The sequence below is a fragment of the Anoplopoma fimbria genome, chromosome 9 (genome assembly GCF_027596085.1).
Source record: "Anoplopoma fimbria isolate UVic2021 breed Golden Eagle Sablefish chromosome 9, Afim_UVic_2022, whole genome shotgun sequence".
Taxonomy (NCBI): Eukaryota; Metazoa; Chordata; class Actinopteri; order Perciformes; family Anoplopomatidae; genus Anoplopoma; species Anoplopoma fimbria.
Genome location: NC_072457.1, coordinates 20357065 through 20418012, shown reverse-complemented (window position 1 = coordinate 20418012; position 60948 = coordinate 20357065). Strand labels below are relative to the sequence as shown.

The window sequence follows — 60948 nt, the reverse complement described above, 5'->3', positions numbered from 1 at the left end:
CCAACAGTCTCCTGGTGGATGTGGGAAACCGTCGGCTCATCAACGCTGAGATGTTCGGCTCCTTGTCATGTGAGCGCAGTGATGCGGCCGCGATGAAGCTGTCCAGCGCCGTCTCACCGGCTGATGTTTTCTCCCCCCTCCTGTTGGAGTTCTCGGACATCACGACACCTACCTTCTCGTCCGCGGCCACCAAACACGGCGTAGTGCATCATACCTCCACTGAGGGCCCGCCTGTGCATGCCAGGGCCCTTCGCCTCGAGTCCTTGGGCCTCGCCTCTCCCCTCACAAACTCGCCATCGCGAAAGATGAGTTCGCCTCAAGAATGCTGCACAGACCTTCCAGCGTCTGATGGACGTCGTGCTGCGTGACTTATCTTTTGTGTTTGTTTACCTGGACGACATCCTGGTAGCCAGCACATCCAAGGCAGAGCACCTATCACACCTCCGTCTCCTCTTCGGTCGCCTCCATAAGCATGGCTTGATCATCAATCCAGCAAAGTGCCGGTTTGGGCTGCCTTCCATGGACTTCCTTGGCCACCACATCACTGCTGCTGGGGCGATCCCACTGCCGTCAAAGGTGGAGGCTGTGCAGCAGCTCCCACGCCCTATCACTGTCAAGGCTCTGCAGGAGTTCCTGGGGATGGTGAATTTTACCATCGCTTCATCCCCCAGGCTGCTCACCTGATGCGCCCCCTGTACGAGGCTCTCAAGACAAAGACCCCCAAGCACGCCATCGCCTGGTCCGACGACATGTTGAAGGTGTTCTCGGATACTAAGGAGGCCCTCGCGGGCGCAACTATGCTGACTCACCCCGTGCCTGAAGCTTCCGTGGCATTGACGACTGATGCCTCGGACTATGCCGTCGGTGGTGTTTTTGAGCAGCTGGTCAAGGGGATCTGGCAACCCCTGGCGTTTTTCAGCCGACAGCTCCGGCCCAGTGAGCAAAAGTACAGCACCTTTGACCGTGAGCTCCTCGCCCTGTACTTAGCGGTCAGGCATTTCCGTTTCCTGCTGGAAGCTCGCCCGTTCACTGTTTTTGTGGACCACAAGCCGTTGATTTTCGCCATGGCTAAGGTGTTGGAACCGTGGTCTGCCAGGCAGCAGCGTCATCTGGCTTTCATTTCGGAGTTCACCACGGACATCCGGCATGTGGCGGGGAAGGACAACCCCATGGCTGACTGCCTCTCTCGTGCCGCCGTCGGAGCTGTCCACCTCGGCATCGATTACGCCCGTATGGCTGCAGATCAAGCCTCGGACCCTGACATCCAGGACGGAGGTTTCTGGCCTCCGGTTGGCGGACGTCCCCTTCGATGACAGCGGCACAACGCTGCTTTGTGATATTTCTATGGCACAGCCGCGCCCAGTGGTTCCGCAGGCGTGGAAAAGGCAGGTTTTCGATGCAGTACATGGTTTATCACACCCGGGCAGGAAGCCGTCGCAACGTCTGATGGCGGCGAAGTTCGTCTGGCGTGGTATGAAGACGGACATAGGGGGTTGGGTGAGGACCTGCGTAGCATGCCAACGTGCCAAGGTCCATCATCACATTAAGGCCCCGTTGGAGCAGTTCACAGTGCCGGAAAGGCGTTTCGACCACGTGAACGTGGACCTGGTTGGGCCCCTTCCCCCCTCCAGGGGGTACACTCACCTCCTGACGATGGTGGACAGGACAACCCGTTGGCCAGAGGCTGTCCCACTGTCCGCGACTACTACAGCTGATGTAGCTCGTGCCTTCATCGGCACCTGGGTAGCCCGGTTCGGAGTCCCCTCTGACCTTTCCTCTGATCGGGGGGCCCAGTTCACTTCCGAGCTTTGGACTTCCATTACCCAGCAGTTAGGGGTCTCCCTCCACCACACTACGGCTTATCATCCGCAAGCCAATGGCCTCTGTGAACGTTTTCACTGGTCTATGAAGGCTGCCCTCAAGGCTGGTCTCCGGGATGACGGCTGGGTCGACAGACTCCCTTGGGTGATGCTGGGACTCCGTACTGCCCCAAAAGAGGACCTTCTCTCGTCCTCTGCTGAGCTAGTTTATGGCCAGCCCCTCCGGGTCCCGGGGGATTTCCTTCCCTGCGCTACAGTCCCCTGGTCAGCACCGGAACAGCGAAGTGCTCTACTGGACAGGGCCAGGTCTTTTCGGCCGATCCCAACTTCACACCATGGCGTCCCCCGGGTGCGTGTCCCGCCTGATCTGCAGGCGGCGGAGTATGTGTTTATCCGACACCCATCGGGGCCCACTGCGGCCGCCCTATGATGGTCCGTACCGGGTTGTGGAGGCTGGCGACAAAAACTTTGTCGTTGATGTGGGTGGTGGTAGTGAACGCATCTCGGTGGACCGCCTCAAACCAGCCCATCTGGACTTGGACCGCCCTGTTGTGGTGGCCCAGCCGCCTCGCCGTGGTCGCCCCCTCTTGGGACGTCCCCGATGTCAAGCCTGGCTCCTGCGGGCCCCCGCCTTGCCGTCCGGTGCCTGCTCGCCGCCTGCCTGCTCGTCGCCTGCCTGCTGTTTCCCCCTGCCTCTGCCCCCTGTGCCTGCTTGGGAGCCCCGGAATCGTTTTGGGCGGGTCATTAGGGTCCCTGATCGTTTTTGGGCTAGTTCTTGTGAACTCTGGGGGACGTGTGTAGTGACCACTCACTAGCAGGACAATATTGGTTAGAATTCACAGCGAGCTAGCCTTGTTGACGTTATATTTACTTGTTAGGTTTATTCAACTACATTACCCATGACCGTTAGCGGGTTGATGAGTTAATGATGTGGGACGGGGGAGCGCTTGTTGTGTAGTGAGTGCGAATGCAGAGTGTGAAATAAAGCCGACGTTTATTTACTCCGTCCACAAAAAGCCTTTCTCAGCCCTTTTTGTTTCCCACACTCCTACACAAATCAAATTAATATTTATAAAAAGTAATATATTATTTTTCTTTTTTGTTATGTGAAGCTTAAAACCACATAATATAAACTTTTCTCTGAAATATTATTACATTAATCAGTATTATAACAGCAATTCATTTAAGAAAAAGGAATGCCAATATTGTGTTTGCACATGCAACAGTCAAAGACAAAAGTAGAGAACAGTGTCCTGAATTTACTTCCTTCTTATGCATCAAAAAGTTGTCTCATTTTGAAACATGTAACAGAACTAGTTTTCACTAGCAGCTGTTGTAAAAACTGAGAAAATAGAGAGTGCCACTCGTGACAGTAACATGGGCAGTAGACTAAAAACTGGAGAAACCTAGTCATTGCAACTTAAAATGTTGAGTCAAGTGGTTGCACAAAAAGTGTGAGCATCGATCACTCTTTCAAATTTCATGTCAAACCATCCAAAAGTTGTGAAATAATTTCTTGCAAAACCATGATTTGGAACCTGATGGTGGAATTAGAGGATTAATCATCTGATCACCCAAGTCATTCAAAATCCAAAAAGCAACTTCAGAGAGAAGCAGACAGAAGAGTCTACGATATGTGTTTGAAGGACTTTTCCAGGATGTCAAACATTCAGCACTGAAAGCTAAAGCCTAGAGATCACAGTTTAATAGTGGATGAAGATAATAATGAATAAAATTAGCTCTATTGCAGCCAGTTTAAACATTAAATTGCATTTAGCATGTTACTGCATCACTAATAATATTATTAACTTAAGAACCCATTTAGCTGCAAAGTGAGTCGCTAGTTTTACTTTTATAAACTACCTACTATACTATACCACTTACCTTTATACTGTAGTACATTATCTTGATTATATACTTGCATACTTTTACTTAGGTAAGCTTTCATTTGTAGTATTAAGCATGATTTGTTTCATACTACATTGACTACCAATCAAAACAAGAAGCCTTCCGATAACAAAATCCTGCCCTGTTTCATGTGAATGCAGAATCTGTTTATAGAGTTTATATGGTTATATAGAGATGAGTTAATTCATCATTGATTCTAAGAGAAATTTCAGGTGATCGATTTGTCTAATTGTCTGAGTTTTGTCACTTTTCTGGTTATTTCTTCTGCGGCCACTCTGATGAAGGCAGTTGTATGTTGATAATTGAAAACAGAATCACTTTTATGCATAGACTGCAGAGACTGCCTGTCTATTTGTTTTAAACAAAAGGTTGTTGCTGATGTTGTTCCTTGTGTAGAAGCCTTAAGATGTTCTTTAATTTAACCGTGCTATCACATACCATATTTTTAACGTTTACTATGCATTTTTATGCGTGACCTGAAGGCGGGCACATACCTGATCTGGGCTGAGGTTGGTTCTGTTGTCTCGGTTGTTATTCTGTTTCCTTACAGTTCCCAGTGTTTGGTACACATATAGAAAGACAGGTGGAATTGTAACATACCACTGTTTCATCTGTGTCTTATGACAAAGCCCTTGGACATTTTGGATGTGGGGTGCAGTGTTGCCAACCTAATGTAAAAGGTGTTTTCTTCTGTTGCATGTGACTGAGCTGATGCTGTTGATGATGGGCCTGAGGGGGGGCCTTGTCTTGCTCCAGCTGTAGGGAGACAATACCTTCTTCATATAGGTCTTGTTGGCATCCTGCATCCGTGTTTTCATCTGTATTTTTGTCACAGAGTAGTGTGCTCTGCAACTCTAGTCCGCCTGTATCAGTTGCTAATACGCTATGTGGGTTTCCTGTGGCTTGATGAAGTGTGACAGAATGTGTGTGACGGAAAGTTCTTGCTTCTCTGTATTATGTTGTTACTTCTTGGAAGAAGTACACCCACCCCCCCGTCCAACATATCTTTGTTTACCACTATTCATTCATAACAAAGGTGATAAACCAGAAGAGAGGAGAGCACAGAGGAGAGAACAACAAAAGCTGGACACAGAGAGAACAGCAGGTTCCAGCACACACCACAGTCTTGTGTAATCGGGCAGTGAGGTTTGCTACGGCCTATGAAAAACAAAAAACTGTGTATATAAATTCTGCAAAGGGTATTGGTTATATTTTGAGCTCGTGAAAATGTAAGGGAAATGAAAAGTGTTTATTAACTTGTTCAAAGTCACATAGGTATTAGCTTTTCCTCTACTCCAGTAACCAAGAAACCTAGATATTCCCAGACATAAAAGCATGTTTATCATAAGATATTTCTGTTAGAGTTAGGGGTTAGTTAGGTTTTCTGTTGCTTGACTTCTATTCGGCAACAGTGAACTAGTGCTGCATCACCTTTACTATCTGCTCTCACTCAAGTACGACACAAAAGGAAGTCAGATCGGAGTACTTACTGAATAGGATCTTTGTTGTTATGTTGCCATATCTGTTGTGTTACCCTCCACCTTATTACGTCCAGTTCCGAGGTAGTAGAAGCCTTCATCAGAGTCAGTGGTGTTTATGATCAGCAAGTCGTAGGAGTTAGAGGAATAGTTCCTCACATAGTGGAAACGAGGAAGGGGGTTCATCAATCGTGCCGCATCAACGATAGTCCTCGATTCAAGGGTTACTTTAAGGACAAGAGCAGGCTGGTTCTCATGAGAGCAGTTCCTGTACCACACTATGTATACTCCACTTGATAATTTGCAGTCACAGTAGAGAGTGATGTTGTCCCCTGGTCTGACTGTCGCCTCCAACACTGATCCAGAGATCCAATCATGACTGTAGGATGCTACTATTTGAAAAACAAAACAATTGCAAAAGCAAGAAGTGAGATGAGTGGTTAAAGGTTGTTTTTCCAGTACACTGGATGCAGACTACCGCTCAAAACAAAAACATCAATAACTCAATAAGTTTAAAAAAATTACCTCGGAGAATGATCAGAAAAATAAGCAGCTCGTCCATGTGAGATGATGGCCTGGTGTAAAAAGACACCAAAACTGGTCTGACTGCCTGATGTCATGACTTTTCCGTTAAAGGAAATGCAAGTTGTGATTGGCTGGTTGATTGGAAATGTTTCTTCTGTGGTTGTTCCTATTGGTGTGTGTGGCTGTGGTGTTGTAGAAACAACATGTTTTCAAATGACTACCTGTACAGACCTTGTAACTGGGGACTGAATCCCTCCAGGTGCTTTTGCACTTTGGCGGCAGATTTAGCAGAAAATCTGGCAAACAAGATGACTGTATGAAGAGGTTTTGGGGTAATGTCACAGTGGCTGTAAAGTAATACAGACTTTACATTATCTCATTTTAGACCCTGCTACTTCATCAATGTTTTGAATCCTTGATAAATCAATAGAAAAGGAAGTGGATCAGAAAGGAATAGGGTTGTAATAATGTGGCAGTGGACTTGGTCTGCGCTCAGCTGCAGGGGAGAGAGGTGTGTGAGTGGTTCATGGGAACAGTGCCGTGGTGAGTTCAATCAAGACAGCTGGAATGTGGTGCTAATTATGCTGAATCTACTTAAGCAGTAGCAGACGGGAGTTCGAGAGAGGAACAGTCACACACGCGGAACGAGGACTGAGACGAGAGCGTGAAGCCATCAGAGTGGTGGCGTTCCGGGAACGTTGGACCGAGTGCGCCCGAGAAGCCGGGCAGCGAAACGGAGCGCACGACGGTCCGCATTTTGTGTTGTATTTTGAATGAAATAAATATACCTTTGTTAAACTTACCCACTGAAGCCGTATCTGTGTTGGGGAGAACCTACGGTAGTCGAGAGTCGGCTACACTGGCGCCTGAAGAGGGACCTCAACACGGTGATGACGGAGCAGCAGACACAGCCGGTGGCGGCGTTGGCCCAGATGCTGGGGGAGATCGCGGCCATGCACCAGCAACAGGCAGAGGTGAACCGGCGGCAGATGGAGGCACTCCACAGCCAGGCGGAGATGCAGACCCGGGTCCTGGAGAGCCTGCTGTCCCGGTCGGGGGCGGCGGCTCCACCCCCTCCGTCACCGCTCACGGGCATCGCGCTCCACAAGATGTCCACGGAAGACGACCCACAGACCTTCCTAGAGATGTTCGAGGGGACGGCGGCGGCGTGCGGGTGGCCGGTGGCGGCGTGGTCCGTGCGCCTGCTCCCCTTGCTGTCAGGGGAGGCCCAAATTACGGCGCTCGGCCTGCCAGCGTCCTCGCGGGGAAATTTCCAGGACATAAAAAAGTCGTCCTTGATAGGACGGGTTTCTCCCCGAGGACCACCGGCGGAGCAGGAGTGTTGGAGGTGTGGGCAGCCCGGTCACTTCCGCAGAGAATGTCCACTGATGGAGGTCGGCCAGGTGATCCGGGTTGCCGGCCCGCCAGCACCCTCCTCCGGTCCGGGGGGGACATACAGCGTTCCGGTAAGGATTAAAGGGGGTGTACACCAGGCTATGGTGGACTCGGGCTGTACACAGTCCATGGTCCACCAGAACTTGGTTCGGCCCGGGGCGTTGGTAGAGGCAAAGTGGGTGGAGATAAGGTGTGTGCATGGGGATGTTCACAGATATCCTGTTGTGTCAGTGGAAATTAAACACAGGGGCAAAACGCATAGAATTAGGGCTGCGGTTAGCTCCCACCTTGCACACCCACTGATTTTAGGCACGGATTTGTCTGGGTTCCATACGTTAGTGGGGCAATGTGTGGGTGTGCGATCGCGACCGGCAGGGACATGTGGGATGTGTGCTGTGCTCAGTGGTGATGCGAGGTTGTCCGACGCTGCTGAAGGGGAGGGGGAACCGGTGGTGCCCTCACAAGGGGCCCCGCAGGTTCCCGAAATACACTCCATGGAAGATTTTCCACTGGAGCAGTCTCGTGACAATACTCTACGCTTTGCCTTCGACCAAGTGATACAAATTGATGGTCACATGGTACACCCTGACACACCACCGACATACCCACACTTTTCATTGGTTAGGGATAGACTGTATAGAGTGAGTCGTGACACTCAGACTGGTGAAGATATTACCCAATTGTTGGTGCCGGAAAGCCGTCGGGAAATGGTTTTCCGGGCGGCTCATTATAACCCAATGGCTGGTCACATGGGGTATGACAAAACACTAGACCGGATAATGGCCCGATTCTATTGGCCTGGGATTCGGGGAGTGGTGCGCCGTTGGTGTGCCTCTTGCCCTGAATGCCAACTGGTAAACCAACCGGCCATCCCAAGAGCTCCATTGCGCCCATTGCCACTAATTGAGGTCCCGTTTGAGCGCATTGGCATGGACCTCATCGGGCCATTTCACCGGAGCACTCGAGGATATCGCTTTGTGTTAGTTCTGGTGGACCACGCAACGCGATATCCTGAAGTGGTGCCGCTGCGCACTATCTCTGCAAAGAGTGTTGCGCAGGCACTGTTTCAGGTCATCTCCCGAGTTGGAATCCCGAAAGAGATTCTGACCGACCAGGGCACCTCGTTTATGTCACGCACATTAAGGGAACTATATGGTTTATTGGGCGTCAAGGCAATTCGGACTAGCGTTTACCACCCACAGACCGATGGCCTTGTTGAGCACCTGAATAAAACCTTGAAGTCCATGATCCGTAAGTTCATACACGATGATGTCGGAAATTGGGATAAGTGGCTTGACCCTCTGTTGTTTGCAGTGCGGGAGGTGCCCCAGGCCTCCACAGGATTTTCTCCCTTTGAGCTGCTGTTTGGCAGAAAACCACATGGGGTTCTGGACCTAGTTAAGGAAAACTGGGAGGAGGGTCCGAGCCCAAGCAAAAACGAGATTCAATACGTCCTGGACCTGAGAGCAAAACTCCACACACTGGGGCAATGTTCACGGGAGAATTTGCTCAGGGCCCAGGAGCGTCAACAACGCCTGTACAACAGAGGGGCTAGGCTGAGACAATTTGCACCGGGAGATAAAGTACTTGTATTACTTCCCTCTTCCAGCTCCAAACTGCTCGCTAAGTGGCAAGGGCCCTTTGTGGTCACACAGCGAGTGGGCGATGTAGACTTTGAGGTTGTGCGTTCTGATAGGGGAGGGGCAACACAAATTTACCACCTCAACCTCCTCAAAGCATGGAGAGAGGCAGAGCCTGTTTCTCTGGTGACTACCGTGAAAGAGAGGGATGAGTTGGGGCCTGAGGTGCCAAATTCCACCAATCCAGCCTCGCTCCGTTGTGAAGACCATCTCACTCAGTCCCAGAGAGCAGATGTGGCTGCGTTGCAGCAGCGCTTTGCTGATGTGTTCTCCCCTCTGCCAGGACGCACCAACCTTATACAACACCATGTTGAAACTCGCCCAGGCGTGACAGTACGATCACGGCCTTATCGGTTGCCTGAACACAAAAGAAAGGTAGTTCAGAAAGAATTGAAAGCTATGCTGGAGATGGGGGTAATAGAAGAGTCCAATAGTGCCTGGTGTAGCCCCATTGTTCTGGTTGTCAAGAAGGATGGGTCTATACGGTTCTGTGTGGACTACCGCAAGGTGAATGACGAGTCACGGTTTGATGCCTATCCAATGCCCCGGGTCGACGAGCTCCTGGACCGGCTCGGCACGGCTCGTTTTTTCACGACACTGGATCTGACCAAGGGCTACTGGCAGATTCCCTTATCTCCAGAGTCCAGGGAAAAGACGGCTTTCTCCACTCCGTACGGATTGTACCAATTCGTCACACTTCCTTTCGTGCTGTTCGGTGCCCCAGCCACATTCCAACGTCTCATGGACCGGGTACTGCGTCCACACGCTGCTTATGCTGCCGCCTACCTGGATGATGTGATCATCCACAGCAACAGCTGGGCGGAGCACATGCAGCGGGTGTCCGCGGTGCTTGAGTCTATGAGACAGGCTGGGCTCAGGTCAGGTCAGTAATCGGCTGGAATGCCGACGGAACAGGAGTCGGCAGGGGCGCCGATGTAACAGGAGTCGGCAGGGGCGCCGACGGAACAGGAATCGGCATGGGCGCCGATGCGTCAGGAGTCGGCAGGAACGCCGACGGAACAGGAGTCGGCCGGAACGCCGACGGGACAGGAGTCGGACGGGGTGCCAGCGGGAACAAGAGCAGGGGGACGCTGCGACCCAGCATCCCCCTTCCTTGTTCCCGTCCTGGAGAACTTGAGATTCTTTGTCTGCGAAAATGAATACAACATGATTACAGCATAGCTACTGCTTCCTTGTGTCACGGTTGGTGTGTGGACCCAAGAGCAGTACGACAAGGAGACAGATAAAGTTCTGGAGCTTTATTTAGAACTCCTCCGAGGCCGCAGAGTCAGAATCCTTGAAGGCTGAGGCAAGGTGGAGAGGCAGAACCCCTCTGGAGGGGGCGAACAGGAGGACAACCAAGGCGGACAGGCAGAACCCCTCTGGGGGGGCGAACTGGAGGACGACCAGGCCGACAGCGCCTCTCTGGGGGTCGGCCACGAAGACGACCAGGCCGACGGAGCCTCCCTGGGGGTCGGCCATGGAGACGACCAGGCCGAAGGGGCCTCCCTGGGGGCGAGGGTCTCTCGAGGCGGGCGGATCCTCTCTGGAGGTCGGGCGAGAGGCTCTGGAGACTGGGGCTCTGGAGACTGGGGCTCTGGAGACTGGGGTTCTGGAGACTGGGGTTCTGGAGACTGGGGCTCTCAAGACTGGGGCTCTCGAGACTGGGGCTCTGGCGGCAAGGTCTCTCAGACCTGGGGCTCTGGCGGCAAGGCGGGAACAGGAGCAGGGGGACCCAGCGGGAACAGGAGCAGGGGGACCCAGCGGGAACAGGAGCAGGGGGACCCAGCGGGAACAGGAGCAGGGGGACCCAGCGGGAACAGGAGCAGGGGGACGCTGCGACCCAGCGGGAACAAGAGCAGGGGGACGCTGCGACCCAGCGGGAACAGGTGCAGGGGGACGCTGCCGGAACGCCGACGGGTCAGGAGTCAGCCTGAATGCCGACTGGTCAGGAGTCGGCTGGGGCGGCGACGGGTCAGGAGTCGACCGGAACGCCAACAAGTCAAGAATCGGCTGGAACGCCGACTGGACAGGAGTCGGCAGGGGCGACGATGGGTCAGGAGTCGGCCGGAACGCCGACGGGACAGGAGTCGGTCGGGGCGCCGACAGGTCAGGAGTCGGCCAGGATGCCAACGGAACAGGAGTCGGCAGGGGCGCTGATGTGTCAGGAGTCTGCGGGGTGCCGACGGGACAGGAGTCGGCCGGAACTCCGACTGGACAGGAGTCGGCAGGGGCGCCGATGGGTCAGGAGTCGGCCGGAACGCCGACGGGACAGGAGTCGGACGGAACTGCTGAAACAGGAGTCGGCCGGGAGATGCTGAACCAGGAGTCGGCCGGGACGCCGACGGGTCAGGAGTCGGCAGGAATGCCGACGGGACAGGAGTCGGCCGGAACGCCGACGGGACAGGAGTTGGCCGTAACGCCGAAGGGTCAGAGGTCGGCCTGAACGCCGACTGGACAGGCGTCAGCTGGAAAGCCGGCGGGACAGGAGGTGCAGGCAGCGGCCAGAAAGCCGGCGAGACAGGCACAGTCTGGAAAGCCGGCGAGACAGGCGCAGTCAGGAAAGCCGGCAAGACAGGTGCAGTCTGGATATCCGGCGAGACAGGCACAGTCAGGAAAGCCGCCAAGACAAATCTTCAGGGTGGAAGTAAAGCTAAAATGCTTAATGGTACAGGTAATAGTAATAGTAATGTGACTAGTAATAATAATGGTGGTAGCAGTCGGTGTCAGCAGGGCCGTAGCAGGATGCACGACCACGGTCCAGGTACAGCCACGATTTATAGAAGCCTGCGAAGCGAGAAAGCACAAAGACTCCAGGGTAGAAGCAAGTCAATAAGCGTAATAGTACAGGGAATAATAATAGTAATGTGACTAATAATGATAGTGGTAGTAGTAGTGGGTGTCAGCAGGGCCTCAGCAGGTAGCACGATGACAGTCCAAATATAACCCCGGTTCCTGGGAACCTGCGAGGCGAGAAAGCACAAGGACTCCGGGGAAGAAGCAAAATCAGTAATGTGCATAAATAGGAGATCAATACATAAAGAAGGAGTGAGAGAAGAGGAGAGAGGAGCTCAGTGTATCCTAGGTAGTCCCCCGGCTGTCTAGGCACATAGCAGCATATCTAGGGGCTGGACCAAGGCGAACCAGAACCAGCCCTAACTATAAGCGCTATCAAAAAGGAAGGTCTTAAGCCTGCTCTTAAAAGTGGTGAGTGTGTCTGCCCCCCGGACTGAAACTGGAACCTGGTTCCACAGAGCCTGATAACTGAAGGCTCTGGCTCCCATCCTACTTGTATATACTCTAGGAACCACAAGTAACCCTGTGTTACACACTGAATGATGACAATTTCCATTCAGTTGCCAGATGAGTTCTTAATTCTGTGAATACAAACAAAAAGACAGTCTCGAGTGAATATCTTTCACTGCCGCTATCCTGACTGTCCTTTCCTACGGCTTCACTAACTTGCTTCTCTTGACTTGCTTCTCTTGAGAATTACAGCGTCACCGCTACTGCCCCCTATTGGCGAAAGTGATTACTTAAAGTGAAAGCAGGTTAGTTTAGAAGTAACACAAAGCGTTTTAAATTATAATAACCAGAAAATAATGGTGTGGGGGGACAAGTTAATAACACACACTAATACCTTAACAATCCTGCAAATAATTGTAGCCATTCAAATGTCCAGGGTGCCACACCTGCATTGATTGAGCGCAGCTTTCTAGTTGGGTAATATGGAACTATAAGTTCCTTAAGATAAGACGGTGCCTGGCCAGTTAGAGCTTTGTAGGTAAGTAGTAGAATTTTAAATTATATTCTTGATTTAACAGGGAGCCAGTGCAGAGAAGCTAATACTGGAGTAATATGATCTATTTTCTTAGTTTTTGTTAGAACACGTGCTGCAGCATTCTGGATCAATAATAATAATAATAATAATAATCAATCCTTTATTAGTCCCACAATGGGGAAATTATTTCTCTGCATTTAACCCATCCCGGAGGAGCAGTGGGCTGCAATGAAGCGCCCGGGGATCAACTGTAAAGATTTAAGAGACTTATTAGAGCAGCCTGATAATAAGGAGTTACAGTAATCTAGTCTAGAATAAGGATAAATCTAGAATAAGGAGTTACAGTAATCTAGTCTAGAATGTAACGAATGATCTGGCAGCGAGTGTGTGAATGACTGGGGTTTAACTACTGCAGGGTGTAGGTGCAGCAGAGTGAGCAGGTGAGAGGGATTGTGCTGATGAGGTGGGTGTGGCAGACAGGTGCACTGCATGAGGCTGATTAGGTGAGTGAGGGAGAGTGTGGTGAGAGAGAGGGGGCTGGGCTGAGAGCTGGAAGTGAAACTGGGAGTGGCCGGAGTGAACTGAGAGAGAGTGACAGGTAGGTGAACAGAGTGAGCCAATTAGGTGAGTGAGACAGAGTGACAGGGAGTATGGAGCTACTGAGAGTATGGAGGAAGAACTGTGACAAGGTGTGCTAACTAATACACAAGGGGTACATCCCAAGTCTCTTATTTGTCGTTTCCTCGCTCCTCGCTCCTTGCTTGAACCGGAAGTCGTTTTGTGCCGCCATATTGACGGCTGTCCCAAAGCTCTTATTTCAGCACCGAGGATTGAGGAGAGAGGAGGGATAACCGAGGAGCCATGAGAAAGGATGCACGAGAGCTTCCTTCCAGGAAGTGTTGTGAGGGCCGACACGCCCCCTCATCGTTCATCTGTTATCTGATTGGACGCTGCAGCCGATCGTTCTGATCTGATATAATTCAATTCAATTCAGTTTATTTTGTATAGCCCAGAATCACAAATTACAAATTTGCCTCAGAGGGCTTTACAATCTGTACACATGCGACATCCTCTGTCCTTCCCTCATATAACTCATCATCACTGGAGTTTAATACCAGAGTGATGACAGATCACAGATTAAACAGATCGAAAAGTCAGAGAGAGAGAGAGAGAGAGTTAAAGAGTTGGAGAGTCTGTCTGTCTGTCAGTAGAAACACTTTTTACATCATTTATCTTCATTTCCATTCATTCATATGAGGCTAATAATTCCTGAGTGTCAGGTTGATGAGTTATGTAATTCCAATTTACCCCGAAACATTGAGCCTGATCAATTAATTCAAGTGTTTAGGAGGAAACATAATCATATTCTGGATTATTTAATAATGACATCACAATCCCAATTTCAAAACATACAGACGTTAATAATTCATAAATAAGACAAACGCATTTCGCCGGTAGAAATCGGTCCTGCGCTTATTAATATTAGTACAGTGATGATTTCATTGTGTCATTATTAATATTAGTACAGTGATCATGTGTGCAGACATAAAATCAAAAGTCTCTCCAGCTGTTTAATTTTTGTTTAACATCTCAATCCTCTCAATACTGACTTTTTTTGAGTTAAAGTATTACAGTATTAGCTGCTGCTACTAAAGATATGCCAGCATAAGAGTAGTTGTTAAAGTTGTCATTTCTTTTGTGTTGTTTTAAGCACATTATGTTTTTATTTTACTACACTCACCCCTTTATTTTAATCTTTTATCACAGTGCTGAACAGAAACCCTGTTAACTGTAAACTTGTCTTGTCTTACTTGTCTCTAGTAAGTATTTTATCATTGTATATACCAAAAGATTTCATGATAATTCATTGCATACGATATGATAATTGCATTACTTGTTCTGTGCAAATAAAGTCAATTAGCTTTGGCCCTGTTGTTTTGTGCCACCGGGAATTAGATATTGTCACACTGCACGGCAGGCTGGTCAGAGTCAACACAGTTTGTTTTGTTTTGGAAATAATAGAATTCAGCAGCTATATTACATTTACAATCATGATTTAGCACTATGTCATTTGGTTTGGACTGTTTTGAGTCAAATTTTCTCTTGGGTCCTGTGGTATATTTTCAGGCCTTGCACAATACAACTAAGGCCCCCAGTGCTCTTGTCTTATATGATATATAGGAAGCAGTTGTGCGGGATACCAGGGGCCGAAGGGGCCAAAGGGCGAAGGGGCCAAAGGGCAAATGTATAAGAATATCGGAGCCCCATACAAGGTCTTGACTTCAGCCCAAATGTGAATAACATGTACACTATATAAGGAGGTGTAAGAGCTCGAAAGTCAGGGAACTCACAGATTCGACTCGAGACCTCCGGGCGCTCTAGACGTCCGTCATGACATGTGTTGCTTGTGTGTAATAAACTTCATTATACCAGCAAGAACAGTGTCCGCGGAGCATCCTTTCTCATCACTTCAACAGCACTGTCGCATGAAAGATACGACAGTCCTTTTTGCATTACTACTTAACATCTCCACTAGAGGTCAGGAGAGTTTTACTGGTTTGGTTAACTGTTACTAGGAGTGAGAGGTCACCATCAGCATTTCCCCTTCCTTTTCTGTTTTCCTTGAAAAAAAGTATGTAAGTAGTAAGTATAAGTGTTTCCCAAAATACCACTCCGTCCTCATTGCAAGTAATTGTGTATGAAAATGTGTGTACTGGTACAACATCTTCAAATGGTGTGGAAAAATTCAAATTTCAACAATCATCCATCCAAAAATGCCATAAGATGTTTAGATATCAGGTTGCAGACAAACTGTTGAGCGAGACAATAACCCCACTGTCCACGGTATCTGTTTATGAAACCACACTCTGCATCTCTCTGCAAACAAAGAACGCTCACGCAGCGCAGAGCAGACCTCAGTCGATCTCACAAAGCCAGGACGTGGTCACTGATATTATTATGATATTCCTTTATTGATCCCCATTGGGGAAATTCAGGTGTTGCAGCAGCTCAAACAGATAATAAATACAACATATTATACAATAAAAAAAACTGCCATCAAACTGTTGTACAGTCTGATGGCAGTGGGCACAAATGAGCGTCTGAAGCACTCCGTCCTGCTCTTTGGTAGAATCAGCCGATGGCTGAAAGAGCTGCCCAGCTGCCATGATATGATATGATATGATATGATATGATATGATATGACATAGATTCAGAAATAAACTTCTAAATGTAGCTGAGAGAGCTGCAAAGCTTTGGCCCGACTGTCGTAGACATAAATAACATCTGAACTAACAACCAACCACTGTTTTCACTGAGCTAGTGGAGATTCCTACCATGTGTACTATTTATAGTATGTTTCACAATAAGCAAAAACATTTTCTCAGATGGAACTCGATTCCACCAACACCTTCAGCAGGCCAGTTGTCCGCCGCTTCAGGCTGTTGAGCTCTGCGGCCGTATGCTGAGCTGTTTCTCGCTGTGGGTTTCCTGTAAAGCTTATTCGGAATTGTATCACACCACCGGTGAAGGGTATATGTGAGGGCTGATGGCAAACTTGAGATATAAACAGGAAATTGTCTGAAAACAGCCTTTGTGTCTTGTTACAGAGACATAATCATCGCCACCACTCATCGTTATGAAATATTACAGATCGATTTCAATCAAAACTGTGAACGTGAAGCAACAACCAAGAGGTTTTCTATCTGGATGTTAATGTGGGCATCCGATACATTTTTAACTTAAAGAAAACCCACGTCTACTCTGTGAAGAATGAAAAAAACTAAAAAGAACTTGTGGTGGGCTTTACTGTCACCTCTGTGTTGTCTTTTTAACTTCTTGGAAACTATGTGGCAGGGACATCCTTAAATGAGTAAGCTTAGTAAAAGTATGAAACAGCAGCCATCTTGGCTTCGTTTGATATGTCCTTTTCCCTCTGTAATAGAATGAGCTGCGACATAACAAATACTTACAGTTACAAACTCTGTAGGGTCCGGGCTGATGGCTAACTTGAGATAAGAGCAGGAAATTGCCTGAAAGCATTATTATATGTTACAGATCGATTTCAATAAAAAATATGAATCTGAACCAGAATTGTAATCAACAACAACAAACAGGATTTCTCTCTGGAAGTTTTTTTTTTGAAAAACTATTTATTATAAGTGGTGTAAAGAAATTGATCATTGCTTTCCAACTTCCGTGAGCAAACAACAAAGCAACAGTTTTTTCTGCATAACATTTTATTATACAAATCATTTCTAGGTAATGATTGTCACTCAGATTTGAATTGGAGAATATAAGTGACAGAATGGCCAATACGTATCCCTACAAAGGAATTACATTCAATATTACTGATCTTTATACAATTGAATTTGTATAAGTTTGTGGTCTGCCGCTTTGAAGCCTTGAATTTGCCGCTTTAGGCCTTCACCATATTGTTTTTTGGCTGTCACAATGTTGTTGTTTTTGCAGCCAGAGATGACAAGGGAGGGTGGAGCTAAGTACAACCCAACGCTGAATAAGACATTTTAGGCGATCAAAAGGGCTACAATTACATTTCATGAGCTTGAAAAACACACTGAGAAAGGTTTAAAGTTGTTTGAACAAAAACAGGCACAACTCCAAAACCGGAAAACTAGATGGTAGCCACAACGTAAAGCATAATGTTTCATGGTTTGTTTGACTCTGAATGGAACCATCATTTACTGAATGAACATCATGCTGTATTGAAGAAGACTTGAAACAAGCAATTGAGACCATAATGTTTACAATGTTAACTGAGGTACCTGATTTCTCACCTTGATATCAAAGAACAGAATTGGACGGAATCTCCCCTCAGGTTTTCTGCTGACTGATATTGTCGGAGACTGCTGATTCAGCAGGCTAACACTTAGGTTAGCTAACGTTAGCTCGCTACAATACATTATATTGTGTTGGGACCTAAGACAAAATGTGCATTGCATAGACGATGGCTATCTGTCGGTTTTCACTCTGCATTCTTAAATGCTGCACACCATTTCTGAGCTGGGTTTTGACGTTAGTCTATAATAAGAAATATTTAGGTCTACTTTTTTGATGTCACACAGTAGATTTATAGCAAGCATGTTAAAGTTTGACAGTGGACTTGAACCTGTAAGACAATACGGGGCATCCAGCAGTAACCGTCAGCTGCAAGGCGTCTATTGTTTTCACCCTGAGAGTCTGAGCGTGTCATCAAGGCAAAATGTGGTCCTGGAGACACCAACTGAAGGGGGAACTACCACAGAGGGGCGGTTGTAGTACTTTGCCATCTGTTAGTATGCCTGTGGACAGATTTTGTGACCTGAATAGCGTCGTAACTGTGCATTCAGGAAACTTTACAGATGTGTAGTTGTGATCAAACGGAAGCTCAAGCTCAAAGATGGGCGCAGTCTGAGAAAGGGGGGTGAAGAGGCCATTTCCACCTCACACTTTACAGCTACATGGCCTGATTTGGTGTTGCGCTTGGTTTGATCCCATCCTTAGATGTTTTATACTAATGGTTGTGGTTTTGTTTTAGACTCTCTACACCCTAGAAGTATTGATGGCTGAATAGGTGCTGAAGTCAGAACTCTGGGTTTTCTTCTTCTTTGGTCTCTGTGATGCCTGGCGGATTTCCAGCGCAGCATAACACACATCTTCATCCTAAAATTGACATTTGTTGTTTAGAATCGTGATCGTGTACTGATTTATTACCATGACTCAGTATATTTTACTGTTACACCTACCTGATGCGGGCTTGTTTCAGGTCTTCTCTGATCAGCTTGAAGGTCTTTAGCTGCAAAAATTCAATACAACATCACTACAGACAACATGGTGCATCCTAACTCAAACACAGATTGAAAAAAGAGACGTGTCTGTTCTTTGTGATAAAAATTCATCTTGTAGATTATCATGGGTATTTCTGACATTTAGCTCATAAGGAGAGAAAAACAGTGGTTACCTTTTTTCCGACAGAGATGATACACCAGAAGAGAGGAGAGGAGAGAGGAGAGAACAGCAAAAGCTGGACAAAGGGAGAACAGCAGAATGCAACATTCACCACAGTCTCGTGGAGTCTCATGGTGAGGCTCAATGGAGTCTAAATCAAAAACAAAGTTGTGTCAGTTAGCTTCATTAAACCCTGATCTCACCAAAATGTTAAAACTAAATTTTGTTATAATTTCATAATAATAAAAGTTCTTTGCTTGTTGAAATAAGTTTTATAGCTGTTTCATAACCCCTGGAACCTAGAGCCCCAAGAATAAAAACACTGTTGGACTTGAATTATATTCAGTGAAGTTTGTTGACAACTCAAGTTTTCATTGAGCAGAGCAAAACATTATACTGCATCGACATTACTTTTTGTTCTGCCAAGATGTTCAGATCTTTCAGAATGAAGTGCAAAGTGCAACCTTTAACTTTGATGGAGCGTCAGATTCAAAATGTAAAATGTTCACAAAGCCTACTATGCGTCAAAATACATATGGAAATTCACATTTAAGGATGACTTACAACCCTTAAGATACATGCGCTCTCAGATTTGAGAATATAATTATTTGTATACACCATTATATTGTTTCACCGCTGTTGACACCCATAACCTTCCTCTAGGATTTCATGATAGTTCACCTTTTTGATCGTTAATATAAGTATATCTGGGGCCTGCAAACATTTTCCTATAGTATGCTAATCATTTAGTCAAATTATACATTCAATGCAGTCACACATAGATCTTACAGGAACAAAGTCAGGCCAGCATACTCACTGAATAGGATCCTTGTGGTGACGTTGCCATATCTGTAATCCATTTTGCGATTAATGTATTCTGCATTCTCCACTGTTGTCTGTTCAGTTCCACAGTAGTAGAAGCCCTCATCAGAATCAGTGATGTTCAGGATCAGCAGGTCATAGGATTCAGAAGAAGAGTTTCTCCCCAAATGAAAACGAGGGGGAAGTTTCAGTTGAAACCTATTGTCAGTGAAGTCTTCGGATTTTGGTAATGGTCCTGATCTAAGGACAAGAGAAGGCTGGTTCTCATGAGAGCAGTTCCTGTACCACACTATGTATACTCCACTTGATAATGTACAGTCGCAGTAGAGAGTGATGTTTTCTCCTGGTCTGACCGTTTTCTCCAACACTGATCCAGAAATCAAATCATGACCGTGGGATGCAACTCCTGGAATACAAACACAATAGTAGAAGCAGATTGAAATGTGCGCAGTGTTCACATTACAACAGGTGTAGTTTCCTGCTCAACACAACAACAATGAGAATGTATATGAATTATTCTCATATTGCAAGCTAACAATTGTAATCAAAATTTGTCTCAAAAGACTCACCTAGGAGAACGACCAGAAAAATGTGCAGGTTCTCCATGTGTGATGATGACCGAGAGTTAGAAGACAGCGAAACATTCTTTCTCAAAGATATCATGCCCCCTGCAGACGTTTCTGTCAAAGGAAGTATACGATGTGATTGGCCAGTCTAGTGGAACATTTTCTTCTGTGGTTGTTTTCTATTGGTGTAAAGTCATGTAGCAGTCTGGGCTTGTTTCCCATACGTGATCACTAAAAAACAGACACAATAAGATAAACCACACTACGCCCCAGCATCTAACTGAGGTGTTGCCATTACATGGTAGATTCCGACCTTGTAATACTTGCAGTAGTGCCTTTGTAGGACTTGCAGTATTCTGATGGTTATCAAAGACTTGGAGGCTCTTATGAATAAGGAAGAGAAGTAGACAGTGTACAGTGGGCAGAAACTTCCAATTCCAACAAGTTGTCATATAGACCATTTTTACAACCGTCAACGTCATAAAAAATACACATGCGCATGTTTGGAACAGAAGTGGCATTTTGCCCCAGCCAAGAATTTGCAAGCTGAATTAAAACTTTTAACAGTGTCAAAATGTCTGGTTGTTGCATGTTCAGTTGGCAGAATCGATATTCCAACAGCAGACTCAAGACTCAAGACTCGGAGCAACAGGTGTTTCAGTTGAACAAGTGACCGTGTCACGTTTAGGTAAACGCATCCGTGGTTGCTCATGTGTGTATGTTGTTGTGTCTGTAGTCAAAAGTTAATTCAGATGAGTTTATGTATTTAAAATGGATTAAAAGGTGTAACAGTCAAGACTGGGGGTCAAACATGGACTGCCAAAACGCTCACGTTTGTAGGACCCATTCAAAAACTCTGAGTTTATGTCGTATAGTGGTGTAACAGTCAACTTTGGGTTCGGCAAACATCTGAACCGCGGTTTGATCAAAGGTTTTAACCAACATAGTGTGAAATAAATGATCGCCCGATATTCAGTAAAAATATCAGGAGATCGTATTATGACATTACTGCTTTCTAGTTGCTGATATTTGATCATTTACATTATGAACAGCAAATCTGTGTTGAAACAGATTTACATACAGAAGTTCCATTGAGATATGGCTCATCAACAATGGGTATTGGTGGCATCTCTAAAAGTTATTTTTGCTCCCTTTTTTTCCTGCTGATCCGAAACTGTGACTCAAAACCGTTACACGACTCAAACCGTGAGTTTTGTGATCCATTGCACCCCTAATGGCATTTTGTTGTTTGATGTTCTGTACATGAGCGCAGATAACAAAGATGTAAGCATCTAGTGACTTGTAGGCTTCTCGCTGGTGTAACGTTACACACTATGTTTCTCCACCAAATACATGTATATATCTGGCCACGAAATATCTGGGACCATGCTATTGTATTCTACCTACTAGCACACGGATATGTAAAGTTAATTTGTTCTGCTTTCATTCATGATTTGTGGTTGTCGATGTCTTTGCATACCCTGAGAAACTATTGCTCTCCGTCGTACTTCAGTGGCCAAACGGCGTGCTTACGTTCGTCATTACTGTTTACTATATGTAAAAGGATCTAGTAGAATAGGTCAACTATCACTGACTACCAAAAAGACCTACAGTTTATGGCTCTTCCAAAAAAAATCATTCAGTTTCAGCATTTTCTGATCTGCCAAATTCAACAACAAATACAACCTCTTCCGTAGAAGATTTCCTCCCAGGAAAACCGTCATCATCTGTTTTTTCAGAAAAGGGCCACAAAAAGTTATTTCGTAGGTTTGATGTATTCAAACACAACAACATGAGAAGTATGTTTGGCTACACTTTCACAGTTTCTGACAGCACATATCATCTCAGAGGACTTATGAGGTGAGGTGAACAATACACAGAGTGTCAAAGCTTCATGGTGGGAACCACCAAACACACTTGTCTTTTGACACAGTGTAATAGCACTGATACAGTGGTTGCTGTGATGCAGCTATGTGCGTGCGTGTCTACACATTGCTGTATTGATGTCCAAACTTAAAGGTGTGATGCCGTGCTGCCTTTGGTGCTCTGTTGTTTTACTCACCACATATAAGCTGTTCAGTGCGACTGTATGAGAACAAAACCTGTCTTTGATGAAGGTCAATTTTTTCCATCTCCTGTGGCAAGAAACATTTATTTTTAGACTAAATTGCAGTATAGCACCTTTTAACTTGTTTCCAGGTCAGCCTGCTGCAGCAGTTTGACACTTTCACCAACGAGAATAGATCTGATATCTAATTTGCAAATAGATGCCCGCTGAACATCACTTTAAATAGTGCCTTTTGTAGGAATAACAGTGTTTTTGGTCAGCATTTTCTTATAGACATAGATTTTTGGATGCATATGTAACAGAAGTTTACAACACTCAAATTATTTGTAAAACAAAACACAGCAGAACACCGACACCTTCATCAGGGTTACTGGTCTGCAGCTTCCAGCTGTCTGCGTGTTGAGTTCTGCAGTTGTACGAGGGGTTTGTCACTGTGGGTTTCCTGCCAAGCTGTACTGATCAAATGGACTACATATTGTTTTAATCAGCAATCACATTATGTAGTGATATGTCACATGCATAAATTAATGTAAATTTATATTAAGGAGGTAGCCTTCTAATGATATTTGTTAATATTTTGTTTTTATTAGCGCACAACTTGTAAACAAGAATGAAGCAAGTGCAAAAAAGTATGAAACTCATTACATTTTCTACATGTAAAATGGTACAGCTATTTCTTATATTTCATTTTAACTAATCAGAAATAAAAGCAAGGTACAATGCTTTAGCTTAACTTGCGACAAAGTTAGAAAAGTACATTTTAAACAGTTTCTAAAAATGTATCTATATGTAAGTTTGAAAAAAAAAGAGACCATTGCTGTCTGGTTGATTATAAGCCTGATAACAGATTGGCCCAAAAGCCTGCACCCACTTGCTTGAGGCGTTTCTTAAACCACAGGACAACAAACAAGAGGAAGTGGAAATCATTTCACTCTATTTGGTTTTCTGCTTGAGTAAAGCAGGCGTGCTTGTGCCGTCCACCCTCTGCCTATTGGCGTGTTTGTCCATCCTTAGCCCGGAACACAACTCGTGTGAAACACGCGTCTTCATCCTGAGAGACAATTTGACATTTGTTATTAAGAAGTATTATGTTCACCTGTTGTGCTGTCATATCAAAAGATGTGTGACTGTGACACGTTAAGACAACTGCAAAGAAGAGATGGCTGCTAAATGTGTGAGATGCTGAGTAGCACCTAATGTACTTAACATAGACTCATTAAAGTTTCTTATTCTCACTGTTCATTACCTGATCCCGTCTCGTTTGTCCCCTGGTGTCTGGTCTTTCCTGGAGAACTTGAGATTCTTTGTCTGCGAAAATGAATACAACATGATTACAGCATAGCTACTGCTTCCTTGCAAATAATGTGATATAATAACAGCTTGCCTACATGTTTAAATTATTGATTTAACATAATTTACTTTGAAACAAAATTTGGGACAACAACTGTGAAACTACACCTGTTTCCTGACAGAAGTGATAAACCAAAATAAAGGAGATGACGGAGGAGAGAATAGTGAAGGCTATAGTGAACACCATCCAGGGCTCAGCAAACACAGGGCTTGGGTCAGCCACACTGAGGTGAGGGCTGGAATCTGGAACATAAACATATGTGGTTTATTTTCCTGCATTCATTAAAACATTTAACAATATGTGCAACAGTGTTGACTGGTCAATAGGGGCAGTTGGGGTTATGCCAGAAATTCACTTAAAAAAGCTTTGGTGAGTGGAAGCTTTTCTGCTGCTGGTCTGCACAATTGCCATATTGTTAAAGTTGTTGTAATAAGATTGATGATGGATATTTCTAAAAAGTTGTCTGTGCACTGCGTTGTGGCCCTCAGTATAGGGCTCGAGCTCTTCACTGATTGCCCTGAAGGCTCATTTGTCTGGTGATTGGTTGTGTCGGTTGATGACGACGGAATATTTCATTCTAAGTTTAGGCTTGTTGCAGCGATTATGTTACTTGTGTAATTGCTTTCACACACTCCCTCTCTCTCACATACTCTCTCTCTCTCTCTCTGTGCATGTGTACAAGACCTTTCCACTCTGTTGTTAAATGCATTTTGTGCAGCCATGCATGCTTTGGACTCATGACGTTTAAAAAAAAACACAGTAGCAAAAGATAGTTCTATAGTTTTCCTGGTATGTAGATTAACTCTTGAAGTGCAGCTCAAATGCATTGTTTTTCCAAAAACTGAAGATGCATAAAAATATCATAGTGGAAAATATTGCACTTTAAAAACAACCCATATAAAACCCAATCGGTCTCTTTGGAATCGGAATGAATCATGTATATAATTTAAGAATAATGACTATATATCTCTGGATTCAATTAACAACAAAACATTATACTGCATCGACATTACTTTTTGTTCTGCCAAGATGTTCAGATCTTTCAGAATGAAGTGCAAAGTGCAACCTTTAACTTTGATGGAGCGTCAGATTCAAAATGTAAAATGTTCACAAAGCCTACTATGCGTCAAAATACATATGGAAATACACATTTAAGGATGACTTACAACCCTTAAGATACATGCGCTCTCAGATTTGACAATATAATTATTTGTATACACCATTATATTGTTTCACCGCTGTTGACACCCATAACCTTCATCTAGGATTTCATGATAGTTCCCCTTTTTGATGGTTAATATAAGTATATCTGGGGCCTGCAAACATTTTCCTATAGTATGCTAATCATTTAGTCAAATTATACATTCAGTGCAGTCACACATAGATCTTACAGGAACAAAGTCAGGCCAGCATACTCACTGAATAGGATCCTTGTGGTGACGTTGCCATATCTGTAATCTATTTTGCTTTTAATGTATTCTGCATTCTCCACTGTTGTCTGTTCAGTTCCACAGTAGTAGAAGCCCTCATCAGAATCAGTGATGTTCAGGATCAGCAGGTCATAGGATTCAGAAGAATAGTTTCTCCCCAAATGAAAACGAGGGGGAAGTTTCAGTTGATACCTATTTGAATCGTCTAAGGATGATTTTAATGGACTTGATCTAAGGACAAGAGAAGGCTGGTTCTCATGAGAACAGTTCCTGTACCACATTATGTGTACTCCACTTGATAATGTACAGTCGCAGTAGAGAGTGATGTTTTCTCCTGGTCTGACCGTTTTCTCCAACACTGATCCAGAAATCAAATCATGACCGTGGGATGCAACTCCTGGAATACAAACACAATAGTAGAAGCAGATTGAAATGTGCGCAGTGTTCACATTACAACAGGTGTAGTTTCCTGCTCAACACAACAACAGTGAGAATGTATATGAATTATTCTCATATTGCAAGCTAACAATTGTAATCAAAATTTGTCTCAAAAGACTCACCTAGGAGAGCGACCAGAAAAATGTGCAGGTTCTCCATGTGTGATGATGACCGAGAGTTAGAAGACAGCGAAACATTCTTTCTCAAAGATATCATGCCCCCTGCAGACGTTTCTGTCAAAGGAAGTATACGATGTGATTGGCCAGTCTAGTGGAACATTTTCTTCTGTGGTTGTTTTCTATTGGTGTAAAGTCATGTAGCAGTCTGGGCTTGTTTCCCATACGTGATCACTAAAAAACAGACACAATCAGATAAATCACACTACGCCCCAGCATCTAACTGAGGTGTTGCCATTACATGGTAGATTCCGACCTTGTAATACTTGCAGTAGTGCCTTTGTAGGACTTGCAGTATTCTGATGGTTATCAAAGACTTGGAGGCTCTTATGAATAAGGAAGAGAAGTAGACAGTGTACAGTGGGCAGAAACTTCCAATTCCAACAAGTTGTCATATAGACCATTTTTACAACCGTCAACGTCATAAAAAATACACATGCGCATGTTTGGAACAGAAGTGGCATTTTGCCCCAGCCAAGAATTTGCAAGCTGAATTAAAACTTTTAACAGTGTCAAAATGTCTGGTTGTTGCATGTTCAGTTGGCAGAATCGATATTCCAACAGCAGACTCAAGACAGAATTCAGGAAGACTCGGAGCAACAAAACAAGTGACCGTGTCAACTAGGGACCTTAAACGCATCCGTGGTTGCTCGTAGTAACCGTAAATGGTTGGCTTATTAATTAACACAGACTGTATTTAAAATGGATTAAAAGACACCTACCACATGTTCTGCCATCACTACAAGCAGAACATGTGGTAGGCTCTGGGGGTCAGTAGTGTTGACTACCACTGGACTGGCCAAAACGCTCACGTTTGTAGGACCCATTCAAAAACTCTGAGTTTATGTCGTATAGTGGTGTAACAGTCAACTTTGGGTTCGGCAAACATCTGAACCGCGGTTTGATCAAAGGTTTTAACCAACATAGTGTGAAATAAATGATCGCCCGATATTCAGTAAAAATATCAGGAGATCGTATTATGACATTACTGCTTTCTAGTTGCTGATATTTGATCATTTACATTATGAACAGCAAATCTGTGTTGAAACAGATTTACATACAGAAGTTCCATTGAGATATGGCTCATCAACAATGGGTATTGGTGGCATCTCTAAAAGTTATTTTTGCTCCCTTTTTTTTCTGCTGATCCGAAACTGTGACTCAAAACCGTTACACGACTCAAACCGTGAGTTTTGTGATCCATTGCACCCCTAATGGCATTTTGTTGTTTGATGTTCTGTACATGAGCGCAGATAACAAAGATGTAAGCATCTAGTGACTTGTAGGCTTCTCGCTGGTGTAACGTTACACACTATGTTTCTCCACCAAATACATGTATATATCTGGCCACGAAATATCTGGGACCATGCTATTGTATTCTACCTACTAGCACACGGATATGTAAAGTGAATTTGTTCTGCTTTCATTCATGATTTGTGGTTGTCGATGTCTTTGCATACCCTGAGAAACTATTGCTCTCCGTCGTACTTCAGTGGCCAAACGGCGTGCTTACGTTTGTCATTACTGTTTACTATCTGTAAAAGGATCTAGTAGAATAGGTCAACTATCACTGACTACCAAAAAGACCTACAGTTTATGGCTCTTCCAAAAAAAATCATTCAGTTTCAGCATTTTCTGATCTGCCAAATTCAACAACAAATACAACCTCTTCCGTAGAAGATTTCCTCCCAGGAAAACCGTCATCATCTGTTTTTTCAGAAAAGGCCCACAAAAAGTTATTTCGTAGGTTTGATGTATTCAAACACAACAACATGAGAAGTATGTTTGGCTACACTTTCACAGTTTCTGACAGCACATATCATCTCAGAGGACTTATGAGGTGAGGTGAACAATACACAGAGTGTCAAAGCTTCATGGTGGGAACCACCAAACACACTTGTCTTTTGACACAGTGTAATAGCACTGATACAGTGGTTGCTGTGATGCAGCTATGTGCGTGCGTGTCTACACATTGCTGTATTGATGTCCAAACTTAAAGGTGTGATGCCGTGCTGCCTTTGGTGCTCTGTTGTTTTACTCACCACATATAAGCTGTTCAGTGCGACTGTATGAGAACAAAACCTGTCTTTGATGAAGGTCAATTTTTTCCATCTCCTGTGGCAAGAAACATTTATTTTTAGACTAAATTGCAGTATAGCACCTTTTAACTTGTTTCCAGGTCAGCCTGCTGCAGCAGTTTGACACTTTCACCAACGAGAATAGATCTGATATCTAATTTGCAAATAGATGCCCGCTGAACATTACTTTAAATAGTGCCTTTTGTAGGAATAACAGTGTTTTGGGTCAGCATTTTCTTATAGACATAGATTTTTGGATGCATATGTAACAGAAGTTTACAACACTCAAATTATTTGTAAAACAAAACACAGCAGAACACCGACACCTTCATCAGGGTTACTGGTCTGCAATTTCCAGCTGTCTGCGTGTTGAGTTCTGCAGTTGTACGAGGGCTTTGTCACTGTGGGTTTCCTGCCAAGCTTTACTGATCAAATGGACTACATATTGTTTTAATCAGCAATCACATTATGTAGTGATATGTCACATGCATAAATTAATGTAAATTTATATTAAGGAGGTAGCCTTCTAATGATTTTTGTTAATATTTTGTTTTTATTAGCGCACAACTTGTAAACAAGAATGAAGCAAGTGCAAAAAAGTATGAAACTCATTACATTTTCTACATGTAAAATGGTACAGCTATTTCTTATATTTAATTTTAACTAATCAGAAATAAAAGCAAGGTACAATGCTTTAGCTTAACATGCGACAAAGTTAGAAAAGTACATTTTAAACAGTTTCTAAAAATGTATCTATATGTAAGTTTGAAAAAAAAAAGAGACCATTGCTGTCTGGTTGATTATAAGCCTGATAACAGATTGGCCCAAAAGCCTGCACCCACTTGCTTGAGGCGTTTCTTAAACCACAGGACAACAAACAAGAGGAAGTGGAAATCATTTCACTCTATTTGGTTTTCTGCTTGAGTAAAGCAGGCGTGCTTGTGCCGTCCACCCTCTGCCTATTGGCGTGTTTGTCCATCCTTAGCCCGGAACACAACTCGTGTGAAACACGCGTCTTCATCCTGAGAGACAATTTGACATTTGTTATTAAGAAGTATTATGTTCACCTGTTGTGCTGTCATATCAAAAGATGTGTGACTGTGACACGTTAAGACAACTGCAAAGAAGAGATGGCTGCTAAATGTGTGAGATGCTGAGTAGCACCTAATGTACTTAACATAGACTCATTAAAGTTTCTTATTCTCACTGTTCATTACCTGATCCCGTCTCGTTTGTCCCCTGGTGTCTGGTCTTTCCTGGAGAACTTGAGATTCTTTGTCTGCGAAAATGAATACAACATGATTACAGCATAGCTACTGCTTCCTTGCAAATAATGTGATATAATAACAGCTTGCCTACATGTTTAAATTATTGATTTAACATAATTTACTTTGAAACAAAATTTGGGACAACAACTGTGAAACTACACCTGTTTCCTGACAGAAGTGATAAACCAAAATAAAGGAGATGACGGAGGAGAGAATAGTGAAGGCTATAGTGAACACCATCCAGGGCTCAGCAAACACAGGGCTTGGGTCAGCCACACTGAGGTGAGGGCTGGAATCTGGAACATAAACATATGTGGTTTATTTTCCTGCATTCATTAAAACATTTAACAATATGTGCAACAGTGTTGACTGGTCAATAGGGGCAGTTGGGGTTATGCCAGAAATTCACTTAAAAAAGCTTTGGTGAGTGGAAGCTTTTCTGCTGCTGGTCTGCACAATTGCCATATTGTTAAAGTTGTTGTAATAAGATTGATGATGGATATTTCTAAAAAGTTGTCTGTGCACTGCGTTGTGGCCCTCAGTATAGGGCTCGAGCTCTTCACTGATTGCCCTGAAGGCTCATTTGTCTGGTGATTGGTTGTGTCGGTTGATGACGACGGAATATTTCATTCTAAGTTTAGGCTTGTTGCAGCGATTATGTTACTTGTGTAATTGCTTTCACACACATACTCTCTCTCTCTCTCTCTCTCTCTCTCTCTCTCTCTCTCTCTCTCTCTCTCTGTGTGCATGTGTACAAGACCTTTCCACTCTGTTGTTAAATGCATTTTGTGCAGCCATGCATGCTTTGGACTCATGACGTTTAAAAAAAAACACAGTAGCAAAAGATAGTTTTATAGTTTTCCTGGTATGTAGATTAACTATTGAAGTGCAGCTCAAATGCATTGTTTTTCCAAAAACTGAAGATGCATAAAAATATCATAGTGGAAAATATTGCACTTTAAAAACAACCCATATAAAACCCAATCGGTCTCTTTGGAATCGGAATGAATCATGTATATAATTTAAGAATAATGACTATATATCTCTGGATTCAATTAACAACAAAACATTATACTGCATCGACATTACTTTTTGTTCTGCCAAGATGTTCAGATCTTTCAGAATGAAGTGCAAAGTGCAACCTTTAACTTTGATGGAGCGTCAGATTCAAAATGTAAAATGTTCACAAAGCCTACTATGCGTCAAAATACATATGGAAATACACATTTAAGGATGACTTACAACCCTTAAGATACATGCGCTCTCAGATTTGAGAATATAATTATTTGTATACACCATTATATTGTTTCACCGCTGTTGACACCCATAACCTTCCTCCAGGATTTCATGATGGTTCACCTTTTTGATCGTTAATATAAGTATATCTGGGGCCTGCAAACATTTTCCTATAGTATGCTAATCATTTAGTCAAATTATACATTCAGTGCAGTCACACATAGATCTTACAGGAACAAAGTCAGGCCAGCATACTCACTGAATAGGATCCTTGTGGTGACGTTGCCATATCTGTAATCTATTTTGTGTTGAATGTATTCTGCATCCTCTACTGTTGGCTGTTCAGTTCCACAGTAGTAGAAGCCCTCATCAGAATCAGTGACATTCAGGATCAGCAGGTCATAGGATTCAGAAGAAGAGTTTCTCCCCAAATGAAAACGAGGGGGAAGTTTCAGTTGAAACCTATTGTCAGTGAAGTCTTCGGATTTTGGTAATGGTCCTGATCTAAGGACAAGAGAAGGCTGGTTCTCATGAGAGCAGTTCCTGTACCACATTATGTGTACTCCACTTGATAATGTACAGTCGCAGTAGAGAGTGATGTTTTCTCCTGATCTGACTGTTTTCTCCAACACTGATCCAGAAATCAAATCATGACCGTGGGATGCAACTCCTGGAATACAAACACAATAGTAGAAGCAGATTGAAATGTGTGCAGTGTTCACATTACAACAGGTGTAGTTTCCTGCTCAACACAACAACAGTGAGAATGTATATGAATTATTCTCATCTTGGAACTTAACAATTGTATTTCGAAGAATTACCTAAGAGAACGACCAGAAAAATGTACAGCTTCTCCATGTGCGATGATGAGAGATGAGAGTGAGATTTAGAAGACAGCGACGCAGAACTTTCTTTTGTCAAAGGAAGTATACGATGTGATTGGCCAATCAAGTGGAACGTTTTCTTCCGTGGTTGTTTTCTATTGGTGTAAAGTCATGTAGCAGTCTGGGCTTTTATGTTTCGTCATATAGACCATTTTTAATGCATAGATATTTTGATGCATATGTAACAGAAGTTTACAACGCTCAAATTTGTAATTTATGGGGTAAATTTCCTGTTTGTACAGTGTAGAGTGACACCCTCAGTAAAACTGTTACGTTGTTGGACTGTTTATATTCTTTTATATTACCCTATATTATATTCATTATTATATTATTCAATCAAATCAAATTAATATTTATAGTAATATATATATATATATATTGTTATATGATATGAAAATGCTGAAGCTAAAATAATAATAATAATAATAATTAAGCCTTTATTAGTCTGACAATGGGGAAATTACAATTCTCTGCATTTGACCCATCACAGAGGAGCAGTGGGCTGCAATGAAGCGCCCAGGGAGCAATTTGGGGTTTTGCTCAAGGACACCTTGGCATGTTGCTTGTAGAGGGGTTTAAACCACCAAACTTGTGGTTGCGGGTCAAGCGCTCTACCTCATGTGCCACAGCCGTCCCAAAACCACATAATATAAAACTTGTAATTTCTTGCAAAACCATGATTTGGAACCTGATGGTGGAATTAGAGGATTAATCATCTGATCACCAAAGTCATTCAAAATCCAAAAAGCAACTTCAGAGAGAAGCAGACAGAAGAGTCTACGATATGTGTTTGAAGGACTTTTCCAGGATGTCAAACATTCAGCACTGAAAGCTAAAGCCTAGAGATCACAGTTTAATAGTGGATGAAGATAATAATGAATAAAATTAGCTCTATTGCAGCCAGTTTAAACATTAAATTGCATTTAGCATGTTACTGCATCACTAATAATAGTATTAACTTAAGAACCCATTTAGCTGCAAAGTGAGTCGCTAGTTTTACTTTTATAAACTACCTACTATACTATACCACTTGCCTTTATACTGTAGTACATTATCTTGATTATATACTTGCATACTTTTACTTAGGTAAGCTTTCATTTGTATTATTAAGCATGATTTGTTTCATACTACATTTACTACCAATCAAAACAAGAAGCCTTCCGATAACAAAATCCTGCCCCGTTTCATGTGAATGCAGAATCTGTTTATAGAGTTTATATGGTTATATAGAGATGAGTTAATTCATCATTGATTCTAAGATTTCAGGTGATCGATTTGTCTAATTGTCTGAGTTTTGTCACTTTTCTGGTTATTTCTTCTGCGGCCACTCTGATGAATGCAGTTGTATATTGATAATTGAAAACAAAATCACGTGTATGCATAGACTGCAGAGACTGCCTGTCTATTTGTTTTAAACAAAAGGTTGTTGCTGATGTTGTTCCTTGTGTAGAAGTTGTCATCAAATGCAGTCTATTTTGTAGCCTTAAGATGTTCTTTAATTTAACCGTGCTATCACATACCATATTTTTAACGTTTACTATGCATTTTTATGCGTACTTTGACCTGAAGGCGGGCACATACCTGATCTGGGCTGAGGTTGGTTCTTTTGTATCGGTTGTTATTCTGTTTCCTTACAGTTCCCAGTGTTTGGTACACATATAGAAAGACAGGTGGAATTGTAACATACCACTGTTTCATCTGTGTCTTATGACAAAGCCCTTGGACATTTTGGATGTGGGGTGCAGTGTTGCCAACCTAATGTAAAAGGTGTTTTCTTCTGTTGCATGTGACTGAGCTGATGCTGTTGATGATGGGCCTGAGGGGGGCCTTGTCTTGCTCCAGCTGTAGGGAGACGATACCTTCTTCATATAGGTCTTGTTGGCATCCTGCATCTGTGTTTTCATCTGTATTTTTGTCACAGAGTAGTGTGCTCTGCAACTCTAGTCCGCCTGCATGAGTTGCTAATAAGCTATGTGGGTTTCCTGTGGCTTGAAGTGTGACAGAATGTGTGTGACGGAAAGTTCTTGCTTCTCTGTATTATGTTGTTACTTCTTGGAACCACTATACCACTATTCATTCTTAAACACCGTTTGCAGGGATGACTTGATGAACTGCTAGATAAATATATATATATTTATTTTCACAGACAAACTGACAAAGAGAAAAGAGTTGATCAACTTTTCAAACACATTGTTGCTTTCAAATTTAAGAAAAAAAAACCGTAACTGTATTCCATACATGTTTTCATTCTGTATACATTATCAATGGTATTGATTGCTCCTTTGTTTAAGTGCAAATGACAAGTCACAAATTACAAGTATTGATGGCAGAATAGGTGGCGAAGTCGGAACTCTGTATCTTCTTCTGCTTCTTTGGTCTCTGTGATGCCTGACGGATTTCCAGTGCAGCATAACACACATCTTCATCCTAAAATGCATTATATTTATTGATATACATTATTCTGAATCATAAACACATATTCATGGAATACTATTATTGACTATAATGCACTAATAAACACTTATGTATTGCATAACTAATGTGTAGCAGCAGTACATTTCAGAGTCAAGTGGTTTTTGGGTCAGTTGACAAGTCAGGAGTTAGAGGAATAGTTCCTCGCATAGTGGAAACGAGGAAGGGGGTTCATCTTTTAGGTAGACTTTTGTCCGGCAATGCAAAATGTATATGTACATATGATATGATATACATGATAGAATGCTGTACGTTACCTTATTCTCACTTGCGTCGGGTCTTTTCGCATCAGTTTTATCTTCCTTAGCTGTAAACAGGAATAAAGCATAATTACAATATAACAACCATCATCCCACAATACCTTTAAAGAAGCACTCTATAAGTAACTAAGTTAAAAAAAAGAAGAAAGGAAAACAAGATCATCTGGTCTCTAAAATAATACAACAAACTGAAGAAAGAGCTGACATATGCAGCATTACCTGTTTTCTGACAAAGGTGATAAACCAGAAGAGAGGAGAGCACAGAGGAGAGAACAACAAAAGCTGGACACAGAGAGAACAGCAGGTTCCAGCACACACCACAGTCTTGTGTAATCGGGATGTGTCATGACTTTTCCGTTAAAAAACAAAAAGTTGTGATTGGCTGGTTGATTGGAAATGTTTCTTCTGTGGTTGTTATATTTTGAGTGGCTGTGAAAATGTAAGGGAAATGAAAACATTTTATTAACTTGTACAAAGTAACTAGGTGAATTAGGTGCTTTTCACTCTACTCCAGTAACCAAGAAACCTAGATATTCCCAGACATAAAAGCATGTTTATCATAAGATATTTCTGTTAGAATTAGGGGTTAGTTAGGTTTTCTGTTGCTTGACATTATCTCATTTTGAACTAGTGCTGCATCAATGTTTTGAATCTGCTGATAAATCAATAGAAAAGGAAGTGGATCGGAGGACTTACTGAATAGGATCTTTGTTGTTATGTTGCCATATCTGTAAACAGGTCTGGAAGTAATTGTTGTGTTATAACCTTATTGTCCAGTTTGGAAAATGTAAAACATCTTCATCAGATCAGTGGTGTTTATGATATTCTAGGAGTTAGAGGAATAGTTCGCTCAACAAGTCAACCCACATGATTTAACGTGGTGTTCCTACACTACCCAAAAAACATTCTACTCTGTTTAGGCGCAAGGGTTACTAACTTGAAAACCAAGAGCAGCACAAAGGCTGGTTATCCCGTTGAGCAGCTAGTTCCTGATTAAAACACTAATACTCCAACGCTTTATTTAAATTGCTGGTGTAGGGCCACAAATGTTGTCCCCTGGTTACTGCTAGCATCTCAGAAACACTGGCACTGCCAGAGATCCAATCATGACTCCTAGCAAGGATGCTAGAGATTTTGAAACCTTCAAAACAGATTGCAAAAGCAGAAGTTTGAGTGGTTAAAGTTGTTTGTCAACAAGTGACATTATCATCAGACCCCAATGGTCAAAAAAAATAACTCAATAAGTTTAAAAAAATTACCATTTCGGAGAATGATCAGAAAAATAAGCAGCTCGTCCATGTGAGATGATGGCCTGGTGTAAAAAGACACCAAAAGTGGTCTGACTGCCTGATGTCATGACTTTTGTTAAAGGAACCACAATTTGGCTTGATGGAAATTTTCATATTGGTGATTATTGGAAATGTTTCTTCTGTGGTTGTTCCTATTGGTGTATGTGGCTGTGGGGTTGTAGAAACAACACATTTTCAAATGACTCTACCTGTACAGACCTTGTAACTGGGGACTGAATCCCTCCAGGTGCTTTTGCACTTTTTGCAGATTTAGCAGAAAATCAAGATGACTGTATGACGATGTTTTGGGGTAATGTCACAGTGGCTGTAAAGTAATACAGACTTTACATTATCTCATTTTAGACCCTGCTACTTGATCAATGTTTTGAATCCTTGATAAATCAATAGAAAAGGAAGTGGATCAGAAAGGAATAGGGGTGTAATAATAAACGTTTTCGTATCGAACCGTTCGGTACGCAGCTTTTGGCTTGGCAACGAACAATTCCTTAGTATAACCCTATTGCATTTGGAAAATGTAAAACATCTTACATTGTGGGAACTATAATATTCTCGGTGGAGCCAGCTCATTGCATGATTTAACGTGGTGCTAACAAGTCAACATTCAATGATTTAACGTGGTGTTCCTACACTACCCAAAAAACATTCTACTCTGTTTAGGCGCTAAGCTAGCTAACTCTGAAAACCAAGAGCAGCACAAACACTACAAACTATCCCGTTTAGGCAGCTATTCCCTGCTGATTAAAACAGGGCTAAAGCAATCGCTTTATTTACAATTGCTGGTGTAGGGCCACAAATAGTATGCTTTGCCATTAAGCTAGCATCTCAGAAAGCAATGGCACTGCCGCAGATCTGTCGCCTCCTAGCAAAGATCAGAGAGATTTCGACCTTCTTTAACAGAAGCACAACAGCAGCCCACGTTTTCTCTACTCCTTCAAAGTTCACATGTCAACAAGTGACATTATCATCAGACCCCAATGGTCTGTAAAACCTGACACTCGTCTTGACTTTCTGTCCCTGACAGCGCATTTCACGTCAGAGTGTATCTGCCTGGGGAGGGGAGATGATGCTTCTGGTGTCAAACCTCCATGGTGATAACTTGCAACAACCACATTTACTTATTTATTTTCAATGGGAAAATAAAATTGACTCCAGATTCATTGTTAAACAAACAACTCGGGACTAGTTTCAACTGGCCACGAGCCCAGAACCCAAGTCCTAAAAATCACATCTTAATCCTGAGAGACAATTTAACATTTAGAATCATTCTAATCATTATAATGCAGATTAAGATATATGAGGATAATAAATAGAGAAAGAGAGAAGAGAAATGGTTCTTCTTGTTGGTTACCTGATATATATATATATATATATATATATATATATATATATATATATATATAGCTTTGCTACAATACAAGAGTAAGAGGGGATAAAAAGATCTAGAGTGTGATCTATCGGCTCAGGTGTGCTAACTGATACGCAAGGACTCCTCTTCCCCCTGTAGAGTATTTGTTCCTTGTGCTCATGGTTTTGGTGTCTTGCTAACAACGACAACACTCACATAATGTGATAAACTGGATTTCTCTAAAGGAGTTACTGTATGTGCGCAGATGCTTTGATTTTCCATGTGGATATTTCAAATTTCTACTGGAACAATGACTTCAGTTTCATAAAAATGTGTGATTTGCCAAACTCACTGCTTGATACTGGTGTTGACGTTTCTATTTCCCACACGGTAGGACTTTTTCCACCTGAAAAACCCTGTTTGCATTTTGACAAATTTTTGTTTAACATCTCAATCCTCTCAATACTGACTTTTTTTGTTTGTTGAGTTAAAGTATTACAGTATTAGCTGCTGCTACTAAAGATATGCCAACATAAGAGTAGTTGTTAGAGTTGCCATTTATTTTAGTTGAAATAGCAATGAGTATAAGAGCCTCAGAAATATACATAATCCTGTTTTAGGTGTGCTAAGCGTTGTTTTAACCACATTATCTTTTTTTTTTTACTACACTCACCCCTTTATTTTAATCTTTTATCACTGTGCTGAACAGAAACCCTGTTATCTGTAAACTTGTCTTCTAGTAAGTATTTTATCATTGTATATACCAAAAGATTTCATGATAATTCATTGCATACATATGATAATTGCATGACTTGTTCTGTGCAAATAAAGTCAATTAGCTTTGGCCCTTCTCTTGGGTCCTTTTTGCTTTACTACTTAACATCTCCACTAGAGGTCAGGAGAGTTTTACTGGTTTGGTTAACTGTTACTAGGAGTGAGAGGTCACCATCAGCATTTCCCCTTCCTTTTCTGTTTTCCTTGAAAAAAAGTATGGAAGTAGTAAGTGTTTCCCAAAATACCACTCCATCCTTATTGCAAGTAATTGCGTATGAAAATGTGTGTACTGGTACAACATCTTCAAATGGTGTGGAAAAATTCAAATTTCAACAATCATCCATCCAAAAATGCCATAAGATGTTTAGATATCAGGTTGCAGACAAACAGCAAATGTTGAGCGAGACTATAACCCCACTGTCCACAGTATCTGTGTATGAAACCACACTCTGCATCTCTCTGCAAACAAATAACGCTCACGCAGCGCAGAGCAGACCTCAGTCGATCTCACAAAGCCAGGATGTGGTCACTGATATGACATAGATTCAGAACTTCTAAATGTAGCTGAGAGAGCTGCAAAGCTTTGGCCCGACTGTCGTAGACATAAATAACATCTGAACTAACAACCAACCACTGTTTTCACTGAGCTAGTGGAGATTCCTACCATGTGTACTATTTATAGTATGTTTCACAATAAGCAAAAACATTTTCTCAGATGGAACTCGATTCCACCAACACCTTCAGCAGGCCAGTTGTCCGCCGCTTCAGGCTGTTGAGCTCTGCGGCCGTATGCTGAGCTGTTTCTCGCTGTGGGTTTCCTGTAAAGCTTATTCGGAATTGTATCACACCACCGGTGAAGGGTATATGTGAGGGCTGATGGCAAACTTGAGATATAAACAGGAAATTGCCTGAAAGCATTATTATATGTTACAGATCGATTTCAATAAAAAATATGAATCTGAACCAGAATTGTAATCAACAACAACAAACAGGATTTCTCTCTGGAAGTTTTTTTTTTTAAAAACTATTTATTATAAGTGGTGTAAAGAAATTGATCATTGCTTTCCAACTTCAAAAACAGTAAACAACAAAGCAACAGTTTTTTCTGCATAACATTTTATTATACAAATCATTTCTAGGTAATGATTGTCACTCAGATTTGAATTGGAGAATATAAGTGACAGAATGGCCAATACGTATCCCTACAAAGGAATTACATTCAATATTACTGATCTTTATACAATTGAATTTGTATAAGTTTGTGGTCTGCCGCTTTGAAGCCTTGAATTTGCCGCTTTAGGCCTTCACCATATTGTTTTTTGGCTGTCACAATGTTGTTGTTTTTGCAGCCAGAGATGACAAGGGAGGGTGGAGCTAAGTCCAACCCAACGCTGAATAAGACATTTTAGGCGATCAAAAGGGTTACAATTACATTTCATGAGCTTGAAAAACACACTGAGAAAGGTTTAAAGTTGTTTGAACAAAAACAGGCACAACTCCCAAACCGGAAAACTAGATGGTAGCCACAACGTGAAGCATAACCTGCTTCATGGTTTGTTTGACTCTGAATGGAACCATCATTTACTGAATGAACATCATGCTGTATTGAAGAAGACTTGAAACAAGCAATTGAGACCATAATGTTTACAATGTTAACTGAGGTACCTGATTTCTCACCTTGATATCAAAGAACAGAATTGGATGTGATCCTGACGGAATCTCCCCTCAGGTTTTCTGCTGACTGATATTGTCGGAGACTGCTGATTCAGCAGGCTAACACTTAGGTTAGCTAACGTTAGCTCGCTACAATACATTATATTGCGTTGGGACCTAAGACAAAATGTGCATTGCATAGACGATGGCTATCTGTCGGTTTTCACTCTGCATTCTTAAATGCTGCACACCATTTCTGAGCTGGGTTTTGACGTTAGTCCCACCTCACACTTTACACATGGCCTGATTTGGTGTTGCGCTTGGTTTGATCCCATCCTTAGATGTTTTATAGTAATGGTTGTGGTTTTGTTTTAGACTCTCTACACCCTAGAAGTATTGATGGCTGAATAGGTGCTGAAGTCAGAACTCTGGGTTTTCTTCTTCTTTGGTCTCTGTGATGCCTGGCGGATTTCCAGCGCAGCATAACACACATCTTCATCCTAAAATTGACATTTGTTGTTTAGAATCGTGATCGTGTACTGATTTATTACCATGACTCAGTATATTTTAATGTTACACCTACCTGATGCGGGCTTGTTTCAGGTCTTCTCTGATCAGCTTGAAGTTCTTTAGCTGCAAAAATTCAATACAACATCACTACAGACAACATGGTGCATCCTAACTCAAACACAGATTGAAAAAAGAGACGTGTCTGTTCTTTGTGATAAAAATTCATCTTGTAGATTATCATGGATATTTCTGACATTTAGCTCATAAGGAGAGAAAAACAGTGGTTACCTTTTTTCCGACAGAGATGATACACCAGAAGAGAGGAGAGGAGAGAGGAGAGAACAGCAAAAGCTGGACAAAGGGAGAACAGCAGAATGCAACATTCACCACAGTCTCGTGGAGTCTCATGGTGAGGCTCAATGGAGTCTAAATCAAAAACAAAGTTGTGTCAGTTAGCTTCATTAAACCCTGATCTCACCAAAATGTCAAAAATATTTTTTTGTTATTTTTCACAATTTTCCTGACCAAAGTTCTTTGCTTGTTGAAATAAGTTTTATAGCTGTTTCATAACCCCTGGAACCTAGAGCCCCAAGAATAAAAACATTGTTGGACTTGAATTGTATTCAGTGAAGTTTGTTGACAACTCAAGTTTTCATTGAGCAGAGCAAAACATTATACTGCATCGACATTACTTTTTGTTCTGCCAAGATGTTCAGATCTTTCAGAATGAAGTGCAAAGTGCAACCTTTAACTTTGATGGAGCGTCAGATTCAAAATGTAAAATGTTCACAAAGCTCACTATACGTCAAAATACATATGGAAATGCACATTTAAGGATGACTTACAACCCTTAAGATACATGCGCTCTCAGATTTGACAATATAATTATTTGTATACACCATTATATTGTTTCACCGCTGTTGACACCCATAACCTTCATCTAGGATTTCATGATAGTTCCCCTTTTTGATGGTTAATATAAGTATATCTGGGGCCTGCAAACATTTTCCTATAGTATGCTAATCATTTAGTCAAATTATACATTCAATGCAGTCACACATAGATCTTACAGGAACAAAGTCTGGCCAGCATACTTACTGAATAGGATCCTTGTGGTGACGTTGCCATATCTGTAATCTATTTTGTGTTTAATGTATCCTTCATTCTCCACTGTTGGCTGTTCAGTTCCACAGTAGTAGAAGCCCTCATCAGAATCAGTGATGTTCAGGATCAGCAGGTCATAGGATTCAGAAGAATAGTTTCTCCCCAAATGAAAACGAGGGGGAAGTTTCAGTTGATACCTATTTGAATCGTCTAAGGATGATTTTAATGGACTTGATCTAAGGACAAGAGAAGGCTGGTTCTCATGAGAACAGTTCCGGTACCACATTATGTATACTCCACTTGATAATGTACAGTCGCAGTAGAGAGTGATGTTTTCTCCTGGTCTGACCGTTTTCTCCAACATTGATCCAGAAATCAAATCATGACCGTGGGATGCAACTCCTGGAATACAAACACAATAGTAGAAGCAGATTGAAATGTGCGCAGTATTCACATTACAACAGGTGCAGTTTCCTGCTCAACACAACAACAGTGAGAATGTATATGAATTATTCTCATATTGCAAGCTAACAATTGTAATCAAAATTTGTCTCAAAAGACTCACCTAGGAGAGCGACCAGAAAAATGTGCAGGTTCTCCATGTGTGATGATGACCGAGAGTTAGAAGACAGCGAAACATTATTTCTCAAAGATATCATGCCCCCTGCAGACGTTTCTGTCAAAGGAAGTATACGATGTGATTGGCCAGTCTAGTGGAACATTTTCTTCTGTGGTTGTTTTCTATTGGTGTAAAGTCATGTAGCAGTCTGGGCTTTTATGTTTCCCATACGTGATCACTAGATAACAGACACAATCAGATAAACCCCACTTAAAACCCAGCATCTAACTGAGGTGTTGTCATTACATGGTAGATTCCGACCTTGTAATACTTGCAGTAGTGCCTTTGTAGGTTTTGCAGTATTCTGATGGTTATTAAAGACTTGGAGGCTCTTATGAATAAGGAAGAGAAGTAGACGGTGTACAGTGGGCAGAAACTTCAAATTCCAACAACTTGTCATGAACAGTTGACAGAAGTGGCATTTTGCCCCTGCCAAAAATTTGCAAGCTGAATTAAAACTTTTAACAGTGTCAAAATGTCTGGTTGTTGCATGTTCAGTTGGCAGAATAGATATTCCAACAACAGACTCAAGTTCTACAGAATTCCGGCAGGATCACGACCGTATCGGAGCAACAGGTGTTTCAGTTTAACAAGTGACCGTGTCAACTAGGGACCTTAAGCCGAACGCATCCGTGGTTGCTCGTCGTAACTCACGTAAATGGTTGGCTTAGTTAATTAACACAGATGAGTATGTATTAAAAATGGATTAAAGATTTTTTATGAGGACACCTACCACATGTTCTGCCATCACTACAAGCAGAACATGTGGTAGGCAGCGTTCGGCTGGGGGTCAGTAGTGTTGACTACCACTGGACTGGCCAAAAACGCTCACGTTTGTAGGACCCATTCAAAAACTCTGAGTTTATGTCGTAAAGTGGTGTAACAGTCACCCTCGTGTTCGGCACACATCTGAACCACGGTTTGATCAACAGTTTTAACCAACATAGTGTGAAATAAATTATCACCCGATAGTCAGTAAAAATATCAGGAGATCGTATTATGACATTACTGCTTTCTAGTTGCTGATTTTTGATAATTTTACATTGTGAACAACAAATCTGTGTTGAAACAAATTCACATACAGAAGTTCCATTGAGATATGGCTCATCAACAATGGGTATTGGTGGCATCTCTAAAAGTTATTTTTGCTCCTTTTTTTTTACTACTGATCCGAAAACGTGACAAACAAATACAACCTCTTCCGTAGAAGATTTCCTCCCAAGAAAACCGTCATCATCTTTTTTTTCTGAAAAGGCCCACAAAAAGTTATTTTGTAGGTTTGATGTATTCAAACACAACAACATGAGAAGTATGTTTGGCTACACTTTCACAGTTTCTGATAGCACATATCATCTCAGAGGACTTATGAGGTGAGGTGAACAATACACAGAGTGTCAAAGCTTCATGGTGGGAACCACCAAACACACTTGTCTTTTGACACAGTGTAATAGCACTGATACAGTGGTTGCTGTGATGCAGCTATGTGCGTGCGTGTCTACACATTGCTGTATTGATGTCCAAACTTAAAGGTGTGATGCCGTGCTGCCTTTGGTGCTCTGTTGTTTTACTCACCACATATAAGCTGTTCAGTGCGACTGTATGAGAACAAAACCTGTCCTTGATGAAGGTCAATTTTTTCCATCTCCTGTGGCAAGAAACATTTATTTTTATACTAAATTGCAGTATAGCACCTTTTAACTTGTCTCCGGGTCAGCCTGCTGCAGCAGTTTGACACTTTCACCAATGAGAATAGATCTGATATCTAATTTGCAAATATATATTAAACAAGGAACTTCACCAATAATTCATTATTGATTTCAACCCAACTCTTAAAATTGATTTTGAGGATGTAACACTCTTGGAGGGACTACATTTAAATTTTCCATTTTCCATTTGAGATCTACAATTACAAACTGTCTCTGGATGATTTTACCTCCACTCAGAAGTTTGTCCAGATAAAAGCTGGGCCGTGTCCAGGGAGCGGCCTAAATGAAGGCACCCCATCATTCTAAACTATCATTGGCTATCTGCTGTGTTGGAGGCGGGATCTTAGTTTAAATCAACATTTTGACGTGTAAACCAGACTTTCAGTCTTAAATTTGAGAAAAAGCTATGCAACTGACTAACATAACCTGCCAAAAACTCAAAATAAGAACAGGAATTTGGTTTGATTGGGAACGAAGTGGGTAAAGTATGAAGCTTTATATTGCAGTTATATGGTGCTACTCTGTTGTGTAGTGTGATCATTACATTACATTACATTACAGTCATTTAGCAGACGCTTTTATCCAAAGCGACTTACAGGAAGTGTATTCAACATAGGTATTCAAGAGAACTACTAGTCACCAGAAGTCATAAGTGCATCTCCTTTCTTAAACAAGCATCTCAAAGCATAAGCCAGAGCAAAAGTATAGTGCAGAGGCAGATTACTATGAAAACAATAATTGCAACAGACTAATCCGAATATAGTAAGTGCTACAAACTACTACGAATAGGATAAGTGCAGTAAACAAATACAAATTCAATAAGTGCAGCGAACTGATACGAATACAGTAAGTGCAGCAACTAATACGATCAGTATGTAAATGGTAAATGGACTGTACTTGTATAGCGCTTTTCTAGTCTTCCGACCACTCAAAGCGCTTTTACATTACTAATCATTCACCCTTTCATACCCATTCATACACTGATGACAGGGGCTACCATGCAAGGTGCCACCTGCCCATCAGGACCTATCTAATCATTCACACCCATTCATACACCGATGGCACAGCCTTCGGGAGCAACTCAGGGTTAAGTGTCTTGCCCAAGGACACATCGACATGGACTGCCGGAGCCAGGGATCGAACCGCCGATCCTCTGATTGGAGGACGACCCTGCTCTCCACTGAGCCACAGCCGCCCCATGTCCATTTATCAATTCAATTGTTAACACAGGAATGTTAGAAACTGTAAAGTTAGTAATTAAAGTAGGTATGAATTGTGGAGAAAGAAATGTTAAATTGATGCAAATCGTTTTGTAATTTTGTAATTTTTTTTTTTTTCAGGAATACAGATTATGAGCATGTTTGATCGACGAGACCTGTTTTCATGGTTGATGGGTCTTTGCCGGTGATCTACATTGGTGGCTTTTATTCAAATATGTCCACTTACCAAACGTTGAGGCCTCACAGAACTGGGACACACAGATGAGGCTATTGGCCACACTCCAGACACAAAATGCCTTTAATGAGGCTCGGTGTTAACACAATAGACAACTGGGGTACACAGTATGGATTCACACTGTCAATATGTTGCAGTTCTATCAATATTTCTATATAGACATGAAAACATACCAACATAATCCCATGGACATCTCTCATGAACCTGAAAACCAAAGCTGCCAAGTCCAAAGCAGTGGACTTGGCAGCTTACTTTACTGAGAGTTGGCAGTTGCCTTTTGCTTACACCTGGTCTCTCTGAAATAAAGATGGTGAAAAAATAAATAGATCAGTTTATTATCTCTTCCTATTTCCTCTCTGAAATCATAAAACCAAATTATGTGTCTTGTTTATGCATCATTTTGACTCAAAGTAGACCATTTCAAGGTATGTTGTAGCTGTTCAGTCCTAGAAGTTGCATCCATAAATTATTCTATTACTCCAACTATGCCACCAGAAAACCCACAATATGATTACAATATTGGCATAACACAAATAATATGTCGATATCTAAATGATATGTGTAATTATGCCAGTTCCTTAACTTACAGTAATATTTTAAGGTACGATCATTCAGACTACGTTTCCAAAAAACTGCAGTGGAAGCAGAGTGGTACTGTAAACAGAAATGGAGTGTGACAGAGCGTCGCCTGGAGACTTATTAGATGATGCTGATTAAAAATGAACCAAACTAGGCTGAAAATGAACTCAACTAAATGCAAGGCAGGCTGGAGAGAAGAAAGCTTTTCAAAACTGCTCACATTTCTCAGTGTCTGTGTGTGCATTGGGTCCGGCTGTGTGTTTCTGCAAGTGTGCATGCATTTATTTTGACAATACTGCTGCTATGCTAGTTGGTGCAGATGCTATCTGGGGGATTTTCAGCTTCGCTGTTTTCAGCTCAAGCCCCTCTGCAGCATCAAGGGAGGGGTGGGGGCCTGCAGAAACCACAACTGTTTCCATCCACTTGTCAAACGTCAAGTGCTTGGTCACCCACTGCAGCCCCACGTTAGTCGGTGTGTGTTTGTGTGGTGGGTGTGTGTGTGTGTGTGTGTGTGTGTGCGTGTGTGTGTGTGTGTGTGTGTGTGTGTGTGTGTGTGTGTGTGTGTGTGAAGCATTCGATTCTGCAACCAACTACCACACAGGAAACTGTTTATTCAGGCCTCCCAGGCAGTGTGACCCTTTAGACATTTGTTTGAGACACGTAAATCATTACCGACTGAATGACTTGTCTTGTCAGTGTAATTATGTTGACTTTATTATTGTGACCTTTATTTATTTATTTGTTTTATTTGACCTTTAACCAGGAAGGTCTCTTGAGACTGCTATTAATTAATTTGAGGGAGACAGAATGGCAACACAATCGTGTCACAAACCAACATTTACCCAAAGACGATTAATAAAAGCACACAATATCAGTGTTAAACTATTCATTAAAAATAAAGATAATAAAAATTTAAAAAAAACACTTGCACATTTGACTCATTAGGAATTCTATGAGGTTATGTTTAAAGCATTTAAGGTCATCAGTGTCTGTAATTTCATTTATTTTGCAGCACACTTAAAGAAAATGGAGCCGCCCATATAAGAGCTCTTTTACCAGTCTCCATGTGTAGCCTCGCTGCAGACAAGAGCAGGGAGTCAAGCTGTAGTCTGACATCGTAGTTACATACAAGGAGAGATATTATGCATAAAGGTGCTTTGGGATATCTTTACAAATGAAGTGACAGAGGTAGATTGGTCTGCATATAGCAGCACATCATTTCAAGCGTAAAACACTATTTTGAAATGAAAACCCAGGTTTCATTTCAATGCTTTTAGTAAATGTGAAAATGCAAGTCATTCAGCAGAAGCAAATGTACTTAAAGGTTGGTTTGTTTAATTTTGTGTGTTTTATATGCTTGCCGTTGTGTGCAGAGCATAAGTCAATATGCTATATGAGGCTGCCCGTACCATTGGACTCTTAGTATGGTTCTATGGACAAAAGCAGCTTTCTTTGTGCACTGACTCTCTTTTATGTCGATATGTGGACTCTCTCTCTCTCTCTCTCTCTCTCTCTCACTCACTCTCTCACTGTCTGTGTGTGTGTGTGTGTGTGTGTGTGGGTGTGTGATATGTGCATTTGTTTGTACACCTTGCCTGTGTGTAGAATACCTGAATGGATGTTTATATCCCCAATGACATACACAAGGTCAGCACTATTCTGCACCACAGCAGCTGCTAATGCAACTTCCAACTGTCAGCTTTCAAGCCTGCGTTTCCTCTCAGTGTCACTAGATGGCGATGTGGCTGTTCATTGAGGCCATTAGAGACAAACTGCCTGTTTAGTGCTTCTATTAAGTAGACTCACTGTGACCATCTGCGTTTAGCACTGTACGGTGTTATTTGCAGCCCTATAGCCATCGGTGTGTATTAATTGTATTTGAGTGAGAGTTTGTTTGGTGCAAGAATAATTTTTTTTTATTTCAGGGTGGTGTAAAATTAACACTCATTATGGCAAAAGAAGTGCAGGCTTGATCACAGCCTTTACTTTGTAATTCCTATGTCTACCTTGCCTTATGAATACACTGAGATTTCAGACAGTGGGAAAAAATGGCACTTACATACATAATGCATATCTAAATGTTAATGTTCTCCTCGTCAGTTATATCAATTTGGAGACAATTACCACTTTATCTGTGATAGAGACATATGTAATGACTCGCATTGTGACAGACAGCACAGATGTCAGTGCAGCATGAAGTTTGTCAAATGTTTAGGAAACTGTCCCTGCATGCATATGAGGCAGGGCTTGGCAATATATCGATATCGTGATATGAGTCTAGATATCGTCTTAGATTTTGGAAATCATATTATGGCTTAAGTGTTGTGTTTTCCTGGTTTAAGAGGCTCCATTGCAGTTAAGTTATTTTCTAAACTCCATATCGCCCAGCCCCAATACAACAGAAGGAATACTAGAATGGCCTTTAAAATACCAGGGGTTGACATAATAACATGCACCTGTACAATTATGTATAATCGATACAACATCCCTGCAATTTCTGGAGTTTTAACCACCCAATTTTTGGTTGATTTTATTTGATGTGTTGACTCCAAGGGCTCTGGAGGGAGACAAAAGAACTAGAACCCCTCACAATCACAAGCTTTAGAAATGACCACAGGTTTGAATAGACATTTTGACTTGTCATACCATGAAAAACACAGGTGGAACAAATGCCGTTAACGATGGCTCTGCTCCTTTTATGTGTCACAGTGAGCGGTGGCAGCGAGCCTGCATGCACAATACCAGGACCCCAAAACAAGCTCGCCTAAATGGAATGCAGTGGCTTTTAATGTTATTATCGCACCTTTGCTTTTCCTTCTATGAATTGCCAAAATGTCTGCTTCAAAAAAAGGGTCTATTATGAGCAAAAGAGGAAGTGAGGTGATGTTATTATGGAGTGGAAAGTCTACGTAGGGGGGTCGTGGTGGATTGATGGGCCAACAAAACATCAGACTTTAAAATGGGAAACCGCTGTGTGTTTCCCGCTTCAAACTGACTGAGTGTTTCTTTATAAAGCATGACCATGATCATTCCATAACCCTAACCAAGTGTTTATCTTTGTAACCATGACGACGTTAGTCACATAGTCATTTTTGTGCCCTAACCAAACCTTAACCATAGCGTTTTCATGTCATAAAACTGATTCACTTTCAATTTTTTTTTTTAACTTTTGATAGTGATTTAAACTGAAATATCTACTGTGACTGTCTACTGTCTTTGTCGTCAAGTTGGCATCCACAAACAATGTGTTTTGTAATTTAATTTAAAATACCATGGGTGGACATGATGATGGAGTGCGCTGCAATCCAATACAACATCCTTGCAATTTCTGCAGCTCTAATCATACAGTTTTGGTTGTTTTTTGAAAGGAGACTAAAGAACTGAAACCCCTTACAATACAATATAATCAACATCACCAGCTATGACCTTAGAAATTAGCATACATTTGAACTGAAGGGTCTCTGACACAGTCTCCACAAAAAGGTATAATAAAGCCTTATAAATGTAGTTCAGGCGCAGTTGAATTTGGAGTAACCCAACCTGCAAAGCATCTTGTAAACAGGAGGAAACTGTTAGACCGAACCTGTCTCCCCTCATCATGGTGGTTCCTAACACCAGTTACACTGGGTACCTCACCGGTGCTATGATGCCTTTTGATCATGCAAGTAGAATAGCAAATACTTTGATAAATAAAAGAAAGGGAAAAAAAAACATCTGTAAAAGGTGCAGGAAGGGAACTCACAGTTCAGACAGACGCAGCCTGTGAGGAAAACATGTTTGTTTGAAACTAAAACCTTTGAAGCGTAACTATTTGGCCATAAATGGGTTGTTCCTTCCCAATTAAAGTCAATCAGAAGTAGATGGATTTTTTTGGCTAAACAATTATTATTCTATAACACCAGAGGTATCTGTACACTTTAATGTCTACCCTCATCACTGACTAATTAATGAAAATCCATGTCAATTTCAGCCAGGTGAAACATTTGATTGATACTTTTGAACATCAATAACAGGGGGACTAACAGGAATGTAAAAAAAAATCTAACTGTCAGACTATTTTTTCAACAAAATAGCCTACCTTGTGTCAGTGCAGTAATCATTTACGGTCTCTTGTCTCCTCCTCCGCTCTGATCCTCAAACTTTTGACACAATGTTGTGGAAAGTCAATGAAAAGTGTTGATTACTGAGGTCACACTGTCTCCAACATGTTTCCACTCGCTCAGCCCAAATTATTAAATTGGTTGTATCTATATTTTGATACAAGTGATGCATCACCAAGTCACCATACTCTGTTTTATAGCGATCAAATCAGATGATCTGTCTGTGGCTCAGTGGCACATCCAGTAAAAGGCAGTCTCTGCCGAGTGAAGTGCCTAACATGCATTCTCTCTAATGAAGAAAGAAGTCTGATTGTATGGAAGTCTGAGAAAATGACTCTACTTCTAAGCTGATTTATTACCTAAGTAAAAATTGTAAACAGGAGTTTATGGTCTCAATCTCTATTGTCAAGTCTTTTTCAATACAGACTTGAAAATAGAGTTGGTAACTTTCGTTCATTGGGTGCAAAATAAACAACATGGCGACTGCCGTAATCCAAGATAGTGACGGCGAATTCGGCGAACTCAAGGCTTCAAAACGGCAGTCCACAAACCAGTGGGTGATGTCACGATAACTACTTCCACTCCTTATATACAGTCCATGGTAAAACTAGATCGAAAAAAAACAAATCACATTATCATTTCCAGGTTTTGAATGGAGGCGTTCTATGAGTTCTTGTAGCCTTCAAGTCCCTCCTGTTGGATATGCCATCTGTGCATACACTTACAGGACTTATCCCATGTTTTATTTTCTCATCAAAGAGGTACATTCAGAATAACATCACCTCTAGGTTTTTCCAGGAATGGCAGCATGCAGAACCCATTTTCTCCAAGCAAATCTTCTTTCAGCAACCTAAGCCCAACTCACAGCTGGGCGACATCAGTCACATTTGTGCTTTCATCTACTCAGGCAAGGCTTTATGGACAGCTCTACTCCTTTTATTTTCCTTGCAATTGCGTTTTTGCTATCAGGTACTGCGTATACTACGTCTGTTGTAGCTTAAAAACAGATTTACTACCTGTGCTACAGAAAAAGGGTTATTTGTCCTTGAAAGATCCATGCAATCTTAATAGACACCTTTTTCTCTGATGCTCACAAAGCAACGCAGAATACTGCTGGGTTTTGATGCACCTGGGGTCATACTCCCAGGTGGATAAGTATCATTGAATTTTCTGTGCCTGGTTTGGCAATGGCATTCAGAGTTACTACGCTTGAAACCAAGCCAATTTCTTTTTATATATCAAACACAAAGGACTGAATCAATAACAAGAAAAAAAAAACCAGTCCAACTTCTTTTGAAATTCTTTATGTGTGCTCCATACCTTTCTTTTTTCTTCTTACTGACACTACTTTACACTGCCTTGTTTCTATTAGTTAGTTTGCAGTTTTTGCATCAAAATAGGGACTGGGTGTCTGCACTATAATCTAATATTTACCTTTGACGCAACAACTGCCGGTCCTCTTCCCTGGATCACAAGCAACGAGTGACGCTGGTGACAGAGCCCCTTAATGCTTACCTTGCACGGCAGCTCGATTCCCGCGATGTCACGAGGTGACGTGAGAATTGCGGGAAAACATGTCACATTAAGATCCATCCTATCAGGCTTCAAGTAATGTGTTTGGAATCGGCAAGCCAGAGGATGGATCAGTCAGCATCCGGTGAGGAACTACTGGCAGCTATGGGCGGGGCTTAGGTGTGTGTGACACAACACGGAGAGTAAATTGTTCGTTCTAAACAACAATGGCGGCTCCCGAAGAGGTTAGCGTAGATGCTGCAATAGCAACAGTTATACCAGAACTGCAGAATCATTTTTCATTGAAAGAAGAACAAAGCTCTTTTCTCCTGACTCGTTTCTGTAAGAGTTTGATTGACAGATGGTTCATCCAATCCTCCAATCCTTCATCAGTCCTTCCACATGTTTCTTGAAAGTGCCTGCGCTTTTTCAAACGATCTCTAATGACAGCTTCTCAGATGTTTCTCTGTAAGTAACAGTCTGGCGAGTCAGGTTACCCTGATACATTACGTTAACCAGTTTGTTTATTCAGTTGCAGTTCATAATAACCATAATCATTTATTAGTTCTTATTGCAAATACATAGTGGCTGGAATATTTATAAACTGTAGTGTTGTGTTTGCCATAAAAGTATGTCATTTATTGGTGTTTAATTATGTTTTCTTAAATGCATTTTTCTTAAATACATTTTTCTGAATAAAGTGAAATAAAATACCAATTTAGTGAGATTACAGGCTAGAATGTATTACTTAATAGTAGTGTTTATTTTTATAGCATTTATTAATCGATGTGTAACTAAACAAAACTATAAAACTTACTACAGGTGGACATAATTCACAAGACATTGGAGAAGATTCAATGTTTTGGCGTAAAACAAATGAACTGCCTTTCTTAGTGCAAAATATTACTAATCAACATTTTTGCAACTTGCCAAATACGTCAACAACCACATTTAGTCATTATTTTCCAAGACAGCATAAGGCATTGAGCTTCCCTCAAAATGTAAAAATACAAATTATAAAGTGAATACGCTACATAAGAACAGCTAAAAGCTATATAGCACATCATCATGTCAACCAGCAGGAGGGAATGAAACTTCAGGAATCAAATGTATAACAGCGCCAAGCACTACTCCAGGGGGAAAGATAAAGAAAAGGGCCAAAAGCCGCTCCTCTCCCCACGACATCCCATCAAGGTCAATTTGTAGCGCTTTCTCATCTCGCCTCAAGTGCACCGCACGCCTCATCTCGTGAATACACACTGTAACAACGGGGAATTGGTCTGTCAGTAAGACAAAGCCAGCCCTCATGGCCCCCCCCCCGACATCTCTCTTGGTCAAAAGAAGACAAACAGAGCAGCTCTGCGGCGGCGACGTAACCGTGTGGCTACAGACACACGAGACAAATTACCCAGAACGCTCTCTGGGGTGACTCTCGCTTAGCTCCTTTCCTGCAGAGCCAATTTTTGAACCAACGCACACATGGAATCACGCACACACACAAGGAGCTGCAGAACCATGGCGTTATAATGCACACAAGCATCCACCCCAACCCCCACCACCACCCCCACCCCAAACAACAAACACACACAAACACTCGCTCACTGCCTCATGCAGCTCACTCTCACGGCATGCCAAACTGGGGTCACAGCCACTCGTGGTGAATGAGTGCCAAACAGACTTGAGCAGATGAAGAGATGAGGGGAGCCCAAACACACACACTCTCTCTCTCTCTGTCTCTCTCTCTCTCTCTCCCTCCGTGCCTCCCTTTGTGTGTGCCCCCCTCAAGTCTGTTTGTCCCACTGCTTCAGCCGTAAACTGACGCTGTTTATCACCCATTAGCCTTATTAATCTTTTTAATCAGCCGAGTGTTCACACTCGTTAACATCAGGCTTAGCCGCACGCCGACCCGGCGACAATTAACATTCGGCAGGTTAGCCGCGATGTCGACCGCAGCCGTCAGAAGCCAAACACGTCCCATTAGCAGCCGATAGGTGGCTTGTTCTCAATTACTGACCAATGTGAGATAATAACACTTGGTGACATTTCAGCAACAAAGCTCGGGCACACACACACAAACACACACACTGACGCCCCCACACACAATGTGAGGAAGTGGAGCAGGTTAAATGAAGCGAGGGAGACAAGGAGGGACGAGTTAAATGAAGGAGAGAAGAGGAGCTTTCCCCTCCACCTCATTCTAATCTGTTGTGATTGTATCCATAGTCAGGTCTGTCCGTGTACAGATGGCCCCACAACACACACACACACACACACACACACACACACACACACACACACACACACACACACACACACACACACACACACACACACACACACACACACACACACACACACACACACACACACACACACACATTCATGCACAAGGATGCCCAGAAGCCTAAATTCTCATCGGAAAGCAAAACGGTTAATTGACATCACCTCTTAGCGCACCATATAACCTTCACACCAACAGCAAACTGGTGCAAATAGCAAAGAAAGAAAATAGTAGAAAAAGCCAAAAGATATTCAATTAGAAAAGGGTAAATGAAAGATTAAAAGGAAGAGAGAACTGCAAAAAGGTCAGTGTAAAGACAGATTAAAGGGAAAATAAAGGACAAAAATAAGACTTCTCCTTTTATTATATTTTGTAGCTCCTCTTGTGTTGTTGCTGTGTGTGACTGTTTAAACCCGCCGGCGAAAAGGGTTTGTGTTCAACCACACTTTCCTCTGAGACGGAAATTAGAGTGCTCTCTTCGGAGCCTCACGGCGCACACATTTGCAGACATGCGCGAGGCCTCGGACGTGCACACAAACATTCCTGCCCTCAGCACGCCGACTCGCATGCATCCATACACACTAACACACACACTTGTGCTTGTCTTCTTCTGAATAACCAGAGAATGCCGGCCTAGCTGGCTGGCTGGCTGGCTAGCTGGCTGGCTGGCTGGCTAGATGCTCAGGGGCAAGTCTGACATGAATCCCGTCTGAAGCCTGTTTTGCACTCCGATGATTCAATTAGGAGGGAGGACGGGCCGCGCACTGCTGCACACACCGGTCAGAAGTTGTGCCAAAAACCTCAGGCCATGGGGTAATGGTGAGAGGAGGGATGCATTACATGATGTTACCTGCGTGCGCTGACAAGAAGAGACAGGGCTTGACCTGTGGGGCATCTTAGCCGGCTCAATTGCAATATGACCAGAGCGGCTCCACGGGAAGGCTGAGATCCACTTAATCCTGGACTCCTACACACTTTATAAGCAAAGAAATAATAGTGTGATGGTTGAAAAACAGCTCGCATACAGACACTAGTTACAGTGCACACTCCAATGCACATTTTAGGACTAACCTGAACCCATGAGGGGAGAAACCTGACAAATGCAGATGTGAATCATATGCTACGGCCCCGAAGTCATCACATCTCCACCCAATTAAACACCTGTGGAGGATAATTAACCGACGCTCTCAAACACAGGATAATTAACCGACGCTCTCAAACACAATCAAAATCAAATAGGGGAAATATCTCTCCAAAGCTGTTTTGGAAGCTTAAGGGGGCGCAACAATTTAGCGTAGTGCGTGTTGATTATTTGTTTTCCTTGACACCCATTCATATCCACATGAGGCAAAGCAAGCTTGATTTTATAGAACCTTTCAACGAGGGAAGTCAAAGTGATGAACATTAGGCATCACTTGACAAAACATAAAAGAAGCAGACTATGAATGTGAAATAAACACACACATAGCACGTCGCATAATTCATAAAACCATCTCTTTTTGAAATTGATTAAATACTGCATTATACCAACATTTTTTTTATTCTGTATTGATAGAGATGGAGGTGAGAAAGACGGAAAACAGCCAAGTTTACTGCCACTCTGTTTATTTACCGACCTGTCTTTCAAGACGTCAATGAGGGACACTACCAAACACCCTCCTCCCCCACCTTCCCCCTCCATCTCATCCTCTACTTAGCCTCACTCCCAGTCCACAAAACACACATATGCACGTTATCCTCCCAAGGGGCGAGAGACGGGGTTGACGTGAAATAAAGGTTTGAATTAGTCTTGGATGTTTCGACGTGCTACCATTTCACCACTATTCTCAACACATCCATTTCCAACAAAACAACAATGTAATGGCTTATATTTATGTGAACAAATAAGCTAAATCAGCAAAAGTATTCATCATAAATTGTAATTAAATGCAGTTTTTATATTGTCTACGCTAGTGCTGGGCATTATGACCAAAAAAATCTGTATTACGTTATTTATTTTTCTGCATGCCTGGGACTTTTAAATAGAATTATGGGGACTTATTCTACAGTCAGGAGTCAATTTAATATATAAAAAACCAACATGTCAATGTAATCATGTATAAACTAAAGGCTTTAATTACTTTAGGGTTTGCTCGGGCCCACAGAATTATACAATATACAAAGAAATCTAAACGCATTAAGCCGTTGCAGCATGTCGCTCCACTGCTTGCTTTTTCTGTCATATGCAAGGTCTCAATCAAATGCCTCTTCCAGCGATGTCTGATATAACTTTACCCAGCATGCTGTTCGGAGTTGTACATTTGTTTATGTACACCTATTTGTTTTACAAATTGTTTTTGTGTCACAAATTGATGTCTGACTTTGTGGCGTTAAATTTATATCATACGAGATTGTATGAACTCATGAAGCGGTGTACTGCCCAGCACTAATCCACACGCACACACACACACACACACACACACACACACACACACACACACACACACACACACACACACACACACACACACACACACACACACACACACACACACACACAGACACCCACAGACAATAAAAGCTCAAGCACATGCACACAAGCAGATCACATATGGTCATCTCAATTGAAAGAGAGAAACACATAAAGTCACTCACCCATAAAAATCTTGCACACCACCACCACCACAACACACACACACACACACACACACACACACACACACATATGCGATGCCTTGCCTTTCTTGCCCTCCTTCTACTCCACTGCTCCGCTAATGCCATTCTTGACATGACACCAACGTCCCCCCCCCATACATGTTGAGGAGCAGTGCACATCGTGTCCTCTTAAGTAGGGCAAGCATAAGGCCAGTGTGGATGTTTTATGTTTTGACTACTATGTGTGTGTGTGTGTGTGTGTGTGTGTGTGTGTGTGTGTGTGTGTGTGTGTGTGTGTGTGTGTGTGTGTGTGTGTGTGTGTGTGTGTGTGTGTGTGTGTGTCTGTGTGTGTGTGTTGTTCTTGGTATCTTTAAAAAGGAGCACTATTGTTGGCGGAGCGATTGCGCGTCTGAAAGCAAAAATTCACTCAGGAAGCATTTGTTCCGGAAGGAGATGAGTTGTTTTTTCCTACACACTGTAGACACACACACACACACACACACACACACATTCCAACACACTCTGAACACACACATATACCCCACCTCCCCGAGGCAGAGAGAGGGGAGATGAGTTGATGGAGGGCTGCAGGTAGTGGATGGTATTAAGGATGCCTTTTATTTCGGGGGAGAAGGGAAGCAGAGAGCTCGGACTGCACCCTTTTTCACAGATGAAAACTACACAAGAGGCATGAAAAATAGATGAACGGAGAGGCTTCCTTCCTGAATCATGGGGAGATCGGGGTAGAGGAGGACAACAGAGGGGTAATGACTGAGGATGGAGGTTATTTATCCCTCCTCTAAGTGGTTTCACCGTGACCCCCCTCAGTTGCACTTTGCCTTGAAGCCACACACACACACACACACACACACACACACACACACACACACACACACACACACACACACACACACACACACACACACAGTTCACAAGTTCACCAGGACCCCTTTAACGTGTGAACCGATCACATGTGGTGCTCTTTACAAGGTCAGGCACGCACAGTGTAAACCCGCAGCCTTTATTTTAGCGGGGTATTCCCACCGAGGCAGGAAGAAAGCCGAGCCGAGAACACTCCAGGACACACAGATCATGCAAAGCCACACAATGCGTCTAGCAAGACAAGACAGAAAGGCAGCGATGATGAAAGCGAGGAAGAGCGAGCATGTGAAAGACAGAGTGAGCGGTATGGGAGGGGCGGGGGAGGGGGGGTAGTACAATCTAAATGCCATACAGACAGAAACTAATTCAAAGCCTTAACAAATCCCAACAGAATCATCTTTCGTACTTGTACCAACTGCTTTGAACTCAGCGAGAAGAGCTCGTTCTTTAAATCTGAAATCTTCCTGCAGGCTGCTCATCACATCGAGGGGCAGACGTCGAGATGGAAATCCCACTCGGCGTTTGTTGATAAAGCTTTTGGGACAGTGAGCAGAAGGGAATCTTGGGAACTCCTGCTTTAGCCACCTCTACAGTTTTCTGTAATCTAAACACATAAATAATGGGGAGAACAGACGGAATGGATTCATGAATAAATATGAGATACCACAGTGACTGAGCATTCACACGGATGGAAAAAAGCGTTCAGTTCTGTTTTTTTTTTTGTGTGTGTTTTTTTTCCAAACAAATCTCACAGCACTATGATAAATAGCATTTAATATGCAGGGACACTAAGCAAATGCGCCTACCCAACATGACCATATATTCACTGTGCTTCTTCCAAACACAGAAACATTTTTCCTTGAAATAAAAACACTCAACCTTTACCCTCAACTTGAAGAGATGATGATCATCAGAATCTGCCATATGTTGGGTTTTTTTTGCTCGTATTTTTAATTGCCACTAAAATGACCCTTAAATTAAATTTTTCTTTTAGAGAGGCGAGTTTTCAATTTAAAAGAAAACATGTTTTTCAAAAGCTTGTTTGATTGAGGATTCAATGCAATGGCTTTTAAGTAAGAACACATACTTCCAACAAGATTAAATATACATCTGCACAGTATAGTCATAGACCAGAGCTCAAACAACTTATAGCACAAAACTGCTGCCCTTCCTTAATTCTAGGGGTTTGAAAAAATTAACGATAGCTGTATTAATGTCACCATCATAGAATTGATTTCACCTGTTAAAAAACTCACTGTGAGGAAAAAAACAGCCTTGACATTGAATTAGTGATAGTAACTTCAAAGGCGACCCAGTGGGTATGGATTTTCTAATATACAGTTTGATCTCCGAGATTATCATTTGACATTTCAGTTGGAAAGATATTATATTTGTGGTTTGTCCAGCTTTTTGCCTTAGGTTTTTACTATTCTATTTAATCGCCTTGGGTTTCATGATATCATAGTTGAAGGTCAAGTAAGGGGTCCTTGCAAGTAAACCTCAAAATACTGAGTTTGCTCATGTATTTTCTGGTCTGATCCGATCTGATGAAAAATGATATGGTTAAGGTTTGGTTTCCAAAATGTTTAGGCACAAAAACGTGTTTGGTTAGATTAGGATAAGATTGTGGCGTAGGTTGAATAAATAAGTACTCTTTTAAAGTAATGGCCAACATTGTGGTTTTGATGAAAATGACTATAAATATAAGCTGTTCATTCTCAGTTAAAATGAAGGTTCCGGTTTGAAAAACATAACAGTGTCTTTTGGTTGGAAACAAGAAAGGAACAGATGTCTCCTGTGTTAAAGTCTGATGTGTATGAATCAATTCAATTCACACCTGTAACTCCTTTGTGCTGTACCTTGTGCTACTTGAGTGGCTGTGTTTGTTTTTCACATCAACCATGTGACGAAGGCTTTCTGCCCAAACCGCATTGATGTCATTCATGTAATATTAAAGGCTTTTTTATTTCATTCAGGACTCAGAGTGCCTTGGATCTTTTCCTCTTGTTCGCAACTGTCTTAGCTCTTGAGAGCACCTTTGTTCATTGAGCATGATTTAAAAAGAATAAAGCTAAGATGCACTCAATTTCAAACTGAATCAAATTCTTTGAGAAGATGCAGTTTGATGGCATCTGGGTTTTGTTTGGTATTAATTGTTAAATTTGTTAAATGTGAAATTCAGAGCATGTATGATTGAAGCATTGCCTCCCCACAGCTCTCAACATGGCCACGGCTGAATCAGTGGCTAGAAGCTAACAGCGCTGCCGACCAAAACCAGGCCATCCGTTTCATATTTCCGTTTTTTCACTCTGTTAACACTGTGTGGCACACAGCTGCACAGATGGTGACATCACAGCCACACACCAACACACACACACACACACACACACACACACACACACACACACACACACACACACACACACACACACACACACACACACACACACAACATGTGTCGGTGAGTGAAGAAAGCAGACACATATTATGTTGGAATTTATTCATCGCATGCTGCTCAGAGGAATCGGTTCATATGCCGACAAGCACGGAGCTAATCCACTAACGTTAACTTGAGTTAACTTGACTTGCATTATGATGTGTGAAAGCTTTACTCAGTAAAAACAAGTATTGGGCAAACTCAATTATTACACTGTCATGATGTGCTCAATTGTAATCTCGTAAAATGTAGTTTTTGGTGAGAAACTTCAATAAATACAGTTGTTTTGACTTCCTAACACTAGCTCTAAGCAGTTTATGATACACAATTAAAGCTACTTATAAAGATCTTTATTTAATCAAAGCATTGTTATTTTTATTTAGTAAAAATACAATAATTTGTAAGTGTTAAATAAAGTGTTTTATGCAAATAACAACAATAGATGACATTAAAGGGATACGTTTTTAAATGTACATGTTTTGCAGTTGACAATGACTTTGGGACAGTGTATAAGAAAACAAGTCTGGAGCCTCACTGTCAATTACAGGTCTGAGGAAGAAAATCAGAGATGGCAGGTCAAACTTTAAAAAATCTGAGCCAGCCAAGAAAATTGCAACCGCCGTGGGTCAGTATGGTCGGTATCAGCAGGACAACACACACAGAGGGAGACTGGACTATACTGTACTATTCCACATAGATTTTTATATCGGTTCATCACATATCGGCACCCTTATGTACAGTCTGTTGCAGGCAAATATAAATGTACACAATGCCTGTGTGCATCAGCCTACTCCAAAGTGTGTGTGCTGTCTGCCTGTGTGTGTGTGTTTGTTAAGGTAAGTACAGTTTGTGTTTGTGTATGTGTGTGCGTGTTTGTGAGTGTGTGGTTGTGTGTGTGTCATCTGGCCCGTGTTAGCACTTTGATGTGATCTGATCGCTTGTGATCTGTGCTTTTGGGGGCGTCGGTGGCCTGTGGGATGAAAAACACCACGATGTCATCATGTTTTAAATCTCTTCTCTTCTGCTCTCACTAATTGGTAAGAGCCACAGGCCCTACTACAAGACAAACGCAGCACCATCGGGCCCACGGGGACACTGGCGTGCGCTTGCGTGTGTGTGTGTGTGTGTGTGTGTGTGTGTGCGTGTGAGTGTAAGTGGGCGGCTGATTAGGTATTCAGGAGTGAATGTGTTTGGGCGAATGTGTTTTCGCTGTGAGAATGCTGATGATTCTTTCCTAATATGAGACGTATGCGCGATTATTTTGTACGTACGCGTGAGCCTTGTCACGTCTTTGGTTGCGGGCAGTTATCTGTCATATCCTCTTACTGAGCGTGAATTGTGATTTTTTTTTTTCTTTTCTTCCTTCTCTGTGTGTCTATAAGCAAGCATGTTAGTACAACTGAATCTAGTGCTTGTGCCTTTGTCACTGCCCGAGACTTTTTCTGTCTGCCCCCCTGCTCAACCTCATCCAGTCTACAACTCTTGACAGCATGCTCGAGGTGGACAAGGTCAAACCTCTCCGGTGTGCCCAAACAACAATTCATACTCTAAACGGTCCCCCCTCTTCCAGTCCGGCGTTGTCCACCAGCAGCCATCTCGTGCCCTGAGACGCCAGTTTGTCTCTGACAAGTTCAATGGCCGCCTGGCTGTGGGTCAGGCCTGAACACGTGGGGCTGTATCTTGTCAGGAACCTGATGGCTCTACACTGGGGCTGCTTATCTCACAGACAGCCTCACTGGCGGCACAGCGGCAGGTGAAAGAGAGGGAGCAATGGAGAAGGGGGGGGAGAAATAGGAAGGAGGGGAGAGTGGAGAGGAGGGCATGGGAATGAGGAAAGTGAGGAGGAAGATAAAGAGAGGGGGGGGCGACTAAAGAAAGAAGAGAGGCAAAGCAGGCCAGAGTTTGGAAGGGATACTGGAACTGAGGGAGGGATGAAGCAGGGGGAGAAAAGGGAGGATTTGAGCGGGACTAAATGAGTGATGAAAGGAGAGATTTAAAAAGGAAATGGGGGATTTAAGAGGATGGGATGAGGGTGAAGTGGACAGGGAGAGGGAAAGATGTGAGGAGGAATGAAACGCAGAGTAATGTGGTGGGAAGGAGGAGAGGGACGGTACGAGACGGGGCGGGGAGGGGGGGGACACACGGAATAAGGCCAACGAGAGAGGCAAAAGGTCAACGGAGGAGGAAAGTGGGGCCAACGCTTTGAGCTTCGAGAAACGCCAAAGTGACGGGAGAAATTTTGATGACTCCGAACAAAAAAAAAAGGGGAAAAAAGCGCAGTAACAAGGGAGATCTTAACAGGAGGCGCAGAGTGAAGGCAGATAAGAAATCGGAGAAGAGACGTGCCGATAAACCTCCTCTGGGTCCCTGTGAGTGAACGGAGGGGTTGTGGAGGAGAGCAAAAGGCAGCGGAACGAGCAAGACAGAGGTGGAGACAGGTTAGCCACTTATGCATTCTGGCAACAGAGATACAAGAACCGATACAGATAGGTCAGAGGCAGCAGT

The 60948-nt window shown here is 42.5% G+C and overlaps 2 protein-coding genes and 3 long non-coding RNA genes across 6 annotated transcripts; all 5 read right to left on the bottom strand.

The window, feature by feature from the left end:
* Window positions 1-16720: 16720 nt before the first annotated feature.
* LOC129095903 (uncharacterized) lies at window positions 16721-20085 on the bottom strand. The gene is made up of 5 exons (XM_054604509.1): window positions 19885-20085; window positions 19311-19721; window positions 18507-18644; window positions 18292-18341; window positions 16721-18208 (listed from the first exon to the last, which is right to left on the bottom strand). Exons 1-5 carry the CDS (start codon window positions 19976-19978, stop codon window positions 18089-18091), a joined length of 813 nt encoding a protein of 270 aa, XP_054460484.1. The 5' UTR covers window positions 19979-20085; the 3' UTR covers window positions 16721-18088.
* A 2537-nt stretch (window positions 20086-22622) lies between these two features.
* Window positions 22623-24765, bottom strand: LOC129095905 (uncharacterized). The gene is made up of 4 exons (XR_008531405.1): window positions 24720-24765; window positions 23408-23542; window positions 23196-23257; window positions 22623-23000 (listed from the first exon to the last, which is right to left on the bottom strand). It is a non-coding gene; the product is annotated as an uncharacterized LOC129095905 (long non-coding RNA).
* Window positions 24766-28208: 3443 nt separating this feature from the next.
* LOC129095904 (uncharacterized) lies at window positions 28209-30791 on the bottom strand. The gene is made up of 5 exons (XM_054604510.1): window positions 30748-30791; window positions 30186-30596; window positions 28852-28986; window positions 28640-28701; window positions 28209-28444 (listed from the first exon to the last, which is right to left on the bottom strand). Exons 1-5 carry the CDS (start codon window positions 30782-30784, stop codon window positions 28382-28384), a joined length of 708 nt encoding a protein of 235 aa, XP_054460485.1. The 5' UTR covers window positions 30785-30791; the 3' UTR covers window positions 28209-28381.
* A 2192-nt stretch (window positions 30792-32983) lies between these two features.
* LOC129095906 (uncharacterized) lies at window positions 32984-34303 on the bottom strand. Of its 2 annotated transcripts, none has more exons than XR_008531407.1 (3): window positions 34239-34303; window positions 33540-33589; window positions 32984-33237 (listed from the first exon to the last, which is right to left on the bottom strand). It is a non-coding gene; the product is annotated as an uncharacterized LOC129095906 (long non-coding RNA). The 2 variants fall into 2 exon arrangements; XR_008531406.1 differs by lacking the exon at window positions 34239-34303 and adding an exon at window positions 33762-33874.
* Window positions 34304-38931: 4628 nt separating this feature from the next.
* Window positions 38932-39554, bottom strand: LOC129096419 (uncharacterized). The gene is made up of 3 exons (XR_008531425.1): window positions 39423-39554; window positions 39208-39257; window positions 38932-39124 (listed from the first exon to the last, which is right to left on the bottom strand). It is a non-coding gene; the product is annotated as an uncharacterized LOC129096419 (long non-coding RNA).
* Between the last annotated feature and the right edge of the window lie 21394 nt (window positions 39555-60948).

Coding starts and splice junctions, on each gene's coding strand:
- LOC129095904 (XM_054604510.1), bottom strand. CDS start 30,784: ATGGAGAAGCTGTACATTTTTCTGGTCGTTCTCTTAG. Junction 28,987..30,185: donor CACCACAAGGATCCTATTCA/GTGAGTATGCTG, acceptor TTTATGTTCCAG/ATTCCAGCCCTCACCTCAGT. Junction 28,445..28,639: donor GACAAACGAGACGGGATCAG/GTAATGAACAGT, acceptor ATTGTCTCTCAG/GATGAAGACGCGTGTTTCAC.
- LOC129095903 (XM_054604509.1), bottom strand. CDS start 19,978: ATGATATCTTTGAGAAAGAATGTTTCGCTGTCTTCTAACTCTCGGTCA. Junction 19,722..19,884: donor TTTTCTGGTCGTTCTCCTAG/GTGAGTCTTTTG, acceptor TTTGTATTCCAG/GAGTTGCATCCCACGGTCAT. Junction 18,342..18,506: donor TCATCTCTGTCGGAAAAAAG/GTAACCACTGTT, acceptor GAATTTTTGCAG/CTAAAGACCTTCAAGCTGAT.